The sequence below is a fragment of the Coptis chinensis genome, chromosome 7, assembly GCF_015680905.1.
Source record: "Coptis chinensis isolate HL-2020 chromosome 7, ASM1568090v1, whole genome shotgun sequence".
In the NCBI taxonomy this organism is placed as follows: domain Eukaryota; kingdom Viridiplantae; phylum Streptophyta; class Magnoliopsida; order Ranunculales; family Ranunculaceae; genus Coptis; species Coptis chinensis.
The window spans coordinates 31,006,850-31,078,938 of record NC_141462.1 but is presented as its reverse complement, the minus strand read 5'-3'; the positions used below and the strand labels follow the sequence as shown (position 1 = coordinate 31,078,938).

Below are 72,089 nucleotides of genomic sequence, written 5' to 3'. Positions count from 1 at the left end.
GAATTGTGAGTAGACAAACATATACTGCATAATATAGTTAGTGGCAAACAATATTTATTTATGATAAATTGTGACAATACCAGCATAGCATTTGGCTTGCCGGCATCTAATCGCAGTGAATATATTTTTTGTACTATCACCGATGGGATAAAGGACATAGTACTGTGTCATTGCCCTTTGCTTGTTACAATCATTTTTTATTTGCGAAGAAAACAGTTGTAAGAAAGCTCTCACTAATACAAAAAGTAATAGTGATACTTTTTTTTTCGCTAATCAGTAATAGTGATGCGGTGTATTATATATTTATATGAAATGGTTATTTCTAGTCCTTTACTCTAAATTTGGGACATACATTTGTTATGTGGACCTATCAATGATGGGACTAAGTGATGTGAACATCTAGTGGGAATACATGAGTCCAAGGCTGCAAGAAATAGGACATCAGTTAGTGTTGCCACATGGCCTAATTTAATTGGTTTATCTGAATAGCAAGGTAAAACCATGTTATAAATAAGGGCATGTAATTGGGTTTAGGGGAGTTGATGTTACTGAACGAAATTAGAAATAAAAATATAAAATATGGATTTTTATCGTTGTTGCTTCCACCAATCATCATCCGCATCACTACAATATATTATCACTACTAATAGATTATTAATTATGCCAGAATTTTGATATTTCCTTCAGAGGGACAAAAAAAGGTGCAAGGAACCACATGGACCCAACGCACAAGACAGTTAGCATCCAATTTATAAACTTCTTCCTGACTGTAATGATCCCTTTAGTTAAGGAGTGCATCCGACTCAGCCACTCACCATTATCACTTAGCCTACAAGGATTTATTCTTTTCAATGTGAACAATTTAGATATTAAGTAAAATTCAATTACACCCAATGGGTTCTCCATAAATGAAAATCCAATTCTGAAACAAGAGTTTAGGAAAAATATGCAAAAGGAGAGTTTTTGCCCTATCAATGATGCCTATAGATTGCTGATGTGCTTATGCAATAGAAAATAACTTGTAAGCGCCAAATTTCGCTAGGTAAACAATTAATGCAAAATAACATGCAATCTAAACACTTACAGATGGATTCAATTTATCAACAAGCATTTCCAACAGATTGCTATTAGCTAACCACGGCATCACATCCATAGAAGTGGTATCGACATGACCATCAGCACAAACAAGACGAACCAAAACCTGTGCAGAGAGGGGTTTTGGCATGAGAAGTAACCTTCACAAGATTGAATCCAAAAATCTAAACTAGAATAGATAACATGCCAGACATTGACTAAAGTGATCCAACTGTCGTGCTTTATTTACTGACCTCCATGATTGGTGTGATTCCTATCAAATCAACTAACCGCCTGAGTACATCCTGATTGGCCTAATAAAAATCAACTAGGTAAGTAATGTAATATTGACGAGCACAAACAGATGAAACAATCCCATATCATCTTTCACCTTTGCCTTGAGAACAAATTACTACTTTCAGAATTTTATCAATAATGTTAAAACTAAAATATGCACCCATAAATCAACTCCTATACACAAATAAAAGGAAAGAGGGAAGATATAGGCCATTAAAAATTTATGATATATATATATATATATATATATATATATATGAACTCCACCTTATAGTGACTCCAAATTTACTCCACTCCTAAAAGTTGACTTACAAGATGAATTGAGTGCTAATTTTTTGTGGGGATATACATCACATGATGGAGAACACTCCCACAAAAAATCAGCTTAATTGAATTAACCTTGTCAAAACTTGTCAAAATCTGGGCCGTTAGATAGTTTCATAACATTCTAAATGCTTTTCGACGAGTTTGTACATCTTCAATTGAACTGAATTTTTGCGAGAATGATCTCTCTTGTGTGGAGAACATCTCCACCAAAAATCAACTTCTAATTCATTGTATTTAGTAGTGGAGGTTTTTTGGAGTCACTTTAAGTGGAGTTCATATAACCATCCCCATATATAAAATATGTGTACATGGTGTTAGTTAATAAAAAGATATTTTTCAGCAAAACTGTTGCATTCGTCAACTGAAGTTTATTAAGGTGAAGTAAGTCATAAAATATAATGATACTGTCATACTGCACAACTTCAGATTACAAAGGCTAACATCTAAATATCAAATGAAAATGAATATAGAGATACGTACATAGTCGTAGATCAACATTCGTCGTCAATTAAAATTGACACTATTTTATGAAATATGTAATTTCAAAAAGAAAGTATAGAAATCTAAGGGGTGTTAGACTTAAAGCATCAACTTACTTCAATGTAACTTATAATCTGGATCATCTTTCGCAACATCAGGCAAACAGCAACCTAGATGACCAAAAATCCATCAACTAGCTAAAATTAGAATTCAAAATACATTAGCAAGATTACTGTAGACCAGATGAATACACATTAAAAACTGAAGCCAACAAAGGATTACAACATAAACATTTTCTTTTCTTTATAAAATGATACCTTGCTAAAGTACCCAGCTAGCATAGTGCTATAACAATGTTTTGGTTCCAAGAAAGAAAAGAGCAAGTTCATTAACTGCAATTGAATCAATAGAAACTTAGTGAATAAGTATAACAACAAAAGCCGGAAAAGAAGTAAAAGAGTTAAGAAAGCATGTACCTCATCTTCCTCTACCAAGGTTTTAAGAATAACATCAATCTCACATGTAAATATCTCGCAAGCGACGAAAGGAAACCTAAATAATGGCACCAAAAAAAATCACAGAAGAAGCAAATTAGCAAAGAAGCCAAAGGTCCGTACGTTTTTTGAGCTGGGAACAAAACATATATGGTTCTCAAAGAGGTCAGAGTATCGTACTTGAAAACTCGTTTGCTTTCAGCATCTACAGAAGCTTCTTCCACAATATACCGCAATAACTGCTCTACCTGAGCTCTATCGCGCAAACTAAAACAAGCAGAACATAATAAGGACCAGATAAATAACTTCCGAAGAGCTAAAGATACTGAGATAATGAGACTTGTATTCATCAATCATCAGCTAAAGTAAACATTATAAATAGTATCTAAATTTCCAAGCTGCACCAAACTCTGATATTTTACCCAGTTAGCATGTTAGCCTCTATACATCGCAAATTTGATTTGATCTGGGGCATATTGGCATACATACATAGTTTAACTTGAGGTACAGATGCATAAGACCATATCAAAACCAAGTTACAGTTGATCAACATTAAGTCAACCTTCTCAGTGTTTCAGATATAAATACATGTCAGGTCTCTTCTATATAACTAGTGTAAAGCTATCTTAGTAACAGAGTTCAATGCATAAGTTCTTTGCCAACTAGAGTTCAGTTGCAAGTTACGTAGCTCACACTGGAAGGATCTTAGTTGGATATAGATCATATGCTAAATGGGAGGCCAATTTCTGGTGGCAATGTCATCCCAGTGTATTTTTGCACTGTAAGATTCACACTGCTTTGTTTTTTAACATGACCAGTTTTCCAAATTAACTAAATGGGAATTCTGTAGTGGGTGACACCATAAAGGCCTTTCAGCATCAAGAAAATGAGCTTCTCAAAATAATGGGCGAGATCAAAGAAATAAGAAGTTACGAGTTATGACTAATATCACTCTAATATTAGAACAGACATAGCCAAGATCCTCTGATTTTCCAATAGAAGCGAAGAAGAGATGCCAAAGTGAAAGAGGGTATTACAAATTTATAAGGCGACTGTTTCGAGTTTTGCATTCTTGAAGTATTCCTTCCTCGTCAAGAAGCTCTTCCAGAGTGAAATCTTCCTTATCCAAAATTGAATCCACCTACAAATGGTATGACATATAAAAGATTAGAGTGACAAAATGTAAAATTCACAATTAAGCTTCTACTAATTACATAACACGTTCTAATAAAGAAATTGAACTGCCAATGCATCAAGGAAAATTAATATGTGACAGCAAGACTGTAACAAGCTTCAACTTCAAAAATGTGTACTACCTGATGAAGAATAGCAGGACGCTCAACAGACCACCTAAGCGCCGCATGAAAGGCTCTGCGCTCTCTTCGTCGAGTACTAGGTCCATCCAGCTTGGAAACCTGAAGAACCTTGTGAGGTTGAGGTGAAGGGGCTGCCACAGCCTTCCTCTTTCTAGCTCGAGGGATATACTCGGAGATCAAACTGGCGAGAGAATTCAAAGACAGAGCCAAGTTAAAATCCTCCATTTGGTCAAGCACCACACCAATGACCAAACCATCTCGAGTAAACAATGGTGAACCGGATGCGCCATGTCCCGCATTTAAATGTGACAATGGAATAAGCAAGTGGCTATCTTGATATCTCCTGAAAACCTCCCAAACATCCGAATTAGTGCCTTGGTTGACTGTTGACTTTATATATTCACCAGTTCTAAGATGGTTTGAAATGACTCTACCTTCAAGAAGTTAGTAGTTCAATCCATATACATGACCAATTGAAATCACTTTTGGAAAGGAGAGAATTAAATCTAACATTTTCTCCACCTTAAAAAACTTAACAGGTTGGAAAATGAAAGAATTCCTAAAATGCTTATTTATTGGACGAAGTATCAGTATATCAGCACTATTATCTCTGTTCACTTCCATAGCACCCCTATAGTTATCATCAGAAACTGCCACGGTCTCATATGTTGTGCCATCTTCAAGATAAGACAACCCTTTATTAGTAGACTTAAAAGGTACTGTATGGGCTGCGGTCACAACATAACCTTTATTGTTTATTACGAAACCCGTTCCAAACGACTTAGAAATCTTTTCCTCGCCCTCATCTGTTAACTCCTTCACATGGCACTTGACTCTCACAATAGATCTTTTGTGATCTTGAAAGAACTTCTCAAGATCAAATCCCATATTCTGAAAATATAAAACCCATATATCAAGACTTGAGCTACGAAACAGCAATGACCAAATAAATAATCAAGGGCAGCAAAACAATAAGCAAAAAAATATCCAAGTGCCGACATGTTCTCTTGAAACAAGGTACACACTGAAAAGGTACAAAAACCATGCTGAAATTTCACTCAAGCAAACCTGAAAACAGTCTAACCAATATACTAAAGATGCATGAATGCAAACACACTAATAAAACATGATCCTACAAAAAAAATAAACAAAGGAATGGAGACAAAAAAAAGAATATACAACTGGAAATTAGATCCCATTTTCTGAAAATTCAAAATAAGATCAACTGGAAATATCTATCCTCATTCTTCTTCAACACAAATCATTAAAATTTTATCAAATTTTCGCAAATCAATCCAATTTTATTGATTTGAAATCATCTTTTCATCAAAATTCTTCAATCAAACAATAATTTCATCAAATCACTTCACTGAATTGAGAAATTAGAGGTTTTCTTTATTTCAATCAAGAAAACAGATTCAACAAGAAGGTGGTTATACTCATTTTTCAATTCATCAACATGGTTCGAACAAATCAAAACTCTATGCCTTGAACAAATGGAATTGCAAGAATGAATACTTATGCTGAAGTTGTTAATCCAGCAATGAATCTAACTCAGAATGAAGCTCAAGTTATGAATCAAGTTTAAAATCAAGATCGGAACTATATCAATCCCTCTGCAAATCTTTTTAATTCATCATCTCAATATCAATTTCATGGTTTCTCTCAATTTGTAAATCAAGTTTAATCACCAAACGAATATTAAGTCTAGTGAAATAAATATTACCTAAATCGATGCTAAATTTCATTTTACACCACGTTTAATTTGATATGAAATCAGGAAAGATACAAATATGAAATTGATCGAATAACAACAGCAGAAATTAAAGGGTGAAATCAAGAAAATTACCAAATCGGCTGAGAAATTAAAGAGTGAATCCAGCCGAGAAATTGATCCAAATCAAGATATTGAAGAGAACGGTGGATAAAAATGAGGAATTCAAAATTTGAAGCGGGAAGGACAGGGAGAATTGGAAAAATGAGGAATTTGTTTGGGTAGTACTGCTAGTTATAGGCAGGTAATTGGGCTTCGGGTCCATTGGGCCCATTTGGTATTTCTCGGGATTAAGCACGATATTTCGGTTGAATTCGCAAGAACCAGGATATATCTAGTGTTTTTTGTGGGTGGTCAATTTGATGCCCACCTAGATATGCTCTGAGGTAAGTGAGTTGAATGGAATAATTATGATTTATGTACATCTTATTTAGGACCAGGACAGGAATTGAAGGAACTTATGTTGATCTCACTTACAAGAGGATGCCACTACATGGACGGACTCCATCTCGAACACTGGCCTATTTTCTTCAAGTTCAACTTACACTGCACTCATTGGAGACTTTGCCTTGTGAGATGGGCTTCATTGGTAGACATCTTCCCATTAGAGCATAGAAATTGTGAGCCCTTTTCATGTAAAGACGCACTCAAAGCGACTGTGATATAGAACCATTCCTCTTACATACAAAAAGTTCTTAGCACGTTAAAAAAAAATGAAAAGAGATCCGGCTTGACTCAAAGTTCAGCGAAAGTTATCCAATTAATTTTAGTGTTTACATATACTTTGAGGAAAGTTAAATTACTAGCACTAATTACTCTTTAATCGCTCTTGTTTTAGACTTGGTGTAACCTTTCCTTGCAAGAAAATACCCAACATAGGTTTGTGAGGTAACTCTGGTGGGGATTTCTATATACTAACAAACTTGAGGGCTATTGGGGAGAATCTTAGGAACTAATGAAATGCACTTATCTAGTTTTCGCGATACGTGTGATATACTAAGACTAAGTCCAATGGTGTGGCAAAATACGAAATATGACGGAAATTGTGATTCAATGGTCTATCAATGGGAAGAAAAGAAGCAAAATGGGAAGGAAAGAAAAAAAGTATGGGTTAACCAATATTACCCCCCACTAGACGAGCCAATTAGGATTTTCCCCCACTAGATGAGAAATTAGGGTCTCCCCCCTAAATACACACAAAAAACAAGTCAAATTGGGTTGACCGAATTTTTTTTTTTGTGTGTATTTAGGAGGGAGACCCTAATTTCCCATCTAGGGGGGAGGGGGGAATCCTAATTGGCTCATCTAGTAGGGGGTTAACACTAGTTCACCCAAAAAGTATTTCACATACACCTTTTCGGAGTGGCGCTAGGGAGTTTTGTTTTGTTTTTTTTTTTTTTGTTTTTTTTAAGTGGAAATTTTATTAATAAGGATAACGAGTTTTACAAATAATTAGGACAAGCGTGCAACAATCTGCGCCATAAGTCCTTTCTGAATGGCAAGTCCTATTCTCCTAAATACAAACTCGTTGGAACCAGCTGTCATTACGTTGCAGTCCATAACTTTCTGCAATTTCTTAAGGAGCTCAACAAACTGTTGTGCCAAGAAACCAAAAGTGTCAAAACTGAAAGGAATGAAACAATGCTAATTAGCTCTACAAGCCTCCTCGTGTTTCTCAATTTTCCCTGCCGCTGCTCTATTAGCTGCTTCTTCTACCTCAAAGACTCCATTCTCAAGCCCTACCAACGGAGAGGCTCCAGTTACATCAACACACGCATGCCTCCCCTCAGACCAACTGTAAATCAATACATCTGCAGGCCGAAGTGTCGATCTTCCCTCATTCGGATCAGTGAGAAAATTCACAGTAGCTTCCTTCTTTACTTGTACCCCAGCCTTCCAAAATGCATCACATAAAATATCTCTGACATGATCATGTCGGTATTGAAAACCGGAAAATACCTACAATGTGCTGCATAATCCCCGAAAGCATCTAGTCTAGTCTTTTTGCAAATAGGGCATAGACCACCATCAGAGTACAAAGGAATCATGAGACGGTACCGAAGAATAGAACGATACTCCACTGGCAACATAGGCTGTCCAAGTCCCTCCATCAGAATAGTCAGTAGAAAATTTTTGCATGTTCTGACTGCAAGCATCTAATAACTATTTTCTGACGAGTAGATAACACAAACTCCCTCTCAAGACCAGCAACAATCTTACAGTAAAACGCTTCCACCAAAAAATTTTGTGGTTTTAAGGGGACGGTAGCATTCACAGCCAGAGAGTTAATGTCAAAATCGGATAGAGAGAGACTCGATGCACTGCTAGCAACATCAAGAATCTCATCCAAAGGCACTGCGCTACAACTCCTAAGAATGTGGTTCTGAAGCTCAGAAGTCTGACAACGGGAGGCCACAAAAGCAAAAGTAGAGACATCAGTGGCACAATAAATACCTAACCCACCCAGATGTAATGGAAGTGTGGATAGATGCCACTGCAAATCACCGAAGGCAGGACCATCAGAAACCACAATACCCTGGAGAACACTGCGGAGATGTCGATCAAAAGTCTTAGCTGCCTCTCTGAAAAGATCTGTTTTTTTTTTTTTTTACACCATTGTCAAAAGCGGCTAGGGGGTGTTTTTTATTATTATTTTTTTTTTGTACGCCCATTGGAGAAAACCATTGAGTCTTCAAACATTATCCCACTAACCTTATGCACTATTCTATTATGGTTTGTTGCGATGGCGCCCAAACCATTGGACTTAGCCTAATACTAAAGTTAACATATATGAATTACAACACTGCACCAATAAAGATTAGTTTACATAAGAGGATTGAGTTAGTAGCCCTACTCTATGCTCATATATAATTCCAAAGTAGATTAGATGGTATTATTTAATAATTAATAACAAGCTATATACTCTAAATTAGTAAAAAGTCAACCTATCTTAGATTGTCCATTCTGTTTTAATTGTCACCATTTGAAAACCAAGGGAGCTCCAATGTCACTCTTCTATATAATATTCTTTGCAATTTTAGAGTATTTATTTTCAATTGAGATTAACTAAATATATATGTTATAATGTCATTGATGTTTCAAATCCACAAATTTATCCTTATTTACATTGCACAAATCTTGTGGTAAGGTCAGTGTTATTATGCAACCTCAATACGATGCTTGTACAAAAAAACATTATTTCGTATAACATAAAACTTTTAGGCATACAAAAATAATAATAAATCTAATAATAATGCTAATAAAATAAATAAATAAAGTGAAAAAAAAATGGTTTTCAAACAAAAAATGAATATGTGAAATAAAACCGTACTCTTGAGCATTTTAAAGTGCATAATGAAATAAAAGTATATCTTATTGTTCCCTATAGTTTAAATAATTCAAAAAAATTTGAAACATTAAAATGATTTTAACAACTAATTTGTTGGGAGAAAAACTCTTGATTGTTTCTATAATCTTTTAATGAGGATATTCTCGTGGTAGCCCAGACCTAATTTTTTTTGTTTTTGCCACTCAAGTTTTGACTAAACAAGAAATTGACACTTGTCCCCCACTTTTAAATTATTTTAACAAAATTAGCCTTTAACGTTCCATTAACATTATCTACAAGACTACAATAACTACTTTCTATTTTTTTTTTTAAAACAATAACTACCTTCTCATTCATTTACATAAAAAAAAATAAAATAAAATAAAAAATAAAAAATAAAAAAAAAAAAAAAAAAAAAAGGCCTCGGCTACCACGAAAATATCCTCATAGGGATGAGAGTTCCGAAACTGTTAGATGTGTGATCTAACGGTCCGAAAATCAAAAACAAAAAGGAAGAGAGAGAATGTGAGTTTGTTTTTTTATTTTTGGACTGTTGGATCACACATCCAATGGTCTCGGATCTCGTCCCTATGAGGATATCCTCGGGTAGACGAACTCAAAAAATTATTGCCATGTCTTTGAAGTACATACATGTAAACAATTATTAACTAACTCCCTCAAACCAAATTTTTTTTTGTTAATTTTATTGGTGATGATCATAGCCTTGTTTGAAGTTTGTACATAACTTTATTGGTTAAAGCATTATCATTGTTTAAGGAAACTTCTAAATTCTATTGAAACACCTCTTTAAGGAGTTCTACAATCAGTGACAGAACCATGAATGCTCAGACAAAACTTTTCAGTCACGAGTTCCTTTTTTCGAAATGAATGCTCAAAGGAGAACAATAAAAAAAAAATCATTTGTTATCTATATGACACAAAATGAATACAATACTATTTGCTTGCCAAACACACGATATCCATTGTGGGTTTGATTGCCATTTAGTTGCTTGGAGTCTTGGAGGGAAAAAAAAATTGTTTTACCTTACATTTAAGGGTAAATTCTTGATTCGGCCATGATAATGTCATTTTGTTTTTAATCCGGCCATTGTCAGCAACTCAGTGCAAAAAGTTGTTGACATTACCCTACTAGTTGTTGACAAAATGTACTGAGTTGCAATTTGTGGCTGAATTGGAAATACATTGACATTATCATTGCCGAATCAAGAATTTACTCTACATTTAAAACCATATCATTATTAATAATCAAAATAACATGATGTTAGAGTTCAAAATTGTCTCTAGAGGAGGCTTTGAATTAGACTCATGAATAGCCAATCCCCATTTTCCACTCTTCTAATCCAATTACATTGAACTTTTGATAGTTTGGAAGAAAGATTCCTAATAGAAAGTAAAACAATGGTACAATCTCAAGTTGCATTAGATTATTCATTGTAAATTGCCTAGACTACATTTTTGCTATCACCAAGGATCTCTGTTTCTTCCATTCTAAGTTCTTTTGCCTGCTTCATAGCAACTTCAGCATCAAGGAATTTTGCCTGCATTGCACTAGTAGCCCTAAATTTTGAGAAAGTTGTTGTAGTTACTCCATTAGCTCTTTTACATATAACTCCAGCTGCACCTCCATCTATTTGTATTTCTACTGAAAGTAGCATCATAATAGACTTTTAGGGATTGTACTAACCTCATTCATAGAACTAGTAGAACTACTTGATTGTATATGTGTGTGTGTGTGTGTGTGTGTGTGTGTGTGTGTGTGTGCAAATGGCCATGGGCAAGCCAATGGGTGCAGCTCTGTCGCTGGAGCATAGATAAGCGGAGTATGTCGTTGACACTTTTCACATTTGCAAGCAAAAACTTGTGTATTCTTTTGCATGTAAGGCCAAAAGTACCCTTGCCTTAGGATTTTGAGAGCGAGTGTTTTGTCCCCAACATGGTTGCCACAAATTCCTTCATGAACCTCTCGCATGACCTGTTCAGCGAGGTCTGGGGAGAGACATCGGAGATAAGGTCCCAGGAAGGACTTCTTATAAAGATCATCTCCAATGAGGGTGAATCTTGGTACCTTTGCAAGCAGACGCCTTCTTGTGTTCTTATCCTTTGGGAGTATCCCGTCCTTGAGGTAAGACTTGTATTGATCCATCCAGTTTTGTGTGGCGGCTGGAATAACACAAACTGTTGTGATAGTGAGTGTTTGGATGCTAGGTTGTTCCGGAACTCTACAAGGATGGAGCGAGACTCGTTGTTGCCCAACATTGAGGCAACATATGCCAAAGCATCTGCGTGTCGATTTCTTTCTGATCGAGGCAGCTGATAAAACTGAATATTCTCGAACTTGCCCTGAAGACCCCTTACCAGTTCCAGGTATTTAGCCATTCGTTCATCCCTGGCCTCGTAACCCCCATCAACTTGAAACACAACCAACTGTGAGTCACTAAAAACTGTGAGGTGTGTTAAGCCTAGGTCGAGAGCTATTGTGAGGCCAGCAAGTGTCGCCTCATACTCCGCCTCATTGTTAGAGGCATTCCAACCTAACCGGATGGATTTCTCCAGTTGTATGTTGTCAGGAGTAACTAACACAGCTCCAACTCTTGCACCTCTACATTTGAAGATCCATCCACAAACAGTTGCCATCTGGAGCGCAGCTCCCAAGGGTCTGGAGGGGTATTTGGGGATTCAGGTAGGATGTTATCATTTCGCACTGGTGACTGTTGAGTCACACCCAGTATGTCATTGGGAAATCTCCCAAGAATTCTGCTAGTGCCTGACATTTCTCTGAGATTCGTGGGACGTAGATAATATCATACTCTGGCAATTGCACAGACCATTTAGCTAACCTTCCTAATTTGTTTGGCCTTTCCATAACTCATCGTAACTGGTGTAAGGATAATATTCCGTCAATGTCCTAAAGACACGTGGTACGGTAGAGTGAGATTACCCCAAAGGATCATTATTAGAAAGAGAATGTAGCATAACATAATGGCTCTAGGACTGATTTGGTCAGTTCTGGTCAATTCCTACGAGTTTAGGACAGTTCCTTTAGTTTGACTAGTCAGTTCCACGAAGTAGTTTGGGAACTGGGCAGGTCCGTTTCAGAATTAGTCCAAAACTGGATGACGACCTTGCACAGTTGTATTTCAGTATTAGAAGGATTCTTGGACATGTTTAGAATAGGTGTTCCATTTATAGCATAATTGTAGGTCTAAAGGCTTATTATGGAAACCTAGTCCAACCATGTCTCCTTCTATGTGATAACTTATATTCTAATGTTGATCCTATCTTGACAAGAAAAGAGGAAACCCTAGCGAGAGGATAGTTTCTTGGTAGCCAAGGAAACCTTATTCTAGGGCCTTCCATAAGTCACTATATATAGAAGCAGCAGTATGGGAATGGAGGACGGATACCTAATGGCCAAGATATAAAGGTGGCTCTCTGGAGGCCGACTTCTGGTCATCTCTTCTTCCCCACACAGTATGCTATTCAACCCAAAAAAAAACTACGACAAACTTGATTCCTGAAAGAAGATACGTAGGTAGCCACTTCGTGGTTTAGTCCATATTATCAAATACTCTTGTTGGTTTCAGTAGATACGCTTTGAACTAGAACACGGTGTGAAGACATCAGCAGAGGATTGTGGGATACTCAGAAAATCCCCTACAACTGGTATTCTATGATTACTCTGATAGTGTAGACTGGAAGTATGGTTGTAATTTCTCTGCAGCAAAAACAAAGGCTAAAGCGACTCTCCCAGACTTGGTCCCAAGAGAGAGGGAGGATCCCCTCTTACTGGAGCCGTTAGAAGAAGTGAAAATTGTGGGAGCAAACTCGCCCAAAACCACTTTCATCGGCACCTCACTTAGTTCTAAAGAGCGCCAAGCTTTAATACACTTCCTCCGAGAACACAAAGACGTGTTTGCTTGGTCATTCGAAGAAATGCCAGGAATTGACCTCATTGTGGCATGCCATCGAGGGGTTTAACACTTGATTGGTTTAAAATCGAGCTTCACCTTTCGGTTGGTATCAATTTTTCAGAGTAAAAGTGTCGAGTTGATCCACTTGAGGAAGCCTGGTTCAGTGTCTTCGTTTGTGAACAGTTCCTGCTTGTGGTAATGCTCGAGAATGGAGTGGAAATGGAAGTGGGCCTTTCCTAACCTCATGGTTTGTACAACCTGGTGATGAAGGTGGCATGTGCTGAAGAAGCCTGCCAATCTTCTCTTAAGTTTATTGTCAAATCTTGTTTTGTACAGTGTTCTTGCTTCAACAAGGAAGGGTTGTTTAGTTAATGTAGATATGGATGATTTTCATGTATAAGAGCTGATTAAGAGGTACTACCACACAGGGGTTGCAACGTCCCGATTTTCCAGACACTTGAATATTCAGATAAAAGAGCTCGATCCAAATATTCAACCGTCTAATAAACCAAGACGAGAGCAGGTTTGCCTCACACGAGTCCAAACTAGAACTAAAATATAAAACCCCCCTTTGAACATCGCGTTCAAAGAAATTTCGACAGAGTTTCCTCTGTATTTCTAACATTTCATAAATTTACAACCTGCCCTAACCTGAAAAATCAAATAACACACTTCCATTTATCATATTAAGACCTCAACCATAAACCCAACTACTAAAGATATTGATTCGTGGCACCGGCTACTTAACCATCTCGACAAATGCCAGTTAAATCAAGTAGCTGCAACGCCCCGAAACAAATCTCATACCCCATATTGGTCTTTCACAATTGACGCTAATCCCTGTCCTAGTTTCTAACTAATGGATTCATTATTAAAGACAATAAAGAAATACTAAATTATTACAAAACAACTTAAATGAATAAATGTATAAACAAGAAAGAGCTAAAAGAACCGCCCCGCCAATCAGAGTGCGCTTCACGTTAAATTGTTCTTAATTAGCTCGTACACCTTTTCTTGTCTTATGGGAGCACCTGTGAAGATACTCCAACGCTCAACGTTGGATACGTAGTCAATATATAATAATCAACTTGAAATGAAATTGAAAACAAAAGACGAGGTTAACACATACTTTTAGCTGCTTAATACCACTTACCGTTTCCTTATTAAATCATCGTAAGTACATCGATTAACATAATCTAAAAAAAACGTTAGCATTCAATATAATTCATACTCACAAGATTTCTATCATGCTTAACACATAGGCAAATGAATTGTGCTAGAATTAACCAGTAATAAAATAACTTGAACAACCGATTTTCTTACTACAAGGGGTGGGGGTTTTCCTATGGAAGCGGCTGAGCCGGGTGGCTGCCTACGTACCCTTTTAGGGATCAAGTCAATCGTAGTTCTCCTATTCAGGTAAGGATCTATGGGGTGGATTAAGCCATTTCCGATGAGGAAGGCGGTATAGGTTCCTCACCCTTGTTCTAACCATATAACGTCCCTTCACCGATTCTCAACCTTGAATCGGTATTCTACCTAGTATGTCACTTCACTTCTACTTATTCAGGGTTTTTCCCTAATTCTCGAGTAAACGCACCATATATATATTATTATTCAACCTAGAAAAAAGAAGTATTTAGTGCAAGAGAACCTATGATAATCGCATGTCATTAATATACTTATCTCAATACTATTCTAACAACCAATTAATTACGCGGGAAATAAAACAATAAGTTAATAAAATAGGCACAGATATATTAAAGCTCATTGCGGCTTGTGGTAGCCCGACAAAGGCCTGCAGTGAGCTAACATGGCATGTAGCGGCCCAACAAATGGCCTGGTGATAGACTCCTTGTGGCCTGACAACGACCTATTGCGGCCTTTCTGAGCACAACTCTCAATTCAGATATCAAAAACAGTTCTTGTTTGGTTTCAGCAGGTGGTCTAGCTATCCAATTCTTAATTCAAGATACAAGGAATTGAAAACTAGAGGTGTAAACCCTATAGCTGCAGACCACCACATGTAACTCGTATATATTCATGAGAAAGCAATTGTATATATATATAGCATCTAAAGCTATCCTTCCTAAGCGGAGAAACTAACTCCCTTCCTTGAATACAAGCAGTCCGTCTTAATTATTAATCACTTCCTAATCATCAAATCAAATGGAATATTCAAATTTGAGTGCTTGCACTCACCAGAAGCTAGCCGAAACCTTACTCCTCACCTTAATGCCTATCAGCATATCAAATCTCTATTAAACTCAAAATTGGTGTCAAGTTTACCTTTAAGCTTGAAATTCAAAAAAAATTGAACATCCCTGAGACACCTCCTCTGTACGCCTGCATAAAACTTTATTTTCTTTTTCTGCTCTAGCTAAAGTGTAGAAAAGCCCCCTTAAGCGTATTCCATCTCCACCTTGCTGCTCCCTTGAGATCCTGTCAACCCGAACCGATAGCGTAGCAGAAATTTCGACTGGAAAGCACTCCACTCTCCACTGATTGGTTTTGTAGTTCACTTGGGTTGTCAAATGGAGAAAATTAAATGGAGATTTAGTTTAGCCGCCCATGGTTGGTTTAGTTTAGATCTTCCTTTTCTTTTCAATATTTTGGGAGAGAGAGAGGGCGAATGGGAGAGTGAAAAAATTGAAAACCACCGAGAGTTTTCTGTCTAGTCCTCCTCCTTCCCCTTCTCTAGAAGCCATATGTGGCTTCCTTACACACAGACCCTCCACAATTATCATAAAGAGGCTCAATAAAAACAACTCAAACTTGGTTTAATAGAACATGCCCAAATAATATAACAGGTCCAATAAATTAAAAGGTGCAACAAGCCCAATATAATAGAAAAGGCCCAATATAAAGATAACCATCAAGGAAAAGCCCATATCAATAAATCAAGCCCGCCAACTGAAAATGTTAAACCTCGCCATATAATACGTAATTACCTAGAGTGGCACTGAACTAACACGTAAAATGACCGGTTTACCCGTAGGTAAAATTCTGAGTCATTATAGGGGTGGTTGCCAAACCACTGCCTATCCTGCCATAACTCAAGTTCTATCCAGTGTTTGGTGGGGGACTGGTGCAGTCCAGACACGTGATATTTTCCTAATTGGGGGAAGTTGACTCTGGCTCTGATGCCGTATCCGAGTCCTCATCTGAGTTATTGTATTCTGACTCTAATGGTTCGTGTCGAACTAGATCCCCACGCCTTGGGTTCCTAGTACGACCGCCTTCTAGAAGGCCGTCATCATCGAGATCGATGAGTGGCTCCTTCCCTATGTCAGATTGGTACAAATGCTTCAGCAGCTGTAACTCTCGCTCGAGGTTGCTTCTTTGCTGTTCCAGAGCCTGTACCGCCTGGCTCGCCTGGACAGACTTTGGGTTGGTGAAAATAGCATTTTCACCATTTTAACGTTCCTCTGGAGCATTATTTCTAGGAACTGCACCAGATGCAACTGGTCTGTTGGTGCTGGTCACCGGTCCTTGAAGGGGATTATTCGCATCATGGTGACCAATATTCTCCCCCTCTTCAGGCATCTCGTGTTTTTCTTCTCTGACAGCGACGTTGCGTGTGGTAGCGCCACCCTTAGTTTTCTTTGCTCCTGCCATCACAACGGTAAGAGTTTTTAAACTAAATCAGTCGTTCGAAATGAATGTTTACCTACTTTTGTCCCCACAAACAGCGCCAAAAGATGCATCCCCTGATCCTTCTCTGATAAGAAGCTTTTTCTTAATGGAGAAAGGAAGAGATGATTTAGAGTTCAGGGTTGAACCACCTGGCGGCTGCCTAAGTATCTCCTTTTTTATTTAGGAGAATCAAACCCTATTTTTGGTAGTTCCTAAGAGCGAATCCTTGTGGTTTATATAGGAAGAGTTTTGAGAGTCCTAAGGTTAGGGTTAACCTCACCGCTTGTGAGTTCCCTTCCATCTTTGGACTCTGCCTTCCTATTAGGAATCCTCTCCTTATGGAAATCTGAATCTATACCATATCTTATTAGAGGTAGGTTTCCTTGTTGATCATAATATCCCATCGTATATAGGAAGATTATATCTAAAAGGTAACTCTTAAAGATATGTCATTACGATTCATTCCTTATCTTCAAAGATCGCCCTCTTCAGTTCCCTTCTGTTCAGGAACTGTCTATGTCAGTTCCTAATGACTTGGAGAACTGTTATGCTTAGAGGTGGTTAGTCACGTGTCTGACACATGCTTACTAAACACGAGATCACTTATTCAGAGAACTAATCCGATGCCTCTCGTCTCATTCTAGACATCTATAGTCTTGGGTTATTTCCCATACACGTGTCATCTACTCATCTAGTCAATGACAGAAAATCCCCCTTACAATCATATTGGTTTTGAAATATCTTTTCAGCCATTAGACAATTCAAATTTACTAATTAGTACAACATTCCCTATTAAATATTTGAAAAAACAAGAACACACGAGATTTTTGGAGTAATATTAATTGAGATTAATTATTGGTATAGGTATATTTTTGCAATCATCATGATATATATATACAGTCCGGATCTTAGAAGTACAATTTTTATCTAGGTTAGAGGTTTCCAAATGAGCTGAAATTTTGTGGAGATGATCTTTATGATGAGTAGATGATATCCACAAAAAATTTGGTTTGAATTCATTTTCTAGGTGAAGTTTTACTTATGTATGTATTTTAACTTAAAATAAGTATGTACTTTTAAGATCCGGACCTATATATATAATCATCATGATATATATATATATAGAACACCATCTCTACAAAATTTAAACTCATTTAGAAATCTCTAACCTATGCAAAAAATGATTGCAAAAATACTATTTTCTGAACCGTTACGTTATATATATTTTTAAAGATGACAACAATTTTTATCTAGGTTAGAGGTTTCCAAATGAGCTGAAATTTTGTGGAGATGGTCTTTCAAAAATGAGATTTACAACAATTTATTTTACTTCCGGGATAGGGAATGATATGATATTGTTTTCTTCGGTGTAACTAAGATCACTCTTGTATAAACCACTCTAGCTTACTTCCTTTCTTTATTTGATTTTTACTTTCTCTAACTCTTTGTTTCCTTCGTCAAGAAAATACAAACAAACAATCATTATTATATTTATTTATGATTTATCCTTTATTTATACTAGAACAATTCTACAGTTTCAAAGCCAAATTTTTTTAATCAAATTTTTAGATCCAGTCATCCATAAAAAGTTTCTTTTAGCTAGAGGCTGCTAGAGATATTTGCAATGTATAGGTGTTTTTTTTTAGAAGGAGTCGATTCTTTACATACTTTTGTCTAGGGTCTCAAATTATCTTGAGACGACCCTGGTGTAGGAACTGTTATGGTTACAACGAATGATCTACGAACCGGGAAAACCCACGTGCAGCGGAATAAGGGGTTCTCACGGTTTTGGATAGAAATTCATACCTTTAGATCGGCTGTGATAACTCTGAGAATCCAAGATCTACAAAATCAGCAACCTTAATCTTGATCTTCTGTTGTATTCCTATCAATGGAATGGACGTTGTGTGGGCAACGATTTACCACCCTCTTCTTTCTCTCTTGGCCTCTATCACTCTCAAGGTCATAACCGAATTTGAACTAATCTTTCTTGAGTAAAACCATGAGTAAAAAACGGCCAGAGAAAAAGTTTCCTTTATATAGGCTACAACAGGGACCATGAGGGGAAATTAGGGTTGGGCCTCCTGACGGGCTTGGGATTCCCATATTCGCCAAGAACACACGGCCCAAGTCCATCAACAAATGGCTTATTCCACTAAAGGCCATTGTTGTACTACCGCCCTAATCCCAAATTACGTGTTACGTTTATGGGCTCCATATTATATGCTTGTTGATCTCCTAGTGTTTAAGATATCGAATGCCCGTTGATTAAGTCAAGTTACTGACAACTACATTAATCAACTTCTTATGTCCTTGAGTAGTACCACTCAACCTCATTGTCATGTCGGAATAAATCCACCTGCAGGGTTTACATGACAATCCTTATGAGCTCCTCAAGGGGACATCATCAACCCGACTTCTTGCGGGTCACGGATTCCTTCTATAATCAACAGCACACCTTACATACAATGTCATTACCCAATCCATCGAGTTTGTTGATTCACAAATGAATCTCACTCATTGATGATTTAAAGTAATGTACAATGCACATAAGTGCCTGTTATTATATCCGGATTAAGAGGACAAGCATCCATAATAACAGAGGTGTTTGTTCTCTTATATAGTCAGTATAAAGAGAAACAACCTCACTTGGTCCTGTTCAATACACACAAAGTGTACTAGTGTAATCCTGTAGTCAAGATAGACTAATACCAGATTATACTACAACCGTACCAATGGTTTGTCCAAATCTATCTAGGTTATGAAGGTTTACTTATACTTTATAAAGTATTGATAATGTGATCTTCTGTGTGTCACCACACACCATATCATCTACAACATAAAGTATTAGACGTATGCATATAACTAATAACATATATAATATGCATAACATTTGTCCATATGATTCTCATTCAAAATATAAAGAATTAGAGTTAATACAAAAGTAATGCTTTTAGTATATAACCCTATCACCTGTAATCCATAAGCCTAATTACAATCAGGAGGAAAATCTGTATAAATGGTAGGAATGACTTCGGAAAGCCCTAGAGTATCCGTGTCAATTCGATCAAGTTTGAGTTCAAACTTTTTGGGTGGTTTTGTTCTTTATGGTGGTTTTGAATGAAAAGGAGAGGTGAAATTCAAGTTCGGTTTCGTTTGCAATAGGGGTGAACTGAGTTGAGTTTTTAAAGGTAGATTAGATTTTAATATCCATTTACATACTGTTTTAACTTTAAAGTTTAAACGCATTATGGGGCGATATAATTTGTTTAAAATTTACTTTTATTACATGATTGTTCAACCAAGTAAGTAAAAAATGACTCCTTTTGAATGAGACTTCTAAGTTTATATATGTTGGGGACCCTTTGGTTCTTTAGTTTATCATCATCTCTCATGCACGCTTATGCCCCATTCCAATATTTTGCTTAGCGTGGTATCATTCCTAGCTTAAGCCCCAACATGATGTTATAAACAAGATTGTGACACCACTTACTCGCAGAAAATTATCTCTATTTTCCTCATCAACCAACAAATAAGAAATGCATTTGAACACCTTTTTCATCATAACTTTTTCCTCTACTACTTTTGCACACCTATCCAAACGACCAAACCTCTAATGATATCACTCATACCATGCATGTACGCTATGATTATAATATTCTTAACGTTATTCCTTACAAGAATCTCCAGAACATTTAACGCTGTAAAGATATATTTTAGTCACGACCTTACAATCTCGGAGAATTGGGTTTGTATAAGATGTTTGACTAAACTCAGGACAGTGCTCTGAGCTGCCTACGTATCCAGTTATCTGATGAACTGGAATCAAGTCAGACGTAGTTCATCTTGAATGATTGAGTTGGAGATGGAGAGAATGTGAGCCTCCTCCATCTTGAGAATGGAGAAGACGTCTCCTTTTATAGGCGTAGATCCTTCTTTTGCGTTGTCTTGATACTTGCTTTTACTCCTTCCGTTATAAAGTAATTATCTGTCATTAATGATGTTGTTGACTAGCTTGCAACGGTTACGTTTCCTAGGTCGTTTGGACAACCTGACCTTAGGTCGTATATACGACCTGCTTATAGTCTGGACACGTGGTCTACCACGAGTGGTTGAGAGTGGAGGGTACTGACATAGCCCCCTTTCTTTACATCACTGTTTGTAGGTTGGATGTCGTTTGTTGCTTAGAGCTTTGTTGCGAGTTGATGTGTTAGGTCCTACTTCGTAGTTCGTATATCGTAGTGCGCAGATCGTATGTAGTTCGTAGTGCGTAGTTCGTAGATCGTAGTGGGCCTCTTGGTGGCACCTTTGATCGAGTTGATATGCTAGGTCATAGTCGTGGATCGTAGTTCATAGATTGGATTTGACTAATAATTAGCCTTTGAGTGGTAATTACGGTTGAATTAAGCTTAACCCTATCAGAGGCCTTAAGTTGATTTGTAGTCCTTTTGGGGGTACCGTGGATTGGATTTGACTGATAATTAGCTTTTGAGTGGTAATTATAGATGAATCAAGCTTAACCCTGGCGTTGGTGTTAAGTTGATTTGTACACCTTTTGGGGGCGTTTTTGTTGATAGTTAGCCTTTTGGGGTGTCACTATGGTTGATAGCTAGCCTTTGGGAGGCGCCACTATGGTTGTTAGTCTTGAATTGACTGTATGTTGCTAGGTTCACTTTTGGAGCTTTGAGCGACCAAGTTGGAGATGGTTGTAGCTAGCCCCTAGTTTGTAGTAGAATCAGCCCTTTGTGGGTGTTAATGTTGTTTAGCCCCAATGTTGGAGCTTGATTGACATGTTTATATGGCAATAACTTGTCCCAGTTCGGAGATGGCTATGGCTAGCCCCCAGCTTGATTGGCTTGCAATAAACTTCAAGGGAGTGAGCTTCCATTTTGCAATTCGAGTGACTCACTGGTTTGTAGTATATGCGAACTGTCGAGGAGGGAACTGCGTACTTTGAATTGTTATATTTGATTTGGGAACACTTCGATGCTTCTCAGTCTAGAATTGTTGATTCATTGATTCGACAAAGTATTGTTTCCCCTTGATTTGTTATTTCAATTTATGATGGATATGCTGGCAACCTTTTGTGTGTGGTATAACTCTATGGCGAAGAGAGCTTTTTTTAGATTGATTGACATCATCGACGCGAGCTTTGCGGTGTGGTTAGTCTAGGACGACCTTGAATATTGATGTTCGTTCAAGCTCCAGTGAACTGATGACAACCTGTGTACAAGCTGAACTGATAGTAATTGTGTTCGAGTTGAACTGATAGTTGGAATATTGGTTGTTTCTTCTAGGTTGTAGACCTGCTCTGACCTAACTTGAGGATGACTTGATATGAGGACGACCTGACTGAGGATGACTGAGCTAAGGTCGACCTGGCTGAGGATGAGCTGATCTGAGGATGACCTAAGCTGAGGACAACCTAGCTGAGGATGAGCTGATCTGAGGATGAGCTAATCTGAGGATGACCTGAGCTGAGGACGACCTAGCTGAGGATGAGCTGATCTGAGGACGACCTAGCTGAGGACCTGGCTGAGTGATGCAAGAGGATTTGAGTCAGATGATGCTGAGTTGTCAGATTGCACACTGATGGTACTAAAGTATCATGAGTTGGCGGATCAGCGCAAAGATGGCAAGTAATCGTGATCTTTAGCTAATTGGAGTAAGTTTAGATGCGTTTTGGTATTTTGGCCATAACTTTGGCTACAGTTGTCCGAATCATGCGTGTGGCCCCAATTCAGAAAGATCTCGGTGGTGCGCACGTTGTCACCATCTAGCTTTCACTTTGTGGTGGCCATTTTCGAGGTCAAAATCCACTGTTTTCTTTTGCAAATTCATCTTTTTCTGTTTTTGTCCTGATCTGACGAAGACCTGGCGGAGGACAATCTGCTTGATGGAAGACATGACTGATGATGACCTGGCTGATGGAAGACCTGGCTGAGGACCTGACTAATGACTGGTTAGCTAAGGACGACTTGGCTGAGGACGACCTGGCATGGACGACCTGGCGGAGGTCTTTGCATGAGATCTGGCTGAGGTTTTGATATAGTGACCTGGCTGGTCTTGATATGATCTTTGTTGCTTGGAGCTTTGTTGTGAGCTGATATGTTAGCTTGTGCTCCGGTCGCTCAAGATCTATATTCAAGATAAACCATTACAAAAATTGTACCTAGCAAAGGAATTGATCTGACACAAACGAAGGTTGAAACCATTGAATAAAAATTGAAATTGGTATACTTATCTCATTTGAGAATAGCGAGATCCTTGCTGGTTTAGCCTTTTAGGATTCCCATTCAACGACTTGACAGATTACTCCTCTTTGAATGCTGCTTTCATTGATGCTGAAGTTTTGTAAATTATTTGGTTGTTTTGTTTTTTTTTTTCTTTGAATACCACGCTTCATGGGCTTGGAAAAACTTAAAATTTGTGAGAAACTAGGAAAAAAATTTCCAAGAAATTCTAGTATAGATTTCTCCAAGAAATCTTCCCCACTGACGGCGCTAATGTAAAGGTACATTTTAATCACGACCTTACAATTTTGGAGAATTGGGTTTGTATAAGATGTTTGATTGAACTCAGGTCGGTGCTCTGAGCTGCCTACGTATCCAGTTCTCTGATGAACTAGAATCAAGTCAGACGTAGTTCATCTTGAGTGATTGAGTTGGAGATGGAGAGAATGTGAGCCTCCTCCATCTTGAGAATGGAGAAGGCGCCACTTTTTATAGGCGTAGATCCCTTTTTGCGTTGTCTTGATGATTATTTTTACTCCTTCCGTTACGAAGTAATGATCTGTCATTAATGATATTGTTGACCAGCTTGCAATAGTTACGTTTCCTAGGTTGTATGCACAATCTGCTTGTAGTCTGGACACATGGTCTACCACGAGTGGTTGAGAGTGGAGGGTAATGACAAACGCCTATACAAAGTCCTTATCATATCCGCAGAACCCGTTTACTCCTACCAAAATCCATAGAATAAGAGTTGGACCAAGTTCTTGAGACAACTCAGGTTGTTCAATAATCAGGAGCCCCAACATATATCTAGAGCCATAGTAATCCTGACAATAGCACGGTAGTTTTGATAATGATCAAGAGTTATGCGAATACTAATTATTGACGAGAGTAACAAGATCTTCATTATCGATCTCGGTCTCTTTCTCTTCAAGATAATGTTCACTTCCTCGGGCAAAAGATAATCACGTAGAGCAGCTATTGCAATATAGAGAATCTTGGTTTCCTGGTAATGGAACAACTTGAGAATCCTAAGAAATATTTTTTCTTCCATATGTAGTTTGAAATTTCTGTATCTATATTTAAATTACCAGTGAATTTTATGTGGGAAGTGGAACACATTCTATGTGGGCTTGTTGGGCACTCTTAACTATACTTAACAAATGTAACCAGTTTTAATTGGCAACTAATTATTGGTGAATCTAATAAGCATAACTTGCTAAAAGTAAGGGAAAAAATGAAAAAGAATTAATCAAAAATAAAAAATGACAATCTTGCAAATTTCACAACCACAGCAAAATGAACATTTATAACAAAACTCAGGTTCAGCATACATTATCCCTCATAACAAAAAAGTGGACGCCCATCTTATGACATTCTCGTATAATTTGAAATTTAAGATCGTTTTACAATTAAAAATCTACAGGGAGACTTGTTAAGAAAGCTAGTGTATGGGGAGAAGTTGATTTTCCAAATACAGTACACCAAGGTGGAAGTTTCTGAAGAACTCTTTCAGCTTTTGGAGTTAATTTGTCCAAATCTGTTCTTAGTTTTAGTAGTGGATTAAGGGCCTGTTTAGACCCCTCCAGCTCTGTAGTCGTCATCCAGAAAAGAGTCAAGTTGAACTTTTTAGGTGCAGCCTTCCCTCCTGAGAATTGAATAATGTGCCATCCATCAACCCCCTATCTTATCACCAACTGAAACGAGCTCCTCAGAATTTCCTGTACATCAACAGAATTACACACAACGACAACAAAGATTATGTCTTTTCTACTTTTTTCTCAAAACATTTATGTCCAATTGTCAAAAGTGATGAACAAAGAGATTGAAGCTTAATGCAAATGATTTTTACCTTCAAACTTAAAGTCTTCAATTTTATCCATATTAATAGCAAGCAACCAGCGTGTAGAAACTTTTGTATCAATTAAAATTTGGGTCACCCTGTCACCTTTCTTCACATCACTTTCAACATGCAGTTAGGAATGTCCGACTCATCCCACCCACTTTTAGCATCATTAGAGCTAATGCAGCCATACTTGACTTCAAAAGTCACAAAATCAATCACCTTAGTATTTCCACAAACAAACCCTTCTTCTTTGACATGTTCGACCTCCTCAATTAGTTTACCAGGAGTAAAAGAAAATAAGGAAATGTATGATATTGGGGTTTGATTTTCGCCTGATCCTCCTGTTGCCTCTACGACATGCATAAATTAGGAGGGAAAAGTGGAGACGAATGGAGAAAAGCGGTGCAAGAGTGACCTGTATGAATTTCTGATTTACCAATTGTTTCTCTGCCTAGGAGTACTGAATTGCCTGTTTTAATCATCACTCAATACATTACACCCCCCACCCCCTTCCTCTCTCCACCCCATGGACAGAAAAAAACAGGAAAAAAAAGCGGTGTATAGTTTTTCTTTTTTTGGGACGGTGAAACTCATTGCTAGTTGGAATGGTTGGAAATTAATGGGTGCAAAAGGAGCCTTTGTCTGCGAAGGTGGGTGGGGAGTGTCTTCTTTGAGTGGAAAATGGAAGCATTTGAGGCAGCATTATAGCTTCAGCAAGAACCTCTTGCGCAAATGTTTGGGCCTGTAAAGGGTTTTGTGCCAATATACCATCTGTTGAACAATATACAAATCAGAAGAAATCATCCGATGTAACTCCCTCACAGTATTCTGAAGTTTGGTAGAATTCATCCAAAAACTTCAACTAAAAAGGATCAGGGCATGCCTGATTGTATCAAGTTCATTGGTGCTATATTGGGTTTCAAGTTCACTGGTAATTCACTGTGAAAAACTGAAAATTACCTCAAACTTTGTTGTCATTCTCTTTTCTCTCACAATTTCTCTTCAATTTTTGCATTTTTTTCTTTTTCTTCCAAATTTTCCTGCGACTTTGGATTTCAATTGTTAAGTGACAGCTCAGATAAAACTGTCGAGAATTGTGCCGACCCAATGCCTGTACGCGACTTCGCATACAGGGGGGCATGCAGGATAATGCACAACTTCAGTTTAAATCATTGTCACCAAATACGGGTTTAAAACGCGTTTAAAACCCGAGATATTGCCAAGGCGTCTGGTTCCAGTTTAAAACCCGGGTTTTTCAACAAAATGCGTTTTAAATGTTTTAAACCCGTTTTAAACGATTTAAACCCGTTTTACCCGTTTTAAACGTTTAAAACCCGAGATTTTGAAAATCTCCGTTTTTTTTTTTTTTTTTTTTTTAAGAAAATGCTAGAAAAGAAAAGGGTTTTGGAGTTTACCTTTTGAAGAGTGGAAGTTAGATTGACTTATTGAGACCGTTCTATTTTGCTTTAGACTATTAATAATTAATTAAATTTTTAAAGTTATTAACTTATTTGTAGTACTTAATTATGCCATTATGGTTGGTAATTAGTAGTATCTTATTTTGAATAGTGTTTTGGCAAGAATCTAAAACTTCTAGTATTTGGATGAGTAATGATAATTTGATACTTTCATGTATTTGAATTTTCTTTCATTTGTATTATTATTATTTTTATTTTATGTGTCTATTTTTTTCCCACTTTTATAGAAAATCAAACTCCTTATCTATTATATTATTTATCATCGGTTTTACCGTTTCTTTTTACGTGATATATCATATTATGCTTTTAAACCCGCTTTTACCGTTTTAAACCCGCTTTTTATGCCCCACGCTTTTTTTTTAGGACGTTCCGTTTAAAACACCTAACTAAGTTTTTTTCAAGTATACCGTTTTAAACCCGTACCGTACTTGGTGACAATGGTTTAAATTAACCAGTCTTCTTCTTGGTTCCTCTTAAACATGATAAGCATCTAACTCAAAACGAATTGGTGAGAGGTGGAGAGGTCTAGGAACATTTATAGTACACTACAAGGCTTCACACATCCCATGTGGGACTATAACAAACATCTCAGCAATTCCCCTAACGGGTAGGCAATTGTCATGGTCAATCAATTTTTGTAAGGTTCACACTTCAAATTGATGGTGTTGGCTACCAAAATTTTGAAGTACCAAGTCAAATCCATAAACTATTTGTGATTTGTGTCCATTTTGAAGAATGTTCAGCCTCAAGCCCTCAGTTGAATCATGCATATAGACAAGTAAAAAAGAAATGAAATATAAGTGCTTACATTTACAGTGCGAGCAATATCTTCAGTAAACGGTGGTACAATACCAGTCAAAACAGCTGAGACTGTGAGGCCAAACAGAGCACAAGCTACAATTATCATTGGTCTTTTTGCACCTAGCAGAAAATTGGGAGGCAGGATGAGTTGCAAGTACAAAACAAATAGTATGAATCACAAATTTCAATCAAACTGTAATAGCAAAACACACAAAGAAGACGATTAAGCAGAGAACCAATAGTTTTAAAACAGAAGGGGCAAAAAGGATACTATGCTCGAGCGTACATTAGAAGTTATCATGAAACACTATTTTTCTTGCATATTTCAAATTTGCATAAACCCTTCACAAATAGAAATTATATGTAATTCATAAACACAGTAACTGGAAATATCATTTCCTCCGTGAAATAGTAGTTTTGGCAGTTTCACTCAATTACCAGATCCCAAGGTTAGTAAGAGATGGGTGACTCTCGTCCTGCCAGTTCAAAGAGCGTACATATGATAAGATGAAAGTATTTACATCCCCCCACCCCCCTGCGACACACACACACGCAAGAGAACAGGGAGGGGGAGTATAAGAAATAGGAGTTTGAGATGTAATTAGTACCTGAAAGGTGAACATATGAAAGAAGATACACCATGGTAAGACAAACAATAGTGGCAACAAACACAGACCAATACATTTCCTAGCCACTCAAGAGTGCTACCAGGGTTCCTGCACAAGTGAATGACTAGGAAGCACGGATACCGATACGCGACACAAATACGACACGACACGGATACGCGGACACGGCATTTTTCAAAAATAGTGGACATAGATACGTCATGGACACGTTTGAATTATATATATATATATATTATATAATTGAGCATTTTTCACCAAATTCAAATTAAAATGACAATTCTACTTCATAAAATCACCAAATTCAAATTAAAATGACAATTCTACTTCATAAACACATCAAGCAACAACTTACATGTATAACTTGGATTCACTTCATCTTTCTTCTCTTGCATCTCTTCTTAACTTGGATTTTATTTCACTTGTTTTTTTTTGTTGAAGTTCCAAAAAAATTTCTTGTATGTGTGAGATTATTGTCCCTCGCATGTCGGAAATAAAAAAAATTAATTATAAAATCGGATACTCCAAATCGCATATCCGACACGTATTAGACGCGTATCGGGCGTATCCGTGTCGGACACGTATCTAACACGGATACTTCACCCTTAGGGACGTATCAGTCCTTCATAGGTGCATGATGACAATTACTACGAGACAAGATGTTCTTAAAATGCCATGTTAATTATCAAATGGAGAAGCACGAAATAAGTAAATAACAGAAGACTTTACCTTAATCAGTATACAAAGTTTCACAATGAAATAGCGGATGACATCTAACTACAGATGCATCCAAAGATGATAGTAGTCTTTAGGAAAAATGCATAAGGATAGGTAGTAGTTGCATGAAAACAAATAAGAGCCATGGGATAGATAGGAAATTAAAATAGGTGCATGGAGAATTTGAGCGTTAGGAACATCAGTTAGAAACTTCAAACCTAAATAGATGCCTAAACAATAAATATAGTTCTAAAAGAAAAAGATAGTACGACCTATTTTCTAGGCCTTTCTAAGCACATGAATTTAGTGATTCAACCCCCTTGATTGAAAATCTTTTCTTTTCTCTCTTATCTGTCAAGTTGAGTATCGGTACCCAATTTAAAACTTGGTAGGGCTGAGATATGAAAATAAAACAAGAGAGAAAATTGAACAAAGTACACCCAAACTCTCACCACACCCATCAGACCGTGAGAGCCTCCTATCTTATAACTAATGATCCCAACACAATGATCCAATGAGATATCTTTTGCCTCCTCAAATACTTTCGACCAAAGGAATATGAATCCCTTGATCATGTGGTTGATGGCCATTGTTCTACATGCCCAAACTTTTAGAGGTGCACCAACAACATATACCAAAGAGATTATGACTTACACACTCCCTTTAGAGGGACCCCAGGTCATACACGCTAGGCACGCACGTAACTGCACACAAAGCTGGTACACACCAGACTACGCTTGCCCAATATAACATCTTCATGATCAGATAGGCTTTAGAAAGACTTTGAAATGAAAATCCATTATTTAATAGCTAGGTTACATGGACACGCCATATTTTGAAAAAAATCCGTGTCGGATATGTATCCACGTTTCCGTATCGGACACATATTGCATGTAATTTACCTCGAATTTTGATATTTTGCCGTGTCCGACAATTCGTATCTGTGTCCGATACGGCGTGTCAATGTAACCTAGTTTAATAGCTGTAGTGAATCAGAGTATCAGGCTATATGTCATAATGCCAAACATATATTGGCTAGGCTAGAAAACTGTGCGGTCACGATTTTCTTATTTTTGTGATAAACAGAATGCTAACCAGAAGCCTTGCTTTTGGCTTCATAGGATACAAGAAATCTTACCAGTCATAGCGGATCACAATACCAATTACAGTGCCCACCAATCGAATAAATATACCAGCAGTAAGTACAATGGGAACAGCCATACCCAGCACTAGGGTTACAATTTTCAGAGGCTTTGGTGGTCGCACTGGAGATAAGGTTGCTTCAAGAAATCCATCTAGGTATTTCACACAATAGAATGAGGATAAGTAACAAACTATTTACTTACTAAACTATACCAAAGAAATTACCATAATCAAGGGTATTGACTTACATGCAAAAGCAGGTGATATCAACCAAACAAGAGCAACATAGGATGACCCAATCTTAAACAAAGTTCCTAGAATCAAAATAGCAAGCCACTGAACAAAACCAGCTTTAAATAGCTACCTCTCAGCCTCTGACTGGATGATATCAGCTCCAAATATAGGTGACCCCTTCTGCTTTCTCTTGGAAAAAACATGCCGCAAATATTTCAAGAGAATGAGATAACCCATATGTTGACCAATTAGAGCGCCCAGAACAGCAGGTACAACAAATAACCCGAGAACTAACCATGGCTGGCAATGTATGGGACCAGCGAAGAACAAATAAGTGGTAGAATGAAAGAAACAGTAACAGAGAAGCTCAGTGAAAATATCCACATGAGAAGAACACTTAACCATGATAATCCCAGTGAAACTACAGCCGGATAGCCACCTATAACTAATGATGTTGTTCATATCAGAAGGGCCTGCAGTACTACTGAGTTATGAAGCATATTCGCAAAACTTTGACGGTAGACAACCATGTAAGTTCCCTGAGAAGTGTAAACACAAAAAGACCATGCATCAGACATTACCTCACAGTGAAAACAGTTTCCTCAAAGTAAAAGAAAGTTTCCAACAGCTAATACAGTCTCGCTAGTTACATTACCAGAATGTCAAAGAATACCGCCTGATCTTGAACTACGTCTTCAGCATTTTTTACTTCTTCGCTTTTGGAAAATGGGGTGAAGTGGCAGTTTGAAGTAGAAAGGCAAGCATATGTAACGCAGAAGCATTTTAAATTACTACTAAAGCAAATTATCATAACTGAGGTGGTGAGAGGCATCAAAAGACCGGACGAGAATATTATCCTTCTCTGGTGGTACTGGTGCTACATGGGAATAATATACATGGATGTCGCTTTATATAATATTCTAGTCAATGTGCACTGCAATAAAAGCAATGGTTTTCAACAAGGAAGTGACGATATGGTTAGTAGTGCAATTATATTATTGTTATCGTTAACTCATGGCACAAAATTAGACAGACCAAAGTTTACGACCACTAGGTGCTTTGTAGTAAGTAATTAACAACTAGGCTTTGATAAAGTATAAACCTTTTGGTATTCATAAGAGCAAGCTAGCTCCAAAATGAAGACATTATAGTGACTTCAGTTATCTTTTTTCAAGGTGATGATTAAGCATTTTATTCAGCAGAGAAAAAACATGACGGACAAGGCAACCATATAGCATAAGGGTCTAAGACATCCTAATAAATTGCACCCCTTAAGTCTCTTAATAATTGCTAGCCACTAGAGGGAGGGACCCACCACAAAGCAAAGGAGCAATTACCAGGAGCAAGAAATACTATACCAATTAAGGGCCAACTCCTTAATAATTGGATTATCACTCAGCTGATTGTAAAAACTATTGAAAAGCACAGAAGGCAAGAGCCCAAGACTGTTGAACTCTGGGGACAAAAAATACAGGGCATCTGAGTACTTTTAGTATGAATAACTTCCCATTAAATGGACAAATGTATACAAGTACTGTCCACCATAATACATATCTCCCCAACATAAATTGTCTAAAGGAAATTATGGAACTCCTGTTCAAGGTAAAAATGGCCACCTTGTCCTTCCACTAGGAGATTTAGTAACATAAATAGGGTCATGGAGAAAGCAATAAGGAAAAAGGAGGAATGGAAGAAAAGCAATGAAATGTGGCGTGGAGGGAACAAGGAAAACGTCCCCCTAATCCAAATCAGCAATTGCCATGGGAAAAACGCCGAGGACTGACGCCAGATCCACCATGCCTACTTAGGGTTGAGGGCCTTCGAGGTAATGCTCCCGAGTCCCGACCCTTCTAATAGCGACTCTTCTCATGATTCTCTTTCCATTAATAGCAAAATCCCAAAAAATATACAGTAAATCTTGCAGTCTGAACTCGCAAAAAAATCAACAAGGAGACATTAAGATTGATGTTCCCGTATCCAATGGTAAGATGAATACATGTCTTTGCTAGGGCTGGTCATCAGGCTCGGTGCTCAGCTCGTTTTGGGATCGGCTCGTGCTCGCTCATGAAAAAATATGAGTCAAATATGAGCTTAGTTTTAGGCTCGTTTCGAGTTCGAGCTCGAGTCGAGTAGCTCGCAAGCTACTCGTCACCAAATAGTTTTCTTTTCTCTTTATATATATATATATATATATATATTTTACATATAAATACAGAGAAAAGAGAATAATACCCAGGCCCACAAACACATGAACCCATAAGCCCACAAGGAAAACCCCTAAACAATAGCCACGTCTCTAATGTCAAAAGTCAAAACACATTTTATCCCAAAAGGCCAAAACTTACAGGCGGCTCTCAAACCCCAATACACCCACACCACCATCTCAAAGCTAATCAACTTATTGACACCTCCATCATTGAACTTCAATTCCTTCATTTTCATATTTGTTTTCATGGAGTAAATTTCACTTTTTCTTATTTCTTTTCATTTTCTTTTTGCCCATCATTGATACTCAAGGTGATAGTGAGAAAAAGTGTTGCAGACTTGCTGCTATTGTAGAAGCAATTGATCCAAACAAGGGCATTGCAGCTAAGAAAGTTGGAAGATAGAGATGTGAAAATACTGATTTTGTTATATTTTTGGCTTTCAGTTTTTGAAAGTGATGGTTTTTGAAACAAGGGCATTGTATGGTGATTGTAGTTTGAATGTGCTTCTTACTTTCCTAAAACTGAAATGTAATGTGTTTTGGATTTTTTATACGTAATTCGTTCAAAAATGGAGTTTATGCCATTATTTCCAGATCTAGTTCACGAGCTACGAGTCTTGAGCTCGAGTGCAACTCGAGCTCGTTTTGTAAAACGAGTCGAGCTCGAGCTATATGTAATTAGAAACGAGCCGAGTTTGAGCGCAAAGTGGAGCTCGACTTTCAGCTCGAGCTCAACTCGAAAACCCACGAGCCGAATCTGAGTATGCCAATACTCGGCTCGCTCGACTCGATGACCACCCCTAGTCTTTGCTGCCTAAACGAAGAAGAACGAATGATATGTAAGTACAGGATTACACTGAAGAACTTAATTTACTTCACCCGCATCTAAACTTGCTGAATCTGAAGAACACAAAGTCCCAGTGGTATCTTAATGGCTTGACTAAGAAAATGTAAGCAGAAATGTCTTTTGTTGGTAGCACTTCCATGGCAGCTACTGAGTCTTTTGCTTGAAAGCTTGAAGAACTACATAAAAAAAGGCATACTCTGGCTGTCACATCAACACCTACTACAACCACATGGAAAGATTTTGACCGTGGCGAACCTAGCCATACAAAAACTTACTACCCTAAGAAAAAGAAGCATCCAGTTTTCTTGACAGATATGGATATGATAATTTTATTGATTCTTTGCATCTGAAATTCCAGATCCTCCAGTAAGTCTATAACACCTGGTCCTCATCAGATTTTGAGTGTTTCAACAGGCAAGGTTGCACCGCCTCTGTAGCTGGTGGTCAAGTTCTTTTCAGTTGGATGAGTGAAGCAGCGCATATTTAATAACGTCGCAGCATCCCACTTTTTATCTATTACTTAATTTCTTTCCTTGCAGTCCATTAATTATACAATTAGTGGGTTTTAAGTTCCTTGTTCAATAAGAGTACTTGGTTAGCAAGAAAACCAAACCTACATTTTAGGTCTTGCGAGCCATGAGTAAGTTGGTTGTTTCCGTTTAATTGAATTAAGGCCCAAGGTTGTGTGTTTAGGGTGCTAACTTTCAAGTAATAATCCCTAATTCTATAAATTGATAAATCTATTGGTAATTTCTTTAATTCCGCTTCTACATTAAGGAACACGGGGCACAAAGAAAGACCAACCTTTGTATGATATACTGCACCGATATCTGCATATGCAAAATCAAGCCCAGAAAGACCAGCAACTTCTTTGTAAACTTGGAAATCTGTTGCAGATTTTATTAAGCCTGAAAGAAAGAGATCCTGAAACACTACAAAATCAGTTTAGGACTAGGTTGGCAAGAATTATTTATACAATCATACAGCTATTTAAATACCACAAAAATCAGTTTAAGTTGGAAACAACTTTGCTATATAAACAATCCTCAAACAAGGCTATACATTTAATAATCACCGGAGCCAGCTAACATGAAAAACGCAGTTTACTAGAGCTTAGCAGCAGAACAGAATGAACGTGGAATATTTTGGAGCAGTTTGCTTCCTTTCTAAGAATATGTCAAAATAATCTTCTGACAACCCTTGCTACGACTATGGAAGATGCTTAGCCAAATATATTTAGTCCTTTTGGGTTATGTCATCAAAGAAAACAAATTAACAAAAATCTAGTATTTTGAAATCGTATCTTTCCTCGTTCTGAGAGAAAGCTTTAGTCAGCATATCCAGTAAGCTTGCCTATTAACATTATTAATCCGAACAAATCTATAGGTTATTTTCTTTACTTATGGACGTTTTGGTCATCTAATTCTGATCTTCTGTAAATCATTTTGCTAAACTGAAACTTTGATCTAGGTACTACTTTGTTTATCGTCCAATATCCAAATTTTGAGCAATATGAGTAGCAATATGAGTACTAAAACATATACTTCAACTTGATAATCTTTTCTTGTGGAATTACCCTCATCTCTCCATTTGACATATGCTGTAAAAGGGAAAAATAGTGAAGGCCAAACCATGATGCATCAGCTCACTATCTATTGCATCTTATATAAGTTACAAACACAATAGCATGTAAACTCTTTACATAAGAAATTGACATCCATCCATTGTGTTTCTTTCAGTGTGACAACGAGTAGTACAATGGATCCTCACTTCAAACCTTCCCCCCCCCCCCCTGCTGTAACCTTCATAGTATCATAGTGATGTGTCATTCAGTTCAGGTGTATTATAGAATTAACTGATTGAAGCTGCGGCAGAGATCGAATAAAAACGATATTTCCTAGTTTATTCGGGCATTGGACTCGCCTGGTAATCAAGCTAGGGAACACCTAGAGCGGATATTACAGTAAATGGTGGTCATTTTTGGTCATTTTTCTACCTTTTATAATGAGATTTACGTTCATTTTGGCAAACAAGAACAAATAAAGACCTCTAACACCATGCCACAGAACAATATTCAGTCCAATTTCGGGCCTGCAGGTCTCAGTTTGATTGGTCCATCTCATCCATGAAGAGAGGGGACTTATGTGCTGATCTAGCAGCCCTAAGATGTAAGGAGTTCAATGCCAGCATTAATTACAAGAAATAAATCACTATGTCGGGTGGCAACTCATATGCGGTTTTCTTTGAATTAGAATAGAAACTTAAGTTGGTCAGTCACTTTTGTGAAAACTGTAATATTCATAAGAGGAGGAAACAACTATGAAAAAGTAAATTATAGGGTGATCCATCAAAGTAGATAGATTGAGTAGATTGTTTTTCCTTTACAGTCCCAAACTCTGCTTGCCAAATGAAAAAAAAAACAGATGCTTTTACCAAAGGAAACAAATTGTAAATCCTTCTCAATCAACAATCGGTTATAGGGAAAACTGAAAACGATTCTTGTGTTTTAATGTTGGAAGAATGAAACATGAAAAAGAGAAGAGATGTCACAGCAGAAATAACTAACCTGTGCGATGATTTGACCAGAAGGATATTTTGCTACCTTGGCGAAGTTTTCTATAGCCCATGGATCTGGACCACCCTGTTACCATGCCATGTAGTTAGTCTCTGGTCAATCTCACCAAAAGTCCAAAACAGATAAAAGCTTAACAGTCATTATAATTACAGTAACAGAACAAGAATTCCAGTCTGTATAAATAAATTAGGGTATAAGATGAGAGCATGAGCTTGAACAGAGAATGTTGGAGACTTGTTTTCTACTCTTCTCTATACAATGTACACTTTTCTTTACAGTAATATAATACAATCCAACTTAGAAAACAAAAAGTATAAAATGAGAGCAGAAAAGGTGTATCAGAAGCAGACCAATCGCAGTGGCAGTTTACGACAACAACAGATAGTAGTCAGTAGAGTTATTTACTTCCATGATTCCATCCAATATGCATTTTATAATAAATATAACTGATGCAGTCTCTTCACATGAACACATTATATGAACCAGATGAAATTTCTCAGGATTAGGGAGTGATCACATAATGGGACACTGTCCACACAAATATTCCTTAAGTTCATAATACCATTTTCTATTGGGAGAAGAGGCTAAACAATTAAAAAGTACATAAATGTCCTTCCACCAGACTCTGGTGGTTGAGTCACCAGATCATACTGGCCCAACCGCAGGAAGAAAGGAACCAAGCTAGAAAAGTGTAAAAGGTAAAGAAAAAAACAATGACCTGAAATATGCTGGACTTGCCTCCGATACCAATTGCTTCCAAATCAATAGCCACGCGGATGGAATTCCTCCATGGATGCTGTCAAAAGATATGGACTTAATATCCCTAATTTATATGCGAACAGGGACAAGGGAAGACTCCATACTCCATACCTTATATTTGTTTTGGCAGGCTAATTAAACTTGGTGCTACGCCCTCTGGAGGAATAGCTCCGTAGAATCGACCCCAGCAATAAGAAAGTTCATAATAATATATTGGTCCTAAGTCCTAACAAAAACACTGAATCAACCTGATTCCTGAGTCTCAGACTAAACAAAATACTCACTACCCAACGAGGGTAATACTTTTTCCATAGTTAGAATCTTTAGGGAAGGGATTTGGAAGTGGAAAACTTTATCAACTACTACAAACATCCCCATTCTACTTGAAAACCATCCTTGTTTTAGGTCAAACCATCCCTAATTTCACTTAAAGATACCAACAAAAACTTTCCAAGCACACCTACATAAGTCGGTCACAGGCTCGCAGCATTGGCATCAAAGCTGGTCAACGAGCTTATGTTGGCTGGTGTATACATATCAAACATAAACCAAATCCACTTTGGTGTGCCTACAATGCAAATTGCGCTGTTCAATTTAGATGGTCGCAGGAATTGCTAAAACACATACACACCAGAAGGCAATTAGAACAGATTGTCTACATAACTGTCACTCCAAAATTATGTCTGCAGAATCATTTATATAAGACAACATGAAGATACAAGTCATACAACCGAGATATTACTATTTCGTGTTTCCTGGACAAGAATTCATCCACACAGATCTGATTACTTCAGCATCCTGCTTTCCGATGCATTCTGAGGTCGCGCACACCTGAAACCACATAACATAGTTGCTTGAGGAAATTCTATTAAAATGCGCATCACAACAAATATTGAAAAAACTCTACATTTATAAAGTGAAAGGCCAAGAAATACATAAACAGACACAAAAACAGCTGCCCTGGTCTTGCCAATTTACCACATACATGATATCACCAATCAGGTGCATCATACATATCCTAATTTCATTCAAACAAAAGAAAAGGTCATACATATCAGCACGTATCCTAATTTCGTTCGAACAAAAGAAAGGGGCATACATATCAGCACTCTTCTACTTTTTTAATATGAAAGAATTAGAAAAAAAACTGTGTCTGTTTTTTGTATTTTACATAGAACTTGCTGAAATTATCAAGACGGAGAAGCTAACATATTTATATCTGAAGACCAGTTTCTGAGATCATAAGTTTCAATAACGCCATCATGAAATTTTGCAAGAACTACAGCCCACTGATAACATAAGTTGAGAAACCTAGGTCTAGACTCTCCCCTAACAACATAGGTGGCAGATAAAGATTGGGGCAGGACTGTGTATAATAACAGAAATAGGAAATATCGATCAGGCGTGGAGACAATATCCTCATATCGACTATAAATGGGAGCCTTCTCCACTCCCTTTTCTCAACCTAGAAAGCTAGAAGCTAAGAATCTCGTCTAGTTTGGGACATTTCAAATGTAGATACTGAGATATCCCAAATGTTCTTCTTTTTAAACATTATACCACTATTTCTCAAATCTACAATGACAAGGGTAAAATATGTACTAAATTCAAGTTAACCTGATCAACAATTGTCACGTGAATTGGCTTTATCTAATTACATAATTACCCCCAAATTGACAAAATTTAGGGTTTAACAATCGAATAAAAACAATGAAACCCTCGATAATAATAAAAAAGATTACTTTTCAATTGTAGTAGAGTTCGAGACCCATGCCATCATGAAGAGTGATATGGTCCTTGTAAACATTATACCACTTCTGAATCCTTATCTTATCAGCTCTCGTTCCAGTCTGTGCTGCAACAAGCTTCTTCAAATCACCAATCGTGTCGTCTTCGTTACACTTCACTCTAACTTTCTTCCCCAATCGATCGTTCAACACCACCTCAATCATCTTCGTCGAATTCTGAGTCTAACTTTTCTTTTCTTCTTTTTCAGTCTGCACCTCGTTTCTCAACTTTGAGACTGCTATTTATTTTCTTGCTGGTTACGGGGTCTGCACGTCTGTACGTATGTCGGCATGGCCCATGGATCATTTTAGTCGTTCCAAACCCGGTCCACAGATCTGTTTTCAATCAACTCGATCCAACTTTTATTTGAAATGCCATATGGTACTTGATTGTTGTCTCATATATCTACACTATACACTATACACTATACGATACACAAAATTAGTCTAGAGGAATAAGTTATAAATACTAGCTAAAATGCACGTGGATGGAAAATAAAAGTGTAGGATGAATTTTGAGTATTTACATATATCAAAATAATATAAAAACAACATGCATCAACATTAGATTACAAAATTTAAACTTTCATGCCTATACAACAGAAGTAAAGCTCAGTCCAAAATTATGAAATTGTTTATACTACTAATTTGTCAGCCTCTTGCAAGGTTTGATATTTTTATCTGAGTTTTTTTTTTAACTTAGTTGCCAATGATGGTCCAAAGTTGTTTGCAATACTCATGCAACTTGTTCTTAACCAACCCTGCCAAAAAAAAGGAGTCCAAATTCAATCTGATATGAGAAGAAAGAGCATATATAGTACAAAAAAATATAGAGATGGAAGAGCTTACCAAAAGTGTAATGCAATTAAATAAGATTGCCTAAAGATAAATGTATAAACAACCTCATTCATGTCGCCGTCCATAATTTTAAACCTTTTAATAATGATTTGTAGCAACTCACCGCATGTAGTAGCATGACTGAAAAAATAATAAAATTGTCATTAGCTATAAACTAAACATTGTGCTCATCGTCTCATATGGAAATAAAGCTATGGAAAGAGATTTAGTTTGCAGAAGAAAAGTGTAATCAGAGATATCAACACATGACGATTAAGGATAAAGTGAGAACTTAATCTTTTTGAAAGAACACTACCTAAAAAGGGAAAATTGATACATGAACCGCCAGGAATTTTGACAAGATCTGAGCTTTGTCGATTTAATAAAGATGTGCATAAATGGTTCTCTTGGTAGATAATGCCTGAATATCTTGATCACCTCCATGGTAGTGGAGCCCTTTAAATTAGCTTGCAAAATGCACATATAATATATTCAACCAGCTGGATATTCAAACAATATCAAACTCCCTAATATTTTTTCCTTTTTAAACTGATGATACATGAACATGGTGATCAAGAGAACTTGATACTTTATATGATCCTCAAGTCCCCAAACTAAATTTGTGGACTCAGTTACAAAACCATGTGTTGAAGGGAATCTAAAGTGCTTGAAGTGGCACAATAGTACATAATATCTTTAGAAGTTTGAGCCTTTGCTAATCCCAGTTGAATTGTAGATGTAATAATGGTGTCTTTGAAGGAAAGCTTCTATGGTATTGCAGAATCATTAGGAGGGATTAACAACTGGCAAAACCATCACTACTAAAAGAAGGGCCTTTTGTGTCACTTATTTTTTTTGTCTTGTGTCACTTACTAGAAAAAAATGACACACAGAGTTTTGATGTGTCACTTTTTTATGTAACGAGAGCTAATGTGTTGCTTCTAGGAAAAGTGACACAAGTGATTTTATTTTTTGTGTCCCATTATTTGAACGTAATACTAGTGGTTTGCCTTGTTGTGTCACTTCTGGGTGTAAAAATATCAAAAACAAAATTAACAAATTATCAAAATAAATAAGTGACATGAGTACGAGTAATTGCTTCGTATGCCATGAAACTCAAAGTCGTTATTTGGGCGCGTGGCTATATGTTTAGGTTCCCCCAAAAGAATAGCTCACTAAACCTAAAGGAAAAGAAATGGAAAGGGAATAAACTGAAGTCGTTTAAATCACTTACGACTCATCACTTAGGGTTAAAAAAGAAAAAAAACATAAAAGAAAAACTGTCTCGCAAAAATGCTGAAGAGACCTCACCGTTCTTCCTCCCAACTTCTCACCAGAGTTTTATAGCACGACGCGCGCTCTCTCACCCAGCGTCTCTCATCCATCTATCGTTCTCCAGTTCCCTTTCCAGCTGTCTCTCTCTCTCGGGAGCAAGAAAATAAAGGTAATATTTTTTTTTCGTTTTTATTTAATTGCCTGATTTACTCTAGAGTTTTGTATTAGAATGCTCTAGTGGTGTGACTGTCGTACATTTACTCTAGAGTTTTGTATTCGAGTGTTGCCTTGTGCTTCTACATCCTTAATTTATGTGTCTATTAGAGAGATGTCCCTCTATGTAGAAGGGAAGTATTAGAATGCTTTATCCTTGTTGCTCATTGTCTTCCCCTTCTTCCTAGAAAGTTTTGAGTTAAATTCCAAGTTCCTTCCTTACTCTGGATGGAATCTCCTTGAACTTTATTATTTTCCGTTTTTAGATTATAACAGTAAAATACATACTATTTTATGCCCCATTTTGTTATGCAATGCTTGCTTAGTTTGACAGTCATGATCTTAAATTTGTAAGTTATGTAGAAAGTTATCTTTGGGCTTCTAAATGTTGGTAAACAAATTGGGCATGTTTCTTGTGATAGCCACCAAATTTGTCAGTACTCAGTGTGTAGAACTAACAAGTTTAATTTGTTATCAATATAAGACATCACTTGGGGTTTATTGAATTCTTTGCATCCACCCACAGAGAGGAGAATGTCCTTGGACAATTTGACTGTTATTTTCGCAATTAATATCTATTACACCTGTCCATGGATGAAAGTTCTTACAAGTAGGAGATTCCATTCTCTGTCCTAGATCCCCCCTAGTTTGCATGTTTTCAGATGATTATTAACTGCGTGCTTGTCTGTAAATTAGACTTAGGGTCTCAATTGAGTTTGGGCTCTTGTTAAGAGAGTATCTAATCGTGAAGTGTAGGGGTGTAGCATGCACAGTTTTCATGCATGGTTGGATATGAAGAGGACCAATACAACAATACTTCACAATTTTCCTTTCTTCAGGTTAGTCCAGCTCTTTACAAACTGTTTGTCTGATCTCTTGATCAATAGGAAGAAAATAATATACGACATGCTCAATGTAAGGATTGGATTATTGACCTTTGTGTATATGATGACTTATCCAATTGATTAAAGTATGGATTGTTGTGGATTTCTAAGGGATTTTTAGTGTTCTTGTCAAGGACAAGAATCTTCAGCTTTAAGATGTAAACGTTGTTTGTTACGATTGCCTTTTTGTAGGTATTCTCTCCAGAATGAAAGAAAAGTATTTATCTTAGATATTTGTTGGATATCGACTATTACACTTTATAGTCTAATGACAAAATTTGAATGATGCTCTACATCTTACTAACTATGTTCTGAACACAAAGCTTTGTTGACCTTCACCCTCTTTGCAGTTTTTCAGTATTAGGCTTTAGTTAAAATGAATGCAAAGATGTCATGGTTTCAGTTTGGTAAATTTTATTCAGTGAATAGTTCTGCAATGAGCTGCAGCCTGCAGGTAGTGGTTTCTTTAAAATTCTATCATTCAACTTTGAAAATTTAGTTAAACTTAGAAGAGTTCTTTTTGTTATTTCTAATTCTGGGGATGAAGTTTAGAAGTGAGTTCTAAACTTGTGATGGAGGAGATATTTCTTTGGTGAACAGTTGCTTTTATACCCCTAATAAGTTTTCGAGCTGAGGTTAGATAATGATTTTGCTTCTGCATACTTTAATGCCAAATCAGTTTCGATTGCATACCTATTTGTTGGTGATATTCGTTACTATTTGTTCAGTATGGAAAATAATAATTATTTGTAGATTCTTAGTTTTTGGAAGAAGAGTATAGTTATTATTTGTTAGTGTCTGGAAGGTAAACAACATAGGTGAAGGGGGGACTGAATGAACGAGCTAGAATCTCCTTGGTAAGAATAGGATTAGTGATCATGTTGTGCCATGACTTGCTTACACACTTGAACCGAACAAGTTCTTTAACAGTAGAACGGAGTAAAATATAGGAGATTAGTTCTTGAGGTAAGTTATCAATGCTTCTATTTGACTGCCTAGCATAATTCTTTTGTGATCACCATAACCTATTTTGTAGTGAATCCCCCATGCTTTGCAGGAGGAGCTGAAAAATAAGGTAGAGGAGGGGGTTTTGGCAACGGAAGGAAAGAATGACATACTTACTATGGCATTGAGAACTCCAGGGCCTAGTGGTCGAGTCAAGGCAGGTGGACAATATACCACTCCCACTATGTACTTCAATGAGTTCAATCTTCCTAATAAAATATCAAAGAAATATCACGAGGATTTGGAAGTGAAGTTGAAAGAGAAAGAAGCTCAAAACGAGAAGTTGAAAATTTTGGTGCTACATGTGCTTAAAGAACAAGGTGAGACTAATTTACCAGCGATGATAGAACTGTTGAGCGAGTTGCTAAAGCAAGGACCAAAACTCGTCAACTTGCTGCCATTAGAAAATGTGGAATCCAATAGTGCCAAAAGTGATAATAGGCAGCAAGTTATTGCCAAGTCTAAGCAAGTAATTTTTTTGGCTTTTAAATTTGTATTTCTGATTTTCTATACATTTCGAGTGTTCTCTTTAACTAAATTCATATTAAATATATAGAGAAAAGATGGTGGTCAACAAAAAAAAGGTGCGACTTCAGTAAAACTTAAGTCGAAAAATGTATAGGTAAGTTAATTCTATAGTTGCCTTAACCATGTTATACTCATTGTGGTATAGTAAATGCAGGGAATGATACGTAGCTTTTTTCATTCCTTTATTCCAAGTGCTTTACCTATACTAACTTGATGTACACTTCGTCATATAGTCAAAAATAGACAACGGAAAGAGCATTGTGGATTTTGAAAAACTTAAAGCTAAAGAGGGGAAGGTAAGTTCATTCTATAGTTGTCTTAACCATGTTATACTCATTGTGGTATAGTAAATGCAGGAAATGATACGTAGCTTTTTTCATTCCTTTATTCCAAGTGCTTCACACATATACTAACTTGAAGTACACTTCGTCGTATAGTTAAAAATAGACAACGGAAAGAGCACTGTGGATTCCGAAAAACTTAAAGCTAAAGATGGGAAGGTAAAAAAATATTTTCTTAATTAAAAAGGTTGATTAAATGTTTGCATCAAATTTGTTACTAGATAATATTGTCTTTGTTTTGCTTATTTGTTATAGGACCAAGACTATAAATTAGCATTGGCTGAAGAACATGGTGATCGTGTGCTTTTAATTCTTTTCAACACAGGGTAACTATGCTTATACATTTGCAGTACATATACATTATTTTCATATAATTAAAATTATTTTATTTTTATTTATTTTTTCCCGATTAGTTATATAATTAAAAGTACTTAATTAGATTTGTATCCACATAACTGGCCATGTAGGGGGTATTGGGTCTTAATGGTTCTTGACATACCATTAATGGAAGTGTATTGGTTGGACTCTTTAAAAGATTTTTGAGGGTTGCCGGATCCAGCTTTTAAATTATTAGTAAACACGTGAGTTTAGTCTTTATTTATTGTATTTTTCATTGTATATTTGATTCTATCTTAAAAATAATGAGAATGAAACAAATGCATTTTCAATGCGATCAAGACATCAAATATGTCCAAAGAAAAGAGAAAGATGAATCCAAATCCAAATTGGAACTATGTGACAGTAAGCTTAGTTTATTTGGAATACAATACAAAGTATCTTCCAATTTGTGCATGTGTTAATGCAAGTATTAATTATGTATAGTGCCCACAACAACAAGGGGGGATTGTATGCGGATATTATGTATTGCGCTTTATGTGAGATTTAGTAGAGGATCCTGGTCCACCACTCAAAAAGAAGGTGACTGTAAGGTAGCATTATTTTTCATATAGTCTTAGCTAGCTTTTAAATTGGTGCATGTGTAAATATGGTAGGCAATGTATTGCCTGCATTATACATTTTTATAATATATTTTTCATCGAACAGGTATTGGAGTTCTATAGCAAAAAGAGTTGCACCACTGAAAAAGATCGACTTTATCCAACAATTTATCTGAGTAGTTAATTTGGGTAAGTGGGCTTCCATATTTTTCCTTTCTTTATGTATATATACTTTTCTTATCGATTTTTTTTTCTTACTTGTACAATGTACCCTTCTTGATTCACTTGCTTTTTAATTTTATATACTAGTCATATTGGAATGACGACTTCATGATATGATACAGGTGCATGGATTGATTAACAGATGAATAGATGGCAGCTAGGTTTTTTGGTGTTGGAAATGCGCACAACAAGCTAAAATATTGCTAGGATAGTATTGGCGCTATGTAGTTTTTATTTATTTATTTATTTTTATTTTTTATTATTATTTTTATTTTTGGTATTGGAATGACTTATTTTGTTGGGAGTCAAACTAGATGATAAATACTTGGTTTGATCGATGAAATCAATAGAAGTTAATTGTTTTGAATGTTGTTTCTTTCTTCTCGAGTGGATGTTTCCATATCATAAAGTAGGTTAAAGTGATTTTGGTTGTGATGTTTTGATAAATGTATGTAGATGTTGTTTCTATCATAAAGCAGTTGAGAAATGAATACAATCGAATACAAAAATGGGAAAAAGTTTTTTAAAAAAATTATTTTCATTTGTCTCGTTTTTGGAAAAAGTGACATAATATATATTAAAAGTGACACAACTGACCACTCTTATGTGTCGCTTTCATAATGAAGTTATATGGAGTTGATTCCCAAAAGTTACACAAGAAGTAAGAGGCTTTTGTGTCGCTTTTGACGTACTTGTGTCTCACTCTGGTCCAAAAGTGACACTAGTATACTTAATGTGTCACTTTTGACGTACTTATGTCTCACTCTGGTCCAAAAGTGACACAACTAGTATACTTAATGTGTCACTTTTGACGTACTTATGTCTCACTCTGGTCCAAAAGTGACACAACTAGTATACTTAATGTGTCACTTTTGACGTACTTATGTCCCACTCTGGTTCAAAACTGATACAACTAATAGGTCACTTTTGACAAGCACTGTGACACTTTTTCTTAAAAGTTACACAAGAGGCTATTCTTAAGTGTCACTTTTATTAACAAAAAGTGACATTTTTAGTAAGGCTTTTGTGTCACTTTTGGTAGAACTTTATGTGTCGGGGGCTTATAGGTCACTTCAGAATTAGTTTCAAAAGTGACACAAAAAGCCATTCCTTTAGTAGTGCATCCAAGGGAAGATTTTTTTTTTTTTTTTTGCACGCAAGTAAGGATACTTTATTAATCTAATAAAGAATGTTACATCGAGAGTGGAAAGCTTACATCCAAATTAAGGTGAAAATAGTAGTACTTCCAAGTTTAGTTAAACCAGTAGTAATTCCTATAGGGGATTTCTAGGCTAGTGACAAAACTTGGTCTGGTAGAGCTCCACTGCTCCTCACCTTGGTTCAGAGTTGATCCCATCTTGGCTACTACATCAGCGCCAAAATTTGCTTCTCGGTAAGTGTGTGACAGTTTCCAGTTGGTGAGTTTTTGTGTTGCTCGAAGCCATCTTGCTTTGAGCACCCAAGGAGCATTGTCCCTACTAAAAGCTATGATAGCAGCTAGTGAGTCACTTTCTATCCATAGATAATCCAAGTCTATCTCGTAGGGGACTTCAAGATGAAGTTCAGTTACCGATCCCATTGAGAGGTAAGCTCAATCAAGGAACACAACTTGTCGTATCTTATCTTGTAAATTAATGAAGGTGAGACGGTTTCTAGCTAAGATTTTGCATTTAATATTGCTATATATAGATGCTATAGTACTCCAATAACATGTCAAGAACTTTCATATCAGAAAGGTTCAAACCATTTTATACTCTTTTAATTCCACTAAATAGCAAACCAATCCTTAGTCCTTACTCCAATCCCCGTGAGCCGAATTCTGCCTTCCCCAGTGCTAACACCACAATGACCAATCCATTGAAAAATCATTCAAAAAGATCAAAGTTGCACTTAATTGGAATTTACATCGCACTTAGCAGTATTGTGCCAGGTCTAAGTGCTGCGGCTTTTGCAGTGATTTTGATATCTCGATTTTTGCAAGTCTAGAGATGTTGAGTTGCAACATTTGAGTATAAGAACTCGAAGTAAAATTAAGGCTATTTCGAGGATTCTCTAGATCTTTTTGATACTCAAACGATTGATACACCACCTCACAAGATAGTGGTGGAGACTTACGAAGTTGAGGAGCTGAAAAAAGTCACTAACGATTTAAGTTCAAGTAATCTCATCAAAGGGTCAGGTTTCCATAGCAGGCTCAAATATGCTCTCATTGCTCAAAATATAATCTTACTAAAAATTATAGTGTCATCTATCAAGAAATCGTGCTAAACTGTTAAATGGTTCAGGTATAGAAGCATTATGGTAGCTAGTCAAATGTGGGATAGAATCAAATTGGTAATTTGAAGTACCATGATATGCTCAGTGGTTATTAAGTCACACTTGTACAGTTTGACACCTAGGTCTGAAGGTGAAATAATCAAAGCTCTTTATGCATGTCTATAATTAGAAAAGCTATTTCAATTGAGTCCATGATGACTTATAGATGAGGGAAGCATAATTTATTCTCATAAAGTTTAATATGAAAGACACAGTAGTTACATATTTACAATACATGGGAAAGAATCGAATAACTGAGGATTTATACACAATAAGGAAGTCAGGAGTGGACTTGAGTTGATTGTCTGACACTGCATCACTTTAAATGACCTGCAACGCTTATTGAGGTTGAATTAGATACTTATCATCTTACTATTTTACTGGTAATCGAAAGTACACCAATATACCCCAAAATGAATAATTCCTCGAGTGAACCAAAGTGGACACATGCATATCTTAGATAGGTATAGGCTAGGAGGAGGGGCCTCATTCAATTCTGAATGATCACATTAATTTAATGCCTAATCGATAATAAGATTCAATAGTAACTAATCTTGCACAATAGTACCTAAACCCACCAGCCCTTCCATATTACTTTTAAATAGTATACCAAGTAATCAAGGAAATCTTACAGCACTAACTTAATATACAGAGCATATTATATAAACTGCCAGGTACCAACCAAAATGGACTTAGTTCACCAATTAAGTTTATTCAAGTTAACAATGCAATAATATCATGAAAATCACAAGTAGCCATCATTGACTGTGTTTATATATATTGCAAAGGAATCACAACAAAAACAATACTAATGAGAATGGTGTAAGAGATATTTGTTTATGCCAATAGTGTATAAATTATTTGTAAACAACAAAAGCTACATATACACAAATGAATTCCAAGGAACAAAACATGTAACCTAAATGAAAGTGTGATAGTATACTATTAGATACAAATACAGAGACGCAGGAACATGAATGGTGTATCACTATAACATTGTTTAACATGATTCGTTTAACATGATAGAGGAGATGTTTTCAAATTTCCTTGAAGAGGAGATCGAAACTTCACGTCTTGAGATAGATCTGATGAAACTGCTAAAAGAGCATAACAAAAAAAAAAAAAATCATAAAGTGTGTCTAGTTTTATCTTCTTTTTCTCACTTGAAGTAGGACAAATTGAGGTCATTTAATTGTTGTTGCAATCTTTGACTTTTTGCAATAACTAAGATAAAAAAAATAAGGACAAATTTAGTCCTTGGCCTTGAACGTCCTTCTCTTGATGTCCTTTTTGTTAATTAATCATAGTATGTAGCTGCATTGAACCTCTTGCACTATTGGAAGATCGGTCTATACATGAGTGGCACTTCCTAGTTCTTGGTGAAAATTGTGTTGATTTTATTGGTTCCATTGAAAATTGTAAGGAAAGGCTATCAATTGGAATGGTTAAGTCGATCTCGTCTTGGTCTTCTTGCAAATTGTAAGAGAGAAAAGGATTCAATTGTAAGTTTAATCTTTCTAAGAAATTAATAGAGGTACAAGTTTGCCTAATCCAAACTTTAATCGGAAAAGAAAACAAAAATGGATACAACAAACTGGGGGAATGAGTAAAGAAAGAAAGAGAAAGAAACAGACCTGTAGTGAGGCAATTGCATTTTCACTATCCATGAGCTTCTTCTCCTGCTCATTCACCAAGACAGACTTGGGCTCCAAAAGAAACCTGGGCATCATAGAAAAAAGAAGAAAAACATTTAAGGTGATTATGTATGTTACCATAACCAATAATCAAGAAGCAGCAGTGATGATCTTTCTTTGGAGACAGAGAGAGTGATTTCAATCAGAGAGATAGCAATGCTGCACTTACGTTCTCCCTGTAAAACATAAAAAAAAATGGAAGTCAGATGGCAGGTCGATGGCAGGTCGATGGCCTTGAAGAAGTACAACTATCACACAAGAAACTAAAGTAGTAATTATATAGAAGAACTATATCAGTTGATGCCCATGGTTCTAGATAACTGGCTTTTGTTAAACGAATTTAGGTAACGATATTGATCAGTAGAATAGCTCATATAAACATTCCATGGGAACAACATAAGAACAGAAAATAAAATCGAAGGTGCAAGAAGTGTTACATTTTCACATTAACGTCCCACAACTAGTATTTTCTGGCTAATAAATTGTAGAACCCATGCATTCCAAAGGTGCTCCATTTTCTACAAATTCAAGTTAGACACTGTGTCATTCCCCATAACTTGAACTCATGAGGATACACTTCGATAGATTTGTCTATTAGGTTTACATTGGTTACTGTCTTAGACACTTCCTACCTGTTGGATACAAATACATGTCCTGATGTCCAATTCATTGTTATATGGGTAATATGTAACAGAACTACCTTTGCTAAAACTAAGTTAGAACTTAAATATAGGTTAGATTTGATCCCGACAATTGATGCTTTTCTTCTCACTTTGGAGGAACGCTTTTGTATATCAGTAAGATATTTCATTCCTTTGAACATGGAGATTACACAAACAATCTTTACAATCTCTAGTTGTGTAGTAAGTTTTCTTAGCAAGACGCTAAGATCCTCCTTACAATAGCCTTGGAAGGTGGTCTGTTAGCATAAGAAAGCGACTTTGTGGGGGTATTGTGCTAAACAAATCTTCTTGCATGGAACTTTCTATCCACTTCACCCTCTCGAAGGACTTTTCCGTCTTGTTGTTAGCAAGAGCATCATAGTACGGCTTCACTGTAAACTACTTATTTTTTGTCTCTACCAGTTCTTCTCTTTCTAAGTAGTTTGAACTCCAAAGTTTAGCTTCTATGTTGGTGCCAATGCACTTTAAATCTCCACTGGCGGCATTTTAAAATAAAATCGAGTTTAGACTCCAATGTACCTAGCTATCCCAAATCTAGCACCCAATTTCCTTAAAAAATATGGGATGGGCATGAGTACAACCCTACATTCCTCGGTTGAATTTGGCCTTCTTACAACTTTCTCAAAGATGCTTGGCCAATATTGTTATATGTGTGTCTCTGTGTGCTGTGTCTATATGTTGTGTGTTTGTGTGTTTGAACTCTAGCAAATATGTTTTAGTTATCAGGCAAATAATCACTATTGTCTGTCAACCCCTTAGTTCTTAACTAATATTTCCAAATAACCTTAAAACACTCAACCATATAACTAAATCCTAGTTTAGTAAAAGCACAACCATAAAAGAAAAAAATATTACTTATATGACAAGAACTAATATTTGAATTATACCAACAGATTTGTAAGTATTTGTATCCTCAGGCAATGGTCGTAATTCTTCCAGTGTTAAAAAAGTACGTTTTTTCTCCGTCTCTTTGTTTTGCATTTGAGCCACCACCTGAAAAATACATTTAGTGTAAATTAAAATATAATATAATATAAATGAATACAATTTGAGTACACTAATTTTTTTTTAGAGGAATACCTGTTTCAACTTACCAGTAGCTTCTATCATAGGGCCTTGAATCTCCACAAATGCCTGAACCTGAATGGGTTAGTTTGTTTCGACTAAATTTATTTTCCGAAATAAAGAGTTAATAAAAAAATAATCTTAATGCTCTGGTTGCTTCGACGTCTGCCATTTTCTGAGTGAATGGGAAAACACACTTTGGAAGACAAAAATATAGTTTGCAATAACTAAAAGTGTATTACTACGAAGATACTATTTGTAATTAAGAAAACAATATTACTGTATCACATTGAAGTATTGAACATGTCATTTTAAAGTAAAAAAGTTTAAAATTCAATAATGTATTGCTCGTGATACATGTATGAAGGTTCTTACCATGTTCGTAAGGTTTATGAAATGTAGAGTTGCGTCTTGGTTTCCCTTCCAGAATTGAAACTTGCATCCACAGTAGGGATTCTCGGATTAGATGTTTGTGAGGCATTTAGAAAGCCCAAATCATTTTAGTTAGCAACAAAACAGATATGCTAATTCAAAACACATAACCATAAGAATTAGATATAGCCATAAGCGGAATACCTATTGAGCACTCAAAATTATTCATTTTATGGTATTTAGACTTATAAAAATAGAACCCATCAATTCTTGTAAATACATATTCACAATACAAAATTAAAGGCAATGAGATGCACTCAACATGAAAATGCAGAGCTTTTAGGCATGTTATGACAAACTCACACAAAAGCAGCAAGTAGTTGATTTGATCATTGTAAAGTTACTTGGAATTTGTTTCATACCTTTAAAATCACTCCATTTAGGAGTATAACCCATTATCAACTTGTCCCTAAAAGGCTAAAACCCACTATTTGCATCTATTCTTCTTTATACGACTATAAGTTTCTGAAATTTGAGAAGTAACATTTTGACAATATTAAGACATGTACCTCCATCTGCTAAAACTGTCAAAAACAAACCAATACTTGACAATACAATTTCTTTGCGAGCAACGCAAACAGTACATATACCATTCGAAGAATAAACATCAAACACAAAAATGAATGAAAGATTGACTACATACCTTCATATTTACCGTTACGCAAATAAGCCTCCATAAGTTGAGCACACAAACGACAATCTCCATCCAACCCAGAAAAAAAAAAAAAAAAAAAAAGACTCCTAGCGTCTCGACGCTACAACATAGGCAATCAAATAAGTATGACAGTTTGATCTTGGCCTTACCTAATGAATCTTGAAGTAGATATGTCAGCTTGGAATTCCTGCAACATCCCCATGGTGTGTGGATCAGAAGAATAAAGTATGTCCGGATAAAGTCCAACGGAATAAGCAAGATTTACTTAATAGCTACCTATATGGGATGTGGTCGCTTTTGTTTGCTAGAGCAGATATGACATCACCCCGAGCTGAAAGTGATCTATTGATGTTTTGAGCTTCCTTGAGTCGTTCCCCTTGCACATCGGGTCTTTGCAAGCATCTCTCTCTTGGCCAAATCTACAAGCCAAAGCTTCTTTGTTGGTGCATTACTCCCCATTTATCAAGTTCTTTGACTTAACCATTATACTGAGCATCTTTGGAAAAGGTAGAAAATAAGTTTATTTTCTTCTAAAGTAACAGAGAAATGTGTTGCAAGGAAAAAAGAAAGAAAAGAAAAGAAAAAGAATAAAGGTTCTGAGTGTCCACAGACCAGTGAGATTGGCTACTGTGCTCATTAACATTATTAGATCCAATAGCCCTTGCATTGCTTCCAGCTTGCAGTACATCCCAGACCTCCTTTATGTTCTCCACTTTTGCTTCAACAATTCCAGGAACATGATGAACCCCTTCAGAAACTTGCCTTATCTCCAACCTACATCCAAATCCATCCGTTGTTATTGGCATAAATTCAATACTGATATTATTGATAACTTAAAGAGTAATTTGTAACTTAGCAGCAGATTCTAAGCCTGATAAGTGCTGAACCAGTGAAATAGATCAATTTTAACTTTACACTAAAGGTAATGATGTTATATTTACTTTTTTGATGTTGGCGAGTTTGCAAGCAAGTCCCTAATCTGTTCATTATAGACTTCAAGCACGCTGACGGATATGTTGTAGGCAAAAGTCTTATTCCTTTCTTTGGCAATCTTGAACAATTCCTCTAGAGTCCTATAATTGACTCCTCGATTTCGCTCAATACCCTCCATTGTGAAGGTCTTTCATGTTCTTGTTTGTCCATACCAAAACAAACCTTCAATAGTCAAATATAAAAAACTAAAAGCCTACAAAACAATGAAAAACAAAAGGATCTTAAGCAATCTAAAGATCAACATATCAAAAAAAAAAGAAGCATTGAGACATCAGGTACTTTGATTTGTGATTTCTATATAATAAAATTGGTTTTTTTTTTGTTTGTTCTTGATGAAGAATTGGGATTGTTTTGAAGAATTGGATTTTTTGTTGTTGTTGAGAAGCAGGCGAGAAGAGCAAGGGGTAAGTTGTTTTTGTTGTTGAGAACCCTTCCTCTCTCTCTCTCTCTCTCCCATCTTTTCAATTTCTACACGTCTAATTAGGTATAATTAAATGCTATTTATTTATGGTAATTAAATTGTATTTATGGTGTGAATACAATTCAAATGTGGTGTGGATTTGGGAATTTAATTTATCACCACAGGAAATGACCGATTACTCCCTTTCAAAAGTGTTAAGTAATGCTTCAATATTAAGGACAATATAGGTACGATAAATTTACAAAAAGTGAAAAGACCAATTAGTCCTTCTAAATGGTATTTTGGTGTTTTGATTTAAATATTCATTCAAGGGTATTATACGTAAGAAAAATACCCGGATAAATTTAAGGGTCCATGTTAGTTATAGGAGATACTACTAGTATATATTTAGTAGTCCTAAGACTCCTCTTAAAATTTTTTTTTAGAATTTAATACCCCAATTTGACCAGAATATGGAACTGACCACCTGTTACCCAACTTTACCAGGAATAGACAAAAATATCCTCACTTGGAAACAAGCATAACCGACTATCTACCGAGTAACGTAGTGGGATGCAAAACAAAAATTTGAATTTCACACAAAAATTTCACATATAACTACCTGCCTTTACATTTAAAAATGCATATAATGAAAAGAGGGCATCTAGGGTGCATCAGAGTGTATGAGTGTGCAGGAATGAGGGCCCTTGGATAGTACTTCTTTGTTGCAATATACTAGTACTTGTGCCTATATGAGTGGCCCAGATGCTATACGCTGAGTACACCCTGCGCACACTAGCTTTTCGGTAATGAAAAATCTAAAAATATTATGCCTCCAATATTTTGTGGAGGCATTTGACACTAGTCGTTAAGTCTAAACCCCAAACCAGTAGACACTAAACCCAAATTTTTTATAAACTAGACCCTAAGCCTAAACCCTAAATCTTAAGACACTAAACCCTAACCCCTATAAACTAGACCCTAAGCCTAAACCCTAAACCTTAAGACACTAAACCCTAACCCCTATATCCTAAATTTCTAAACATTAAACCCTAAACCAACCCGTTTCATTTAATAGTAGTTATTCAAACCCACAAAATAAATAATTAAATGCATTTTGTATCTGCATTTTAAAATGCGTGGTGTGTATGCATTTTAAAATGTATAAGTTTATAACGTGGTGCATCTGCATTTTAAAATATATAAGTTTATAACATGGTGCATCTGCATTTTAAAATGTATAAGTTTATAACGTCCACATTCGGATGAAAACAGGTAGCATCAAATTTAACTTTCGGAGACTTGAATGGATAATCTGTTGGAAAGGTTAGCGAGAGCTTGTACTCAGTTCCTTCGAACACGGTTTCTTTGCTACTAGTGATTGTTCCTTTCCATCAAAATATGTTGTCCTCTTCTGGAAAAGCCATATGCCAGGATTGCCACTCATCTGTAATAAACCAAGAAAATGGTATCCAATAAAGATCATTAAATCACCACTAGTACTAAAAGAAAATTGTTAAAAATGGGCAAAAAAAGTAATCCATTCTTACCATTAAAGACATGAGTTCAGATTGCAACCTGTTCCAAATAGCAAAAAACATCACAATTACAATCAAGACTCAAACTTAAATTTTGCGCTGATTCCGACCAAAATTTTATACCAAACAACTAGAAATGAGTGACAATGAATCAAACTCAAGAAACTATACAACCCCAAAAAAAGCCTCGAAACGCATAATTAAAGAAACCCCAAAAGAGTAATTTATACAAACAGTTTGTCCACATTGAAAAGTTAAATATACCTTTTAAGAACAAATTGAGTGTCAACAGTTCTCACAACTTGGGTAGGTTGTTTTGCGGATGTTATTGACTGAGCCATTGAAGTAGGTGAAGAATATGAATCACAGAAACTGTTTTTTTTTAATGAAAAATGGTTAAAGGGTAAAAAGAGGACGATTTTTTTTGAAAAAAAAGGTTTCGCTGGCGGTCTCGAGTCATATCCCAAAATTTGAAAACATTTTAAAAAATAACGACTTTTAGCAATGAAAATAACCAAAATGGTATTAAAACCCAAAAATAATACTTCGGGGTTTTTAAAAGTAATTTTATTTTTAAAGCAGCTTTGTAGCCCAATTTCTTGCTATATGATATCCGGGTCTTGGGGCACCCTTATCAACCCAACCGAACAGTGTATTTATACTCTCTCTATTTTAAGATTTTAGAACCATCTCTCTTAATTAATTATTCTAATCAATTCTTTTTTTTAAACAATTTACAAAAAACTCTCTCACTTTACTGAAATTAGAATTAGCTTCATATTATTTGAAATAATTTAGAAAACCTCCTTCAACCCCTCCTAATGCTTTTATATTATTTTTTAGATTAGAACTAGAATTCAAAAAACCATACTAAAGAAATGTTAGAGTGACAGGTTTAAAGACTTGAAAAAACACCAATGCGTAGCACGGTTTGCATTCTTGTATTCTATAATAAGGTGGTACCTGTATTTAACTTTGCCGTGAAGATGAGCCTCGGGCTGTTTTGAATTCCTTGATCAATATGCAATTTAACAAATTGACAGTAAGTGATTAATCTAAGCCAACATATGCATACAGCCTTGCATTGCAACAACTGTTTAATTGGTAATCGCAAAAGAATGTCGATCAAGATCTCTTCTGGGAGTGAGACGTTCCATTGTATCTTTCTTGATGTAACTCTTTTCCTTTCCATTCTTGAATCTTGCTCCTCTTGTGAACATTAAAGCGGACATAGTTAAAACTATAGAAAGAAGAAAGTGTCGATCTAACAGAATAAGAGCTAGTGGAAAGGGTCAATCAATCTGATCAATGATTTACAAGACTTGTTGAAGTTAGCTGGCGTTAGAAATCTCGAGTTAAGGAGTTCCAAGATTTGGCTTCTTGAATTGGAAGAACAATACAACTTTCATCTCTTTGATTCCTAAGAAGCAGGGGATTCTTTCTTTGGGCAATTACAGACCTATAAGCCTTGTAGGTGGTATATACAAGATTATTTCAAAGATGCTTGCGACACGCCTAAAAGAGGTTCTTCATGGTATTGTGTCTATGTCTCAAGGTGCTTTCGTTGGAGGTCGTCAAATTCTTATAGTGTCCTTATCGCTAATGAATGCAATGATGCAAGAGAACGCCAAGGCCAACCGGGGATTTTATGCAAAGTTGACATAACTAAAGCATACGTTCATGTTTGTTGGGCTTTCTTAGATAATATCCTTAATAGAATGGGATTTGGAGTTAAGTGGAGAAGATGGATACGTACATGTATCTCCACAGTCTCTTTCTCGGTTTTAGTGAATGGAGCTCCAGAAGGTTTCTTTAGAAGTACGTAAAAGGGGATTAAGACAAGGCGACCCCATTTCCCCTTTTCTATTTATTATCATGATGGAAGCACTTTCTAGACTTACAAAGAAAGCGACCGAGGAAAAATTGCTAAAGGGATTTAAAATTGGGAATACTGAGTTGGAAGTGAGCATGATACAATTTGCAGATGACACACTTTTCTTGACTGATGCCTCAATTGGTTGCATTCTCATGATTAAGGCTATTCTTCTAATTTTCGAAGTGGTATCTGGGTTGAAAGTGAATCTCGCCAAATCCTCGACTATTGGAGTGGGAGAAGTTCATAGATTATATGAGTTAGCTTCCATTTTGGGGTGCAATGTTGCATCTCTCCCATGTAAGTATTTGGGACTGCCTCTTGGTACAAGCTACAAAAATTTAGAGGTGTGGGATCCGGTAGTTAAGGCATTTCATTCAAATCTCACTGGATGGAAAAGGAAGCTATTGTCAAAAGGAGGGAGGCTAGTTCTTATTCATAGCACCCTATCAAATTTACCTATTTATTATCTCTCGCTATTCACTATTCCGGCGAGTGTGGTGTACAAGCTTGAAAAAATAATGAGAGATTTCTTATGGGGGTCAGATGTTGAGAAGAGAAAATATCATCTAGTCACATGGGACAATGTGTGTACTCCTAAGAAAGATGGGGGTCTGGGTTTTAAAAACATTAGAATGTTTAATCAAGCCTACCTTGGGAAGTGGCTATGGAGGTTGTAGAACTAGAGGATTCAATTCAATTCAGTTCTATATTTACTTGATTGAATTCTAAAGAGGTTACAATTGTTTATATAGAGGTTACAAAAAATAGAGACAAAACAGTCGGTGTGGCTTGAGAAACACAAGGCGCGAGTCGCGCTCTGTTTGTACTGGAGAAGAGCGCAGGTCGCGCTCTAGCTACTGGACATCAGTCATGCCTGAGGCGCAGGTCGCGCTCCATCATGTTTTATCTGGGTGCAAGTTGCGCTCTATACATGAAAAAGTATATACAGCTTTCTACGCTCCCCCTCAAGTTGGTGCATAGATGTCAATCATGCCCAACTTGTCAACTGAGCTGTCGAACACCTTGTGAGATACACCTTTGGTAAGAACATCAGCTAATTGCTCATCTGAAGTTACGAACGAAAAACGAATAACCTTCCTGTCAAGATTTTCTTTAATAAAATGACGATCAACCTCCACACGCTTTGTTCGATCATGCTGAACTGGGTTATGTGCAATTTGAATAGCGGCTTGATTATCACAATGTAAATCCATAGGCTTTTGAAGCTTGAAGCCCAATTCCATCAAGATAGTACAGATCCATAACAATTCACATACTCCCTATGCTATACCTCGAAATTCAGCTTCTGCACTCGATCTGGCAACAATTTTCTGCTTCTTACTAAGCCAAGTTACAAGATTTCCATCGACAAAAGTGAAATATCCTGATGTAAAACGTCTATCAGTTTTATCACCAGCCCAATCTGCATCTGTGTATCCAACAATGTCCAATACATCATACTTTCCAAACAGTAAACCTTTGCCAGGTGCCTTCTTCAAATACTTCAAGATACGAGAGACTGCATCCATATGTTCTTCACTAGAACAATGCATAAACTGATTAATCACATTCACAGCATAAGCAATATCAGGTCTAGTATGAGAGAGATAAATTAACCTTCCTACAAGACGCTGATACCTTCTTTTATCAGTAGGAACTTGATCAGGATGAATAGCGAGTCCATGATTCATCTCAATGGGTGTCTCCATTGGTTTGCAATCCAACATTCTGTTTTGACAAGCAAATCTAGGACATACTTCCTCCTCGTGAGAGTGAAATCCCATTTTTAGACCTTGCAACTTCAATACCCAAAAATACTTGGTTGTCCTAGATCCTTCATTTCAAATTCTTTCGACAAATACTTCTGCAATTCATTTATTTCCTTCGGATCATCCCCTGTAACGATCATGTCATCAACATACACAATTAGAGTTGTAATCTTACCATCCTTGTGTTTGATAAACAAGGTATGGTCAGAATTGCTCTGTTTGAACCCAAAAACTCTCATTGACTGTGTAAGTCTTCCAAACCAAGCTCTTGGAGACTGTTTCAGGCCATACAAAGCCTTCTTCAGTTTACACACCTTCCCAACATCTTTGGGATGGTTCTTCACACCTGGAGGCATATCCATGTATACTTCTTCCTCCAAATTCCCATTTAGGAATGCATTCTTCACATCAAGCTGGTGCAAGGGCCAATCTTTATTTGCTGCAAGCGAAATTAAAATTCGGACCGTATTGATTTTCGCCACAGGTGCGAAAGTCTCCTCATAATCAATTCCATAACGTTGTGTGTATCCCTTGGCAACCAATCTGGCCTTATAACTATTAATAGTTCCATCTGCATTAAGCTTCACAGTAAACACCCAACGACATCCAACAGTCTTCATTCCAACAGGCATATTAACTACCTCCCATGTTATATTCTTTTGAAGTGCTTCCAATTCTCATTCATTGCTTTCTTCCAGTTTGGATCTTTCAAAGCATCCTGCACGTTACTAGAAATAGATACAGTAGATAATTGATTTATGACAAGTGCATGTGACTCAGAAAGGCTATGGTTAGACATAGAGTTAGCTATAGGATATTTGACATTGGCTTTGATGGCTGGTTCATATTGTTTCTTAGGAACTCCCTTACTAGCTCTTTGTGATTGTCTAGGTTCAAGACTTTCTAATCCAACAAATTCATTAACGGTTATAGGAGGTACCTGAGGCGGATCATTCTAATCGAGATCTCCAGTTATTGATGTAGAAGGAGAAATGTTGTGTACTACAGTTTCAGATACATCCGGATCATGTGCTTCCGTCTCTACTGCTACAGGATCAATTTCTGCTTTAGGAACTTCAAATCATTCCTCCAAGTGTTCTAATTCCCCAAAGACATCAGGATTCCCTTCACCGTCACTCTCCCCCTGAAGGGAAGACTGGGAAACTCCCCCTGAGTAATACGGGTCGGATTCATGGAATGAGACATCAAGAGATATATGCATCTTGTCAGTAATTGGATCATAACACCTATACCCTTTCTGAAACTCGGCATAACCCACAAAAATACACTTCTTCGCACAAGGATCAAGTTTACTTCGTTCTGGTTGTGGGATATGGACATAAGTTTGTACATCCAAACACCAAGTTTTTTTTTTTTTTTTTTTTTTTTTTTTTTTTTAGAAATGGCTAGGGGTTAAGGCGACCCCAACCTTTTATTTAGTCAAGAGCGCAAGTACATTTTTCCTTCTTTATCCCTTTTAACCAATTCATACATTTTTTGGTCCATTGGAGGGATATGATACAAAATATCATTACATGAGGACTTCCTCAGCTTGGATAGATAGTCAGCTACTTGGTTTCCTTCTCTAAAAACATGTTTAAAAAGGATTTCGTCAAACTTTGGAATATCAGCCCATATCTGTGCTATTAGATTCCTGCAATACCATGGCGACACTTCTTCCTTCCTAATTATTTGGATCACTCGCATAGAATCTGATTGAACGTGGAGTCTATGTATGTTCATAGCTATCGCTCCTTCAATCCCTTTTTGTACCGCAAGCAGTTCCTGGTGTAGCACCGATTTTCTGTTGGAGCTACCAGCATGCATGAGAATAACATCTCCATTGCAGTCTCATTATTGCTCCTCCAAACCCTACGCTTCCACCTTGGAGAGAGCCGTCGAGTTAAGAGTGTGAGCTGTGGTCGACTTCTCCCATCGCACCCATTTTGCTTCATTCTTTGTTGAACTTTGCCCCTACACCACCCACCGCCAAGAGGGCTCTCAATAATCCATCCTCCTTAACTGTTTCTAGCATCTTCCCTAAGTATATCTTCATCTTGTTAAGTACTTTCGATACTTTACGACCTCGGCAGACTCTGATATTTGTTTCTTGAGTCTCCGGTTCCTTTCGGTCCAGATAGCTTGGACAGAAAGCACCGATCAATGCCTTTATCACTTCTATCGTCATCGATTTCGATCTGCATTTTCTCATGAGATGATACCACTCTTCATGTGAATTACTTAACCACTTCTTTGTTAGCCCCATTGCTTTCTTGATGCTTTTGCGGACTAGTTTCGAAAATGAACTCAAAAAAATAAATGTGCCGAACTTTTCTCTTGCGAGTCACATAAACAAACATCTTGATTGCCCAATCACTTTCTTCATTCAAGTCGATTACGTATTGGGAAGGCATCCGGAGAATAGCCGCCACATAGTGAAAGCATGTTTTGAGGTCACAAGCTTCCCCCAGACTATCTTGTACCACTTCACCTTACTACGGACATTTTTTAGAGCGGCATATGCTGAGGAAGTGGAAAACTCTCCAGAACTTGACGGAGTCCATATAACTTGATCATCAGTAAGGAAAGTATTGATTTCAATTTCCATGATCCATTTCTTGACTTCACATTCCGACATTTCTGTGATGGTCCTCGACCATTCTCCATTTGAAATGACTGCAGCTACTTTAGCATCCTGGGGTACTGAGTTTAGAAGAAGGTCTTTAGCTTGAGCATTTAGAATTAGTGGCCCTGAGCACCAAGGTTCATGCCAGAAGCTCGTGTCATTTCCATTCGCTATGCTGTACCGGACTAGCTTCCATGCAGCTTCTCTATGCTCCAAGATACCTCGCCAAACCCAGGAGCAGTCCTTTGGGGCTTTCATTGTCCAGAAATGTTTTTGCTTGATTTGCTGATCCCAAGACCATTGAACCCACAAGCTCTCTGATTTCTGGGCCAGTTTAAACACTAGGCCGCAGTAGGCTGCTTGATTCCACACTCTTGGGTCAATCAGCCCTAGCCCTCCTTGTTCCTTTTCCAATCGCATTGTCATGTGACTCGAGTGATGCATCTTCCTTGCCATATTCGGTCCTGCCCATATGAATCTATTGCATAGCTTGCTCACCTTTTCCAAGACAGTTTTCGGTAAAACAAATGTCTTTGCCCAGTAAGTGTGAAAGGAAGATAGGACTGACTTGACTAGCTGTACTCTTCCTGCTCTATTCAAGTCCTTATTCTTCCAATCAGAGATACGTCTTGTTATTTTTTCAATGAGAGGTAAGCAATCTCTAATACCCAATCTTGTTGCATGTAAGTGGTGGCGCCGAGGTATGTGATTGGCGGAGCAACAACTGAGATATTCATCTCTTCAGCTAAAGATAGCCCTTCTTCTTCAGACATGCTTCCTGCTAATAAGGTGGTCTTTTCATTATTCAGTTGTAGCCCTGTAGCTAGTGAGAAGGTGGAGAGAATGTCTTTTATTGCAAGTAATGATTCTATGTTTCCTTTGCAAAAAAGAAGGACGTCGTCAGCAAAGCATAAATGCGAGATAGCCAGCTTCTTGCATTTTGAATGACATTGGATCGACTTGGTTTGGATGCCTTGTTTGAGCAAAGCACTCAACACTTCCATTATGAGCACAAACAGATAAGGTGATAGTGGGTCGCCTTGTCTTATCCCTCTTTTACCTTTGAAATATCCTTCAGGTGATCCATTGACCAAGACAGAGAAGGTGGGGGATGCAAAGCACATATACAGCCATTCGATGAAGATTGGAGGAAACTTGAACTTTTCGAGTATGGCTTGGAGAGCCTGCCAAGAGACCGTATCAAAGGCTTTCTTTATATCAAGTTTAATAGCGCATCTTTTCTGCCCTTTCTTCCTTGTGTAACCTCTGAGTAATTCATGTGCAAGGAGCAGGTTGTCCTGTATAGACCTCCCAGGGACAAAAGCCGATTGAGAGCTAGAGATCAAGGATGTAATACATGTCTTCATCCTGTTAGTTAGTACTTTTGACACACATTTATAGATGGTTTTGCAACAGGAAATGGGTCTAAAGGAACTAACATGAGAAGCATTTTTCATTTTAGGAATGAGACAAAGCATAGTAGAATTTATACCTCCTGCCAACTGCTTTTGAGAAAATATGAACTTGATCGCCTTTATGAAATCCTCTCCCACAGTGGCCCAACATCTCTTAAAGAAATGAGCATTGAACCCATCCGGACCTGGCGTTTTATTGTCCTCCATACTAAATAAAGGTTCTTTTATCTCCTCGTCACTGATTGGAGATTCTAAGTATTGACTAGTGGCGGAGCTTACCTCCTCAATTTTTAGCCTACTTAGAAACTCCGTATCACATTTCGCACTTGAAGGCACCCCTAGCAAGTCTGTATAGAACTTCAAGAAAGCTTCTGCTACTGGTTCTTTCCCTTCTCTTCTTATCCCTTGTTCATCAATGACATCCCATACAAACTTTCGTGTCTTCTTTTCCTTCAAAGCATTGAAGAAAAATTCACTGCACTTGTCCCCATAGCACATCCAGTCTATATCTGTTTTCTGCAACATTTCTGCTTCCTTTAGCTTTAACAAGTCACACAACTTCCCTCGGATAAGGAACTCTTGCTCACTAAGGTTTCCATCCAGCGGATTCAAGTGCAATCTTTCTTGGATATCTTCCAGCTCAGCTCTTGTGTCTTTAACTAGTCTCTGAATGTCATGGCAGAAAGTCCTTGCCCATCCTTTTAACACCCCTTTTAAGCTCTTCAATTTTCTGGATAACATGAAGGTTGGGCTGCCATAAACTGCTATGTCCCAACAAGTTTTCAAAGTAGCTTCGAAATCTTGATGAAGCATCCAAAAGTTACAAAATCTAAACGGTGGGACTCCAAACTAGGCATGGATGGGATGGACAAAAGTGTATGGAGTTTCTAATAAGGATTCTGGAACTCAATTACCCGTGAGGGAGTACGGTTTATAACATAGGCTGCTGATTTCACTGCTTCACCCCAATAGGAACGAGGTACATTCATGCCAAACAAGAAAGCATGAACAACTTCCAACAACTGCCTGTTCTTCCGTTATGCTAAACCATTTTGTTTGGGGTGTACCAGAATTAGAGGTTTGATGACGAATTCCAATTGACCGGCAAAATTCAGACATGAGGCCATTCACAAATTCGCCACCATTATCAGACTGAAAGACCCTGATAGATTGTTGATACTGTGTCACCACCATTTTGTAAAAAACAGCAAGCATCCCATATACATCGCTTTTATGTTTTAGTAATGACACCCAAGTCATGCGAGTGCAATCATCAATAAAGGTCACATAATAGCGAACTCCAGAAAAAGAAGAAACTTTGGCAGGACCCCAAACATCGGAGTGAATTTTCATAAAAGGAACAGGACATCTATTAATACTTGGTGAATATGAAATATGGTGGCTCTTGGCCAATTCACAAATGTCACAATGAAACTCAGAATCACTAACAACTGAAAATAACTGAGGTTGCAACCTCTTAAGATAACTAAACGAAAGATGACCTAACCGATGATGCCATAACCACACAACTTCTTTTGCATTCTCGACCCTATTGACTTGATTAGCTTGCCCAAGAGAATTCTTCTGTTTCTCTCCAGTTTCTGTCAAGTCCAGATAGTACAATTTCCCCCTTCTAACACCATAACCAAGGACTTGTCGAGTCAGAATGTCCTGAAAAACACAGAAGGATGGATAGAACATCACAGTACATGCAAGTACTAGAATGATTTGACAAACAGACAATAGGTTATAAGCAAGGGATGGAACAACTAAGACAGATTCAAGAGTGAGGGTTTTAGATAACACAATAGAACCTTCTCCGCTAACCGGAGTTGAAGTACTATCTGCAGTAGAAATAGCGGTTTGAGGTGAATCTCTAAGACTTTCCACAAGGTTAGGGTTGTCATATGGTCAGATGCACCTGAATCAATTATCCATGTACTATTCGAAATAACCTTACCATTCATACCTGATTGAGTTACATTAGCCGAAGCATGGTCTGGATGTCCATGCACAGTATTAGCAATGGCAGCCTTGCTTATATTCTTTCGTGGCCTCTTTGTGAAGTCCCACCAATCAGGATAACCAATCACTTCATAACATCTCTCCTTGCTATGACCCAATTCTCCACAAATACTACACTTTTTATTTGATTGGATTTACCTTTAGGGTGGCGTGAAGGACCAGAGAAACCGGGTGGAGTAATGGTCTTGCTATGAACCGCCAAGACAGAGGATTCAGTTGATACAGAGCGCCCCATAGCCTGTTTCTCCAATTGCACCTTGCAAATGTAAGCATAGCTTTGCTCCAAGGAAAATTTAGGTTCCTTGCGAAGAATCTCTCCACGCACCTGATCATACTCCGAATCTAGTCCACTCAAAAACATATGAACCTGCAGTCTGGTCATTGTTGACGTCTTATGAACTACAACTACAACATTGTTATTCTGGGATGTCACCCTTTGATCAATCTCCTAGAACATGGACCACCAATTCGTTGTAATAGGAAAGAATAGGTCTCCCATTCTGCTTCGCTTCAAAGCACTTCATATTCAATTAAAAAATTCGAGTTTCATCGAGTCATCATAGAAAGGTCTTCCACGGCCTCCCAAATGTCTTTCGCAGTAGGAAGACGAATATATCGATTCATAAGAGAAATCTCCATAGAATCAATAAGCCAACTTTTCACTTTTTCATTATTTGTTGCCCAAGTTTTATATTCAGGCGAAGTCATATCCGGTTCAACCTTTGCGCCAGTCAAAAAACCAATCTTTCCCCTTGCTCCAATACGCATCCGCATGAGAGGAGCCCATATGGTATAGTTGGACTCATCTAATGAAATAGTTTTTGGGAATGCGGAGTTGTTTTGTGGGGTGTAGTGGTGATGTATGACGTTTGAGGAATTGTTGTCAGATTCAGCCATTGCAGAAAAAAAAAATGAAAAATTTGGGTTTTAGGTTTAGGTTTTGGAAAAAAAAAAATTGGGTTTGAGATTCAATGATTCAAGGATAGTTTGATTAATGGTTGTAATACGCAGCGGATTCAATTCAATTCCGTTCTATATTTACTTGATTGAATTCTAAAGAGGTTATAATTGTTTATATAGAGGTTACAAAAAATAGAGACAAAATAGTCGGTGTGGCTTGAGAAACACGAGGCGTGGGTTGCGCTCTGTTTGTATTGGAGAAGAGCGCAGGTCGCGCTCTAGCTATTGGACATCAGTCATGACTAAGGCACAGGTCGCGCTCCATCATGCTTTATCTGGACGCAGGTCGCGCTCTATACATGAAAAAGTATATACAGCTTTCTACAGAGGTATGGTAATGAAAGTAAAGCTCTATGGAAGGATGTTATTGAAGCAAGATATGGTGTCTCTAATGAAGGGGGTAGGCCGGCAACTGTTCTACAAACATACGGATGTTCTCTTTGGAGGGGCATCCTGGCTCCGCAAACAGATTTCTTTGCGGGCAAATTGCATAATGTGGGAAGAGGAAACAAAACAAGATTTTGGATGGACAAGTGGTGTGGGGAGATTCCTTTGGAGGTAAAATTTCAAAACCTCTTTAGGCATGCTTCCATCAAGAATGGGTCGGTGGAACAACATCGGACGCAAGAAGGAAATGTGATGGAGTGGAATTTTTATCTAAGGAGAAGAAATTTCAGAGAAAGTGAGGTGAACTCGATTAACGAGCTTAAAGTATTGTTAGCTCACACCATTCTGGATGATGAAGACGACTCATGGAGATGGAACGGGATGAGCAACAGAACTTTTTCAGTGAAATCATACTATCTGGACCTACACGGAAAAAGAAGGGGTGATGCTCAGGTCCCAAATTTTCCATACAAGATAATTTGGAAGGTTAAGTTACCATTGCGGATCAAATTCTTTATGTGGTACGCAGTGTGGGAGCGGATATTGACGGTGGATAATTTAAGAAATAGAGGAATGATCATTCAAAACAGATGCGTACTTTGCAAAGCCAGTGAAGAAAGCATCATTCATCTGTTTTTCCTATGTCCTTTTACATCCATGTTATGGATGCGTCTTTTACATCACAGAGTGGAGATTATGGATGCGGTAATGGATAAGGGTAACTTTAGAAACATTTTTATCAATTGGCCACTCTTAAACTCTGAAGGGTTCAAGGCAATCACTTGGAAGTTACTCCCATACGCAGTGTGCTGGTCGGTCTGGGTGACAAGAAACAAGGCCATTTTCCAGAATAAGAATGCTTCTATGGAGAAGGTGATCTGCTAGGTTAAAGGAACGATATGGTTCTGGCTAGGTGCTTATGAAGATAGACGTGATCATGATTTCTATGAGCTGGTTTTTGACTGGGAGAATTTAATCAATGAAACATAGAGTTGAGTTGTGTTTGCGACTGGGGTAGTCTGCAGCTTGATGGATAGCTAAATCCTTGAGTGTGCGACTAAGTGAGGATCTCCCTCATTGGAATTCCCTCTCCAGATGGCTTGGTTTCGTTCCTTTTTAATGATTTTAGACTTAGTTAAGGGCTCCCACAGGTACACACACCTGGGCAAGTGTGACTAGTTTTTAAGCCGTGATCAATGGGATCTTATGCTTGTAATGTTCCTGTGTGACATTAATAAATTTTATATTACTGATAAAAAAAAAAAAAAAAAAAAAGTAGACAAGTGCCAGTTGGGCTCCCAGAGAATCCAATGCATTTGATGCCCTTACTTGCTATTAAATTTACAGACATAAAGCCACAAGGATAGAAAGCCACGTAAATGCTGTTATTACTGGCATCAATCATCAGTGGCATATCATGGTAGTCAAATAGCATTTACAATTATATATATGAGTGTCAAAGACTGCCGCCAACCAAAAACAATCGGCAATTGCATTCATTAGTCGACCAATTAAGGTCCAATACATTAGTTTCTCAAATCATCCATCCAATGAATTCCCACAAAGGAATGAAACCAAACAATGTCTCATAGGGATTTTAGAAGGGCGTAAAAATGCACATCAAAAATCGTACTACCGCACGAAGTCGAGACAAAACCTAACAAAATTCTAGAAGTGGTCAGCCCAACAACATGTTAGGGGTCAATGTATATGAGCGGGCAGTAGTACAGTGTCTTAAAAAAAAATTGGAGGGGCAAAGACTTATAGTTTCCGGAATTTTTGTACCGATTGTAGTATAATTTGATGGTTTCCAAATGTTCCGCGGGTCTCCATCCTTGCAGCTTGAGCTTACTGCTCATATAGATATATACTCCGACCTAAATGAATCTGAATATATTCAGTAAACAGCTGAGGGAAGTAAACCTTAGACGAATAAAAGAAACTAACCAAGCCATTTGCATAGGAGATAATACTATTTTGATACCATCCTCAAGGAGAGCAGGAATACCGATTTCAGATTCCTCATCCAGTCCAGTAGCTTGGTTTCATACGCATTAGGGCTACAGGATAAGAAATCTTATGTTGCCTACATTATGACCATCACTTCTGATTAGGAATGTTTCAGTGTTTGAGAAATCAGAGCAGAGAGTACCCTCTCATTTCTTTCTGATATCATAGTACTCCAAAAATCCAAGTGGAATATTTTGTGAGTACTCTCGCGAATGTTGAATATCTTTAGAATCAGTGAAAGCTAGAAAGAACATAGATATGTTACTTTTTTATGTCCAGCAATCCCCATGATGTTATTGAATATGGTATAGCAAACGACCATAAGAAACTAGCCATGCTGGCCACCATAAGACTAAGACTACTTTTGCCCGAGGTGCGCGCGTCTGTACTATAAAAATGGTACTCTCAACATCTCCAACTGACGGAAACCATATGGGTTTACTCCTAGCTGATTCTAGTTCAGAGATTGCATGTTGGACTCCAGGAATTCGAACATGGTACAGACAGTACCTGGGCTACGGTGCCTTATAGTGATGTTGTCTTCTGCAAGGATGTTTCTATTTTGTCACTCATGATTATACGATTATGTTGTTGACTCAAAAAAGTATGATCTCCGCAATGAAAGAGGGTGGAGACGTGAAAGATGAAATCTAAAGATTGGACTTCAGCTACATCATCATCAAGTAGAAATGCCGGACAGACCTAATCTATCAGGACCCATGTCCCAGCGCTATTTGGTGGAGTCGTGTAGAGATGTTTTTTCGATAAATTTGAGGGCGATTTTAGAGTGACCCACACTTCTGAGGTGTTTAAGTTGGATGCTCAGCGGTTGTTTTGGTTAAAAATGGAGAGCTTTTTTTTATCTTTTTTACTTTTTTTTTTGGGGGGGAGGGGGGACAACAAATTTCAACACTCCCCCTAGGCGGAAATGCTCTAGAAGAGACATGAACCACGACTTTGTTAAATCACCTGTAAATTTGTGTCTGTCTTAATGCAGGCATGCAGCTTCGGTGGGTCTACTGTCAACTATTTTGTGTCGTGTGATCTTAGTCCAACACGGTTGGGTTGCGTCAAATTCCGGATTGTACTAAAAAATTGTGGGACAATGAAGTGAAGGACTGAAGGGCAATAGATGATTGTAACAGAATGAGAGGAGGATTAGAAGAGGTGAAGAAACTTTCAAGGCTGATACCATGACGGAAGAAGTAGAAGTAAAAAAGGAAAGGGACTTGTCCATCAGAAATATAAGCAGCAACATCTACTGAAAGAAGAAAATAAGACTAAAGGCTTAGAATTTCGGTCAATCATTTATCTCGGATTCCTATGTTGGTGCTCATGCTAAAGTGTGAATCTTCGGTGTGGGTGGGGGTTGTGATGTCTAAAAACAACCTTTCTTGAATGTTCTAAGATCACTGAGATTCAATAATGGTTTGAATTAATAAAATGAACTGGAGTGGAACGAAGTTTTTTATTGAATAATAATGAAAGTTTTACAATCACTCTATTTCTCTCTTTCTCTCTCCTGTTTTCTAACAAATTTTGTAAGAATGTTGGAATGAATCTTTTTTCTACTCATCCAGTCTTTATATAGTATTCTCAATTAGTTTTGACCTATGAAATATACCGAGATATTGACCCTTATGTCAATATCTCGAGTTTTGAAATATTAGATAAAAATATCTAAAGGCACGATATTTTCCCACTATATCGCCCTCTCTCGAAATTTTGAAATTTCATTTCAACTTTTCGAAAAGCGGTTATATCAGAAACACTTATTATCACATCTGGGCCTGGGTAATAACTCGGTCCAAACTTTAAATATAAAAGCTTGAACAAACCATTTCTGTTTCCCTCATCTTTTCAACTTCTTCTATACGCTATCTAGCGAAACCAGAAAAACAATATTCTCCCTTCGTCTTTGCAACCCTCTGTTATTTTCTAGAAGAAACCAATTTTTGCAAGCTATAAGGTACGCTCTTTACTTCCTGCACTTTACTTGTTACTCTAAAAACACACATTATTATATAATCTTTGAAAAAAATAAAACCGACAGTTTAAAGATTTGAAATTTTTTGAAACTTGAAAACTGTAAATCTGTGTATGTTTGTGTTACATAACAGGAGAAAACATTATATCATTCTTTAAAATGCTTAAAAGTTTACATCTTTACATACCTAAGATGATATGCATGTATAACCTTCCGTATGTTGTTTTACATATCGGATGTATCAATTGAAAACCCTCATATCAATATTTCCGATATCTCAAACTGTATTATTGACTATGTGCTATATATATATATATATTGAAAACCCTCATATCAATATTTCCGATATCTCAAACTGTATTATTGACTATGTGCTATATATATATATATATATTATTGTCAATATATATTAAATTGACGATACTAAAAATACCTTTGTCGTCACCTCTGTCTATAGTCATCTTGATAGCGAGTGAAGACACCCTTTTTGATGTTAGTACCAATAGTGAAGATACTCATTCTGAAAATAGAACCGCTAGCCATAACTTTGCCTCTACTTCTACTAGGACATATCGACCTGAGACCTCTTGGGAATTATATTATGTTGCAGAAGGAATTCCTTGTCATCATTTTGAAACTACTGCTTCTGAATCTGAGCGCGAGTGTCACACCCCGAATTTCGACAAAATGGGAAAACAATATTTGTTCCCGACTTTTCGACTTTCGAGGTGTGATGCACTCTCAACTTCTAAAAACCCATTATCTATTTAGCTATTCCAATAATTGGAAACCAATAATTTTTTTTAAAATAAACAAAAGTCCTCTTCATTATAAAAATTCACAAATACGATTATATTACAAATTTCCTTTCAATAACTCTTTAATTATAATTACAACTGAAAATACAAAACAACATTGTTTCAATTGAAAATCTATTGCACCACAAGGGAAAACGAAACATATCATGTAATGAGACGCTAATGCAAACCACAAGCAGCAACCAACCTTCTTCAACACTAATCCTGTCAAGACTTATCAACTATGTTCATTTAATGAACACACCCGATAAGCAAATATACAAATTGGGTTAGCATTATAAACAATGCTGGTATGAGTAGCCCTAAAATACAAATCATACTAATACATATATATACCTAATAAATAAGGCAGTTAGTTTCTCCATCGAGGCGCCTTAACAACCAACGAATAATACAACATCCTTAGGTACAATAATTAAGACAGGTAGTTCCTCCACTGAGGCGCCTTAGCTTCAAACCCTACTAGATCAACTACATCTAATAATAAAACTAAAACTTACTCTATACCTACACGAGTGTAGGCCTGATCACAGAGTGGGTCACACCTGCATAAATAATCAATTCAACCCACCCTTCTGCAAAACCCTTGTGAATGCAACATAAATTACAATAAATAATTTATTAGAGCTTTAACGTACACTTTGTTATATCATCACAATTATTGTTTGGAGTTTCTTGAAGTGTCTTTAGCATCACGTCGTCTTTATGTTTTACCTAGTTTCCCTGGCTACCACAATCGCTTCCCAACGCCGAACATGTACATCCACATGCCTCCCCTCACGTAATGAACCACTCCGTGCATAATTACCCTAAGCATGATATCGCATACCAGGTAACCCCCACACGACCGTCATTACGTGGGTACTGCCACTATTCGGCATAAAATATCACGTGTCTCGTTCTAATTTTGCGAACGGAATAATCAAGCCACTATTCGGCTACGCCAGAAGGGCCATTCAGATTCACTGAAATGCCAGAAGGGCCAATCAAATCACATACGCCCTTCACATGGGCCAATCATATGAGTTGTGGTAGCTAGGTTCAAGGATTTTCGTTACGTAATTTATTTAGGTATCATACATATATATCTCATAACAACCTTCATTCCTTCGCGTGCCAAATAAATTATTGCACTAAGCGACAATCCCTTGGGAAATATCCACAAATATTATATTACCTCATAGTAGCATCTCACAGGTATAATGATGGAGTGTTTACATTTATTTCTCAAAGATATTGCATTTAATAGATATCCTAACATATGATATTATTTAACAGAACAACAAATTTCAACATACCACATAACTTCCCAATTGCTCCAAACGTAACACATAACATTTTTATAGTGTTTTAGAAATATCATGTCTTGTAAAATTTCACTCTTGTCACGTGTCAAAAATACACCATATCAACGTCAAATCTTTCTTAGATAATGACATACCAGTTATACAGGCTTCCACAACATTCTACCATAGAATTAGTCAATAAAATTTACAACATAAAAAGTAACGCAATTAAACAGTCAATAGTCCACAATCAAGGCCCAAAACCAAAATCCAAGAGTCTAAACAGTTAAAGACCCCATTGGATTTATTTTAATTTATATGAACCGGCCCCAAAACAAACTTGAAACTGGCCCAAAGAAAGCTAATTGGTTTCGGCACAAGCCAACTAAAAAAATGAAACTTAAACTGACCCAAACCTTTAATTGGTTCGGCCCAAAGAAATAAGAGAAACTGGCCCAAAAATTAATCTGAAAATGGCCCAAACCACTAACTAACTTAGTTCGGCCTAAAGAACTAAAATCTAAAGGCCAAAAACTAAAACCGGCCCAAACCAAATAGATCTAAAGCCCAAGCCCAACAGAGTCATCTTCCTCACCTCGCCAGGCTACTCTCCTCCACCAGCCACCACCGGATCAGCCACCATCCTCCACTCGCCAGCCCTCCTAACCTAACCGAAAATACTCACAACCAAAACCCCTACAACTTTAATTAACACAAAAACCTCAAATCATTTAATCAATCATCTTCATCAAAACTAGATCTAGAATTATCGACGCCATTAACAGCTTCTTCAAGCTTCAATCTTACCCCTTTCCAGCACCCATTCAAACATCAATAACCAACCTCAAATCAACAAAGTAAAAATCATAAAAACAAGAGTTCAAACCAAAAAGATCAGGATAGGCAACGCCATTAACGCCCTCTCAAAGCTTCTCCAGCACCCATTCTCCAGCACCAAATCATCCCCACTACCCCCAATCATACACCAGCCAACACTACAATCT

The 72,089-nt window shown here is 37.0% G+C and overlaps 1 protein-coding gene, 1 long non-coding RNA gene and 2 pseudogenes across 4 annotated transcripts in view; all 4 read right to left on the bottom strand.

Moving 5' to 3' along the window:
• Positions 1-4,361, bottom strand: part of LOC147487102 (uncharacterized) — an 8,001-nt gene extending 3,640 nt beyond the window's left edge. The window contains exons 1-8 of the mRNA XM_086573136.1: positions 3,989-4,361; positions 3,710-3,813; positions 2,853-2,939; positions 2,655-2,730; positions 2,496-2,570; positions 2,295-2,348; positions 1,329-1,388; positions 1,085-1,201 (exon numbers count right to left, since the gene is read on the bottom strand). Of these exons, the coding sequence (XP_086429262.1) occupies positions 1,085-1,201; positions 1,329-1,388; positions 2,295-2,348; positions 2,496-2,570; positions 2,655-2,730; positions 2,853-2,939; positions 3,710-3,813; positions 3,989-4,213 (798 nt within the window). The 5' untranslated portion in view covers positions 4,214-4,361. The remainder of the gene's footprint in view (positions 1-1,084; positions 1,202-1,328; positions 1,389-2,294; positions 2,349-2,495; positions 2,571-2,654; positions 2,731-2,852; positions 2,940-3,709; positions 3,814-3,988) is intronic.
• Positions 4,362-24,179: 19,818 nt separating this feature from the next.
• On the bottom strand, positions 24,180-30,630 carry LOC147487100 (uncharacterized; annotated as a pseudogene). Its single transcript, XR_015200773.1, has 7 exons — positions 30,389-30,630; positions 29,748-30,272; positions 29,495-29,651; positions 27,625-27,732; positions 27,023-27,136; positions 24,744-25,102; positions 24,180-24,612 (listed from the first exon to the last, which is right to left on the bottom strand). The product of XR_015200773.1 is annotated as an uncharacterized LOC147487100 (transcript).
• LOC147487101 (uncharacterized) lies at positions 25,302-25,835 on the bottom strand. Its single transcript, XR_015200774.1, has 2 exons — positions 25,698-25,835; positions 25,302-25,508 (listed from the first exon to the last, which is right to left on the bottom strand). It is a non-coding gene; the product is annotated as an uncharacterized LOC147487101 (long non-coding RNA).
• Positions 30,631-36,759: 6,129 nt separating the features above from the next.
• LOC147487099 (ubiquitin-like protein 5 pseudogene) lies at positions 36,760-38,137 on the bottom strand (annotated as a pseudogene). Its single transcript, XR_015200772.1, has 2 exons — positions 37,863-38,137; positions 36,760-36,951 (listed from the first exon to the last, which is right to left on the bottom strand). The product of XR_015200772.1 is annotated as a ubiquitin-like protein 5 pseudogene (transcript).
• Between the last annotated feature and the right edge of the window lie 33,952 nt (positions 38,138-72,089).